Source organism: Salmo trutta, unplaced genomic scaffold, assembly GCF_901001165.1.
Source record: "Salmo trutta unplaced genomic scaffold, fSalTru1.1, whole genome shotgun sequence".
NCBI classification, from domain to species: domain Eukaryota; kingdom Metazoa; phylum Chordata; class Actinopteri; order Salmoniformes; family Salmonidae; genus Salmo; species Salmo trutta.
Window position 1 is genome coordinate 1 of NW_021823184.1, and position 53,279 is coordinate 53,279.

General features: G+C 39.9%; 1 protein-coding gene across 1 annotated transcript; it reads right to left on the reverse strand.

The window, feature by feature from the left end:
* Nucleotides 1-16,423: 16,423 nt before the first annotated feature.
* LOC115189528 (deleted in lung and esophageal cancer protein 1 homolog) lies at nt 16,424-39,266 on the reverse strand (the record flags this gene model as incomplete). Its single annotated transcript, XM_029748144.1, has 7 exons — nt 39,214-39,266; nt 39,011-39,103; nt 38,257-38,397; nt 20,164-20,320; nt 18,673-18,783; nt 17,466-17,659; nt 16,424-16,635 (listed from the first exon to the last, which is right to left on the reverse strand). Coding segments are annotated over exons 2-7 (899 nt in total), but the record flags the coding sequence as incomplete, so codon positions are not given.
* Nucleotides 39,267-53,279: the final 14,013 nt, after the last annotated feature.

Below are 53,279 nucleotides of genomic sequence, written 5' to 3' on the forward strand. Positions count from 1 at the left end.
ATTCCATGATGACATGGCTCTATATAACTGAGTAACAGAACATTCCATGATGAATGGCTCTATATAACTGAGAACCTCTAGTAACGAAATTCATGATGACAGGATCTATATAAACTGGTAACAGATCATCCATGATGACATGACTCTATATATAACTGAGTAACAGATCATTCCATGATGACATGGCTCTATATATAACTGAGTAACAGATCATTCCATGATGACATGACTCTATATATAACTGAGTAACCTCTGGTAACAACATTCCATGATGCCATGGCTCTATATATAACGAGTAACAGATCATTCCATGATGACATGGCTCTATATATAACTGAGTAACCTCTGGTAACAGAACATTCCATGATGACATGGCTCTATATATAACTGAGTAACCTCTGGTAACAGATCATTCCGTGATGACATGGCTCTATATATAACTGAGTAACAGATCATTCCATGATGACATGGCTCTATATATATAACTGAGTAACCTCTGGTAACAGATCATTCCATGATGACATGGCTCTATATAACTGAGTAACAGATAATTCCCTGTTGACATGACTCTATATATAACTGAGTAAACAGAACATTCCATGATGACATGGCCTCATATATAACTGAGTAACCTCTGGTAACTGATCATTCCATGATGACATGGCTCTATATATAACTGAGTAACAGAACATTCCATGATGACATGGCTCTACTATAACCTGAGTAACCTCTGGTAACAGATCATTCCATGATGACATGGCTCTATATATAACTGAGTAACCTCTGGTAAAGAACATTCCATGATGACATGGCTCTTATATCTAACTGCGAGTAACAGAACATTCCATGATGACATGGCTCTATATATAACTGAGTAAAAGAAATTACATGATGACATGGCTCCATAAATAACTGAGTAACAGAACATCCATGATGACATGGCTCTATATATAACTGAGTAACCTCTGGTAACAGATCTTCCATGATAACATGGCTCTATATATAACTGAGTAACAGAACATTCCATTATGACATGGCTCTATATATAACTGAGTAACCTCTGGTAACAGATCATTCCATGATGACATGGCTCTATATATAACTGAGTAACCTCTGGTAACAGAACATTCCATGATGACATGGCTCTATATACTAACGAGTAACCTCTGGTAACAGAACATTCCATGATGACATGGCTCTATATATAACTGAGTAACAGATCATTCCATGATGACATGGATCTATATATAACTGAGTAACAGATCATTCCATGATGACATGGCTCTATATATAACTGAGTAACAGATCATTCCATGATGACATGGATCTATATATAACTGAGTAACAGAACATTCCATGATGACATGACTCTATATATAACTGAGTAACCTCTGGTAACAGATCATTCCATGATGACATGACTCTATATATAACTGAGTAACCTCTGGTAACAGATCATTCCATAATGACATGGCTCTATATATAACTGAGTAACCTCTGGTAACAGATCATTCCATGATGACATGGCTCTATATATAACTGAGTAACAGAACATTCCATGATGACATGGTTCTATATATAACTGAGTAACCTCTGGTAACAGAACATTCCATGATGACATGGCTCTATATAACTGAGTAACAGATCATTCCATGATGACATGGCTCTATATAACTGAGTAACAGAACATTCCATGATGACATGGCTCTATATAACTGAGTAACCTCTGGGAACAGATCATTCCATGATGACTGGCTCATATATAACTGACTAACTCTGGTAACAGATCATTCCATGATGACATGGCTCTATATAAACTGAGTAACAGAATTATTCCATGATGACATGGCTCTAAGATAACTGAGTAACCTCTGACAGATCATTCCATGATGACATGACTCTATATAAAACTGAGGAACAGAACATTCCATGATGACATGGCTCTATATGACTGAGTACTCTGGTACAGATCATTCCATGATGACATGGCTCTATATAACTGAGTAACCTCTGGTAACAGATCATTCCATGATGACATGGCTCCTCATAAACTGAGTAACCTCGGTAAGATATTCCATGATGTCATGGCTCATATATAAGAGTAACCGAACATTCCTGATGACATGGCTTATATATAACTGCGTAACAGAACATTCCATTGATTGACATGGCTCTATATATAACTGAGTAACCTCTGGTAAAGATCATTCCATGATGACACTGGCTCTATATATAACTGAGTAACCTCTGGTAACAGATCATTCCATGATGGTCATGGCTCTATATATAACCTGAGTAACAGAACATCCATGATGACATGGCTCTATATATAACTGAGTAAACAGAACATTCCATGATGGACATGGCTCTATATATAACTGAGTAACCTCTGGTAACAGATCATTCATGATGACATGGCTCTACATATAACTGAGTAACAGAACATTCATGATGACATGGCTCTATATATAACTGAGTAACCGCTGGTAACAGAACATTCCATGATGACATGACTCTATATATAACTGAGTAACAGATCATTCCATGATGACATGGCTCTATATATAACTGAGTAACAGAACATTCCATGATGACATTACTTTATATATAACTGAGTAACAGATCATTCCATGATGACATGGCTCTATATATAACTGAGTAACAGAACATTCCATGATGACATGACTCTATATATAACTGAGTAACCTCTGGTAACAGATCATTCCATGATGACATGGCTCTACATATAACTGAGTAACAGAACCTTCCATGATGACATGGCTCTATATATAACTGAGTAACCTCTGGTAAGAGATCATTCCATGATGATATGGCTCTATATATAACTGAGTAACCTCTGGTAACAGATCATTCCATGATGACATGGCTCTATATATAACTGAGTAACAGAACATTCCATGATGACATGGCTCTATATATAACTGAGTAACCTCTGGTAACAGATCATTCCATGATGACATGGCTCTATATATAACTGAGTAACAGAACATTCCATGATGACATGGCTCTATATATAACTGAGTAACCTCTGGTAAGAGATCATTCCATGATGACATGGCTCTATATATAACTGAGTAACCTCTGGTAACAGATCATTCCATGATGACATGGCTCTATATATAACTGAGTAACAGAACATTCCATGATGACATGGCTCTATATATAACTGAGTAACCTCTGGTAACAGAACATTCCATGATGACATGGCTCTATATATAACTGAGTAACAGATCATTCCATGATGACATGGCTCTATATATAACTGAGTAACCTCTGGTAACAGAACATTCCATGATGACATGGCTCTATATATAACTGAGTAACCTCTGGTAACAGATCATTCCGTGATGACATGGCTCTATATATAACTGAGTAACAGATCATTCCATGATGACATGGCTCTATATATAACTGAGTAACCTCTGGTAACAGATCATTCCATGATGACATGGCTCTATATATAACTGAATAACAGATAATTCCATGTTGACATGACTCTATATATAACTGAGTAACAGAACATTCCATGATGACATGGCTCTATATATAACTGAGTAACCTCTGGTAACTGATCATTCCATGATGACATGGCTCTATATATAACTGAGTAACAGAACATTCCATGATGACATGGCTATATATATAACTGAGTAACCTCTGGTAACAGATCATTCCATGATGACATGGCTCTATATATAACTGAGTAACCTCTGGTAACAGAACATTCCATGATGACATGGCTCTATATATAACTGAGTAACAGAACATTCCATGATGACATGGCTCTATATATAACTGAGTAAAAGAACATTCCATGATGACATGGCTCCATAAATAACTGAGTAACAGAACATTCCATGATGACATGGCTCTATATATAACTGAGTAACCTCTGGTAACAGATCATTCCATGATGACATGGCTCTATATATAACTGAGTAACAGAACATTCCATGATGACATGGCTCTATATATAACTGAGTAACAGATCATTCCATGATGACATGGCTCTATATATAACTGAGTAACCTCTGGTAACAGAACATTCCATGATGACATGGCTCTATATATAACTGAGTAACCTCTGGTAACAGAACATTCCATGATGACATGGCTCTATATATAACTGAGTAACAGATCATTCCATGATGACATGGCTCTATATATAACTGAGTAACAGAACATTCCATGATGACATGGCTCTATATATAACTGAGTAACAGATCATTCCATGATGACATGGCTCTATATATAACTGAGTAACAGATCATTCCATGATGACATGGCTCTATATATAACTGAGTAACCTCTGGTAACAGATCATTCCATGATGACATGGCTCTGTATATAACTGAGTAACCTCTGGTAACAGATCATTCCATGATGACATGGCTCTATATATAACTGAGTAACAGATCATTTTACGATGACATGACTCTATATATAACTGAGTAACCTCTGGTAACAGATCATTCCATGATAACATGGCTCTATATATAACTGAGTAACAGAACATTCCATTATGACATGGCTCTATATATAACTGAGTAACCTCTGGTAACAGATCATTCCATGATGACATGGCTCTATATATAACTGAGTAACAGAACATTCCATGATGACATGGCTCTATATATAACTGAGTAACCTCTAGTAACAGAACATTCCATGATGACATGGATCTATATATAACTGAGTAACAGATCATTCCATGATGACATGACTCTATATATAACTGAGTAACAGATCATTCCATGATGACATGGCTCTATATATAACTGAGTAACAGATCATTCCATGATGACATGACTCTATATATAACTGAGTAACCTCTGGTAACAGAACATTCCATGATGACATGGCCTCTATATATAACTGAGTAACAGATCATTCCATGATGACATGGCTCTATATATAACTGAGTAACCTCTGGTAACAGAACATTCCATGATGACATGGCTCTATATATAACTGAGTAACCTCTGGTAACAGATCATTCCATGATGACATGGCTCTATATATAACTGAGTAACAGATCATTCCATGATGACATGGCTCTATATATAACTGAGTAACCTCTGGTAACAGATCATTCCATGATGACATGGCTCTATAATAACTGAGTAACAGATAATTCCATGTTGACATGACCTCTATATATAACTGAGTAACAGAACATTCCATGATGACATGGCTCTATATATAACTGAGTAACCTCTGGTAACTGATCATTCCATTGATGACATGGCTCTATATATAACTGAAGTAACAGAACATTCCATGATGACATGGCTCTATATATAACTGAGTAACCTCTGGTAAACAGATCATTCCATGATGACATGGCTCTATATATAACTGAGTAACCTCTGGTAACAGAACATTCCATGATGACATGGCTCTATATATAACTGAGTAACAGAACATTCCATGATGACATGGCTCTATATATAACTGAGTAAAAGAACATTACATGATGACATGGCTCCATAAATAACTGAGTAACAGAACATTCCATGATGACATGGCTCTATAAATAACTGAGTAACCTCTGGTAACAGATCATTCCATGATGACATGGCTCTATATATAACTGAGTAACAGAACATTCCATGATGACATGGCTCTATATATAACTGAGTAACCTCTGGTAACAGATCATTCCATGATGACATGGCTCTATATATAACTGAGTAACCTCTGGTAACAGAACATTCCATGATGACATGGCTCTATATATAACTGAGTAACCTCTGGTAACAGAACATTCCATGATGACATGGCTCTATATATAACTGAGTAACAGATCATTCCATGATGACATGGATCTATATATAACTGAGTAACAGATCATTCCATGATGACATGGCTCTATATATAACTGAGTAACAGAACATTCCATGATGACATGACTCTATATATAACTGAGTAACCTCTGGTAACAGAACATTCCATGATGACATGGCTCTATATATAACTGAGTAACCTCTGGTAACTGATCATTCCATGATGACATGGCTCTATATATAACTGAGTAACAGAACATTCCATGATGACATGGCTCTATATATAACTGAGTAACCTCTGGTAACAGATCATTCCATGATGACATGGCTCTATATATAACTGAGTAACCTCTGGTAACAGAACATTCCATGATGACATGGCTCTATATATAACTGAGTAACAGAACATTCCATGATGACATGGCTCTATATATAACTGAGTAAAAGAACATTCCATGATGACATGGCTCCATAAATAACTGAGTAACAGAACATTCCATGATGACATGGCTCTATATATAACTGAGTAACCTCTGGTAACAGATCATTCCATGATGACATGGCTCTATATATAACTGAGTAACAGAACATTCCATGATGACATGGCTCTATATATAACTGAGTAACAGATCATTCCATGATGACATGGCTCTATATATAACTGAGTAACCTCTGGTAACAGAACATTCCATGATGACATGGCTCTATATATAACTGAGTAACCTCTGGTAACAGAACATTCCATGATGACATGGCTCTATATATAACTGAGTAACAGATCATTCCATGATGACATGGCTCTATATATAACTGAGTAACAGAACATTCCATGATGACATGGCTCTATATATAACTGAGTAACAGATCATTCCATGATGACATGGCTCTATATATAACTGAGTAACAGATCATTCCATGATGACATGGCTCTATATATAACTGAGTAACCTCTGGTAACAGATCATTCCATGATGACATGGCTCTGTATATAACTGAGTAACCTCTGGTAACAGATCATTCCATGATGACATGGCTCTATATATAACTGAGTAACAGATCATTTTACGATGACATGACTCTATATATACCTGAGTAACCTCTGGTAACAGATCATTCCATGATAACATGGCTCTATATATAACTGAGTAACAGAACATTCCATTATGACATGGCTCTATATATAACTGCGTAACCTCTGGTAACAGATCATTCCATGATGACATGGCTCTATATATAACTGAGTAACAGAACATTCCATGATGACATGGCTCTATATATAACTGAGTAACCTCTAGTAACAGAACATTCCATGATGACATGGATCTATATATAACTGAGTAACAGATCATTCCATGATGACATGACTCTATATATAACTGAGTAACAGATCATTCCATGATGACATGGCTCTATATATAACTGAGTAACAGATCATTCCATGATGACATGACTCTATATATAACTGAGTAACCTCTGGTAACAGAACATTCCATGATGACATGGCTCTATATATAACTGAGTAACAGATCATTCCATGATGACATGGCTCTATATATAACTGAGTAACCTCTGGTAACAGAACATTCCATGATGACATGGCTCTATATATAACTGAGTAACCTCTGGTAACAGATCATTCCGTGATGACATGGCTCTATATATAACTGAGTAACAGATCATTCCATGATGACATGGCTCTATATATAACTGAGTAACCTCTGGTAACAGATCATTCCATGATGACATGGCTCTATATATAACTGAGTAACAGATAATTCCATGTTGACATGACTCTATATATAACTGAGTAACAGAACATTCCATGATGACATGGCTCTATATATAACTGAGTAACCTCTGGTAACTGATCATTCCATGATGACATGGCTCTATATATAACTGAGTAACAGAACATTCCATGATGACATGGCTCTATATATAACTGAGTAACCTCTGGTAACAGATCATTCCATGATGACATGGCTCTATATATAACTGAGTAACCTCTGGTAACAGAACATTCCATGATGACATGGCTCTATATATAACTGAGTAACAGAACATTCCATGATGACATGGCTCTATATATAACTGAGTAAAAGAACATTACATGATGACATGGCTCCATAAATAACTGAGTAACAGAACATTCCATGATGACATGGCTCTATATATAACTGAGTAACCTCTGGTAACAGATCATTCCATGATGACATGGCTCTATATATAACTGAGTAACAGAACATTCCATGATGACATGGCTCTATATATAACTGAGTAACCTCTGGTAACAGATCATTCCATGATGACATGGCTCTATATATAACTGAGTAACCTCTGGTAACAGAACATTCCATGATGACATGGCTCTATATATAACTGAGTAACCTCTGGTAACAGAACATTCCATGATGACATGGCTCTATATATAACTGAGTAACAGATCATTCCATGATGACATGGATCTATATATAACTGAGTAACAGATCATTCCATGATGACATGGCTCTATATATAACTGAGTAACAGAACATTCCATGATGACATGACTCTATATATAACTGAGTAACCTCTGGTAACAGAACATTCCATGATGACATGGCTCTATATATAACTGAGTAACCTCTGGTAACAGATCATTCCATGATGACATGGCTCTATATATAACTGAGTAACAGAACATTCCATGATGACATGGCTCTATATATAACTGAGTAACCTCTGGTAACAGATCATTCCATGATGACATGGCTCTATATATAACTGAGTAACCTCTGGTAACAGAACATTCCATGATGACATGGCTCTATATATAACTGAGTAACCTCTGGTAACAGAACATTCCATGATGACATGGCTCTATATATAACTGAGTAACAGATCATTCCATGATGACATGGATCTATATATAACTGAGTAACAGATCATTCCATGATGACATGGCTCTATATATAACTGAGTAACAGAACATTCCATGATGACATGACTCTATATATAACTGAGTAACCTCTGGTAACAGAACATTCCATGATGACATGGCTCTATATATAACTGAGTAACCTCTGGTAACAGATCATTCCATGATGACATTGGCTCTATATATAACTGAGTAACAGAACATTCCATGATGACATGGTTCTATATATAACTGAGTAACCTCTGGTAACAGAACATTCCATGATGACATGGCTCTATATATAACTGAGTAACAGATCATTCCATGATGACATGGCTCTATATATAACTGAGTAACAGAACATTCCATGATGACATGGCTCTATATATAACTGAGTAACCTCTGGTAACAGATAATTCCATGATGACATGGCTCTATATATAACTGACTAACATCTGGTAACAGATCATTCCATGATGACATGGCTCTATATATAACTGAGTAACAGAATATTCCATGATGACATGGCTCTATATATAACTGAGTAACCTCTGGTAACAGATCATTCCATGATGACATGACTCTATATATAACTGAGGAACAGAACATTCCATGATGACATGGCTCTATATATAACTGAGTAACCTCTGGTAACAGATCATTCCATGATGACATGGCTCTATATATAACTGAGTAACCTCTGGTAACAGATCATTCCATGATGACATGGCTCTATATATAACTGAGTAACCTCTGGTAACAGATCATTCCATGATGTCATGGCTCTATATATAACTGAGTAACCGAACATTCCATGATGACATGGCTCTATATATAACTGAGTAACAGAACATTCCATGATGACATGGCTCTATATATAACTGAGTAACTTCTGGTAACAGATCATTCCATGATGACATGGCTCTATATATAACTGAGTAACAGAACATTCCATGATGACATGGATCTATATATAACTGAGTAACCTCTGGTAACAGATCATTCCATGATGACATGGCTCTATATATAACTGAGTAACCTCTGGTAACAGATCATTCCATGATGTCATGGCTCTATATATAACTGAGTAACAGAACATTCCATGATGACATGGCTCTATATATAACTGAGTAACAGAACATTCCATGATGACATGGCTCTATATATAACTGATCAACCTCTGGTAACAGATCATTCCATGATGACATGGCTCTACATATAACTGAGTAACAGAACATTCCATGATGACATGGCTCTATATATAACTGAGTAACCTCTGGTAACAGAACATTCCATGATGACATGACTCTATATATAACTGAGTAACAGATCATTCCATGATGACATGGCTCTATATATAACTGAGTAACAGAACATTCCATGATGACATTACTTTATATATAACTGAGTAACAGATCATTCCATGATGACATGGCTCTATATATAACTGAGTAACAGAACATTCCATGATGACATGACTCTATATATAACTGAGTAACCTCTGGTAACAGATCATTCCATGATGACATGGCTCTACATATAACTGAGTAACAGAACCTTCCATGATGACATGGCTCTATATATAACTGAGTAACCTCTGGTAAGAGATCATTCCATGATGACATGGCTCTATATATAACTGAGTAACCTCTGGTAACAGATCATTCCATGATGACATGGCTCTATATATAACTGAGTAACCTCTGGTAACAGATCATTCCATGATAACATGGCTCTATATATAACTGAGTAACCTCTGGTAACAGATCATTCCATGATGACATGGCTCTATATATAACTGAGTAACAGAACATTCCATGATGACATGGCTCTATATATAACTGAGTAACCTCTGGTAACAGATCATTCCATGATGACATGGCTCTATATATAACTGAGTAACAGATCATTCCATGATGACATGGCTCTATATATAACTGAGTAACCTCTGGTAACAGAACATTCCATGATGACATGGCTCTATATATAACTGAGTAACAGATCATTCCATGATGACATGGCTCTATATATAACTGAGTAACAGAACATTCCATGATGACATGGCTCTATATATAACTGAGTAACAGATCATTCCATGATGACATGGCTCTATATATAACTGAGTAACAGATCATTCCATGATGACATGGCTCTATATATAACTGAGTAACAGAACATTCCATGATGACATGGCTCTATATATAACTAAGTAACCTCTGGTAACAGAACATTCCATGATGACATGGCTCTATATATAACTGAGTAACAGATCATTCCATGATGACATGGCTCTACATATAACTGAGTAACAGAACATTCCATGATGACATGGCTCTATATATAACTGAGTAACCTCTGGTAACAGAACATTCCATGATGACATGGCTCTATATATAACTGAGTAACCTCTGGTAACAGATCATTCCATGATGACATGGCTCTATATATAACTGAGTAACCTCTGGTAACAGAACATTCCATGATGACATGACTCTATATATAACTGAGTAACAGATCATTCCATGATGACATGGCTCTATATATACTGAGTAAGAGAAACATTCCATGATGACATGGCTCTATATATAACTGAGTAACCTCTGGTAACAGATCATTCCATGATGACATGGCTCTATATATAACTGAGTAACCTCTGGTAACAGATCATTCCATGATGACATGGCTCTATATATAACTGAGTAACAGATCATTTTACGATGACATGACTCTATATATAACTGAGTAACCTCTGGTAACAGATCATTCCATGATGACATGACTCTATATATAACTGAGTAACAGATCATTCCATGATGACATGGCTCTATATATAACTGAGTAACAGATCATTCCATGATGACATGGCTCTATATATAACTGAGTAACCTCTGGTAACAGAACATTCCATGATGACATGGCTCTATATATAACTGAGTAACAGAACATTCCATGATGACATGGCTCTATATATAACTGAGTAACCTCTGGTAACAGATCATTCCATGATGACATGGCTCTATATATACCTGAGTAACCTCTGGTAACAGAACATTCCATGATGACATGGCTCTATATATAACTGAGTAACAGATCATTCCATGATGACATGGCTCTATATATAACTGAGTAACCTCTGGTAACAGATCATTCCATGATGTCATGGCTCTATATATAACTGAGTAACAGAACATTCCATGATGACATGGCTCTATTTATAACTGAGTAACCTCTGGTAACAGATCATTCCATGATGACATGGCTCTATATATAACTGAGTAACCTCTGGTAACAGAACATTCCATGATGACATGGCTCTATATATAACTGAGTAACAGATCATTCCATGATGACATGGCTCTACATATAACTGAGTAACAGAACATTCCATGATGACATGGCTCTATATATAACTGAGTAACCTCTGGTAACAGAACATTCCATGATGACATGGCTCTATATATAACTGAGTAACCTCTGGTAACAGATCATTCCATGATGACATGGCTCTATATATAACTGAGTAACCTCTGGTAACAGAACATTCCATGATGACATGACTCTATATATAACTGAGTAACAGATCATTCCATGATGACATGGTTCTATATATAACTGAGTAAGAGAACATTCCATGATGACATGGCTCTATATAACTGAGTAACCTCTGGTAACAGATCATTCCATGATGACATGGCTCTATATATAACTGAGTAACCTCTGGTAACAGATCATTCCATGATGTCATGGCTCTATATATAACTGAGTAACAGATCATTCCATGAGGACATGGCTCTATATATAACTGAGTAACCTCTGTTAACAGATCATTCCATGATGACATGGCTCTATATATAACTGAGTAACCTCTGGTAACAGAGCATTCCATGATGACATGGCTCTATATATAACTGAGTAACAGAACATTCCAGAGTAACCATCAGGTTCTTGGTCACCTCCCTGACCAAGGCCTTTCTCCCCCTATTGCTCAGTTTGGCCGGGCGACCAGCTCTAGGAAGAGTCTTGGTTGTTCCAAACCTTCCATTTAAGAATGATGGAGGCCACTGTGTTCTTCGGGACCTTCAACGCTGCAGACAACATTTTTTGGTACCCTTCCCCAGATCTGTGCCTCGACACAATCCTGTCTCGGAGCTCTACGGACAATTCCTTTGACCTCATGGCTTGATTTTTGCTCTGACATGCACTGTAAAATGTGGGACTTTATATAGACAGGTGTGTGCCTTTCCAAATCATGTCCAACCAATTGAATTTACCACAGGTGGACTCCAATCAAGTTGAAAAACATCTGAAGGATGATCAATGGAAACGGGATGCACCTGAGCTCAATTTCTAGTCTCATAGCGAAGGGTCAGATGATGGGTGTAATGGTCCTGTGGTGCTGTCAGTATGTTCTCAGTCAGATGATGGGTGTAATGGTCCTGTGGTGCTGTCAGTATGTTCTCAGTCAGATTATGGGTGTAATGGTCCTGTGGTGCTGTCAGTATGTTCTCAGTCAGATGACGGGTGTAATGGTCCTGTGGTGCTGTCAGTATGTTCTCAGTCAGATGATGGGTGTAATGGTCCTGTGGTGCTGTCAGTATGTTCTCAGTCAGATGACGGGTGTAATGGTCCTGTGGTGCTGTCAGTATGTTCTCAGTCAGATGACGGGTGTAATGGTCCTGTGGTGCTGTCAGGATGTTCTCAGTCGATGATGGGTGTAATGGTCCTGTGGTGCTGTCAGTATGTTCTCAGTCAGATGATGGGTGTAATGGTCCTGTGGTGCTGTCAGTATGTTCTCAGTCAGATGATGGGTGTAATGGTCCTGTGGTGCTGTCAGTATGTTCTCAGTCAGATGACGGGTGTAATGGTCCTGTGGTGCTGTCAGTATGTTCTCAGTCAGATGACGGGTGTAATGGTCCTGTGGTGCTGTCAGTATGTTCTCAGTCAGATGACGGGTGTAATGGTCCTGTGGTGCTGTCAGTATGTTCTCAGTCAGATGACGGGTGTAATGGTCCCTGTGGTGCTGTCCAGTATGTTCTCAGTCAGATGATGGGTGTAATGGTCCTGTGGTGCTGTCAGTATGTTCTCAGTCAGATGACGGGTGTAATGGTCCTGTGGTGCTGTCAGTATGTTCTCAGTCAGATGATGGGTGTAATGGTCCTGTGGTGCTGTCAGTATGTTCTCAGTCAGATGATGGGTGTAATGGTCCTGTGGTGCTGTTGCCACCAGTGTTTTGACATTGTTAAATATATCTTCTTATATATTCTTCTACATTCTGCTTTGAAAACAACAGCTACACCAGCAGGCTATGGATGGAGTGACTCTGAAAACCAGCAGGCTATGGATGGAGTGACTCTGAAAACCAGCAGGCTATGGATGGAGTGACTCTGAAAACCAGCAGGCTATGGATGGAGTGACTCTGAAAACCAGCAGGCTATGGATGGAGTGACTCTGAAAACCAGCGGCTATGGATGGAGTGACTCTGAATACCAGAAGGTTCTGGGGAGTGACTCTCCAAACAGGCTATGGAGGAGTGACTCTGAAACCAGCAGGCTATGGATGGAGTGACTCTGAAAACAGCAGGCTATGGATGGAGTGAATCTGAAAACCAGCAGGCTATGGATGGAGTGGAACTGAAACCAGCAGGTTATGGATGGAGTGACTCTCCAACAGGTTATGGATGGAGTGACTCTCCAACAGGTTATGGATGGACACTGTTTCCCATGATTGTTCAATGAACCATAAACAATTCATGAACATGCACCTATGGAACGGCCATTAAGACACTAACAGCTTAGGTAGGCAATTCAGGTCACAGTTATGAAAACTTAGGACACTAAAGAAGCCTTTCTACTGACTCTGAAAAACACCAAAAGAAAGATGCCTGCAAGAGGACTGCAGATGTGGCCAGGGCAATAAATTGCAATGCCCGTACTGTGAGATGCCTAAGACAGCGCTACAGGGAGACAGGACAGACAGCTGATCGTCCTCGCAGTGGCAGACCACGTGTAACAACACCTGCACAGGATCGGTACATCCGAACATCACACCTGCGGGACAGGTACAGGATGGAAACTACTGCCCGAGTTACACCAGGAACGCACAATCCCTCCATCAGTGCTCAGACTGTCCGCAATAGGCTGAGAGAGCCTGGACTGAGGGCTTGTAGGCCTGTTGTAAGGCAGGTCCTCACCAGACATCAACGGCAACAACGTCGCCTATGGGCACAAACCCACCGTCGCTGGACCAGACAGGACTGGCAAAAAGTGCTCTTCACTGACGAGTCGCGGTTTTGTCTCACCAGGGGTGATGGTCGGATTCGCATTTATTGTCGAAGGAATGAGCGTTACACCGAGGCCTGTACTCTGGAGCGGGATCGATTTGGAGGTGGAGGGTCCGTCATGGTCTGGGGCAGTGTGTCACAGCATCATCAGACTGAGCTTGTTGTCATTGCAGGCAATCTCAACACTGTCCGTTACAGGGAAGACATCCTCCTCCCTCATGTGGTACCCTTCCTGCAGGCTCATCCTGACATGACCCTCCAGCATGACAATGCCACTAGCCATACTGCTCGATCTCTACATGATTTCCTGCAAGACAGGAATGTCAGTGTTCTGCCATGGCCAGCGAAGAGCCCAGATCTCAATCCCATTGAGCACATCTGGGACCTGTTGGATCGGAGGGTGAGGGCTAGGGCCATTCCCCCCTGAAAGGTCCGGGAACTTGCAGGTGTCTTGGTGGAAGAGTGGGGTAACATCTCACAGCAAGAACTGGTAAATCTGGTGCAGTCCATGAGGAGGAGATGCACAGCAGTACTTAATGCAGCTGGTGGCCACCAGATACTGACTGTTACTTTTGATTTTGACCCCCCTTTGTTCAGGGACACATTATTCCATTTCTGTTAGTCACATGTCTGTGGAACTTGTTCAGTTTATGTCTCAGTTGTTGAATCTTGTGATGTTCATACAAATATTTACACATGTTAAGTTTGCTGAAAATAAACACAGTTGACATTGAGAGGACGTTTCTTTTTTTGCTGAGTTTAGTTAGTCATGTTTCATACAGACATGACATCATGCTGAACCAGGGTGTTTCCCTGGGATCATAGTTTTCCACGTCAGGTATGAGGGTAGCTGATGTTCAGACAGGAAGGAAGTCATAGAACAAATTTACACCTAATATTGAGAAATGATTATCTTGCCCATATTTAATTATACCTTTATTTAACTAGGCAAGTCAGTTAAGAACAAATTCTTATTTACAAGGACAGATGTTTACCTTGTCAGCTCGGGGATTCGATCTAGCAACCTTTCAGTTACCGGCCCAACACTCTATCCACTAGGCTACCTGCCGCCCCATAGCCCAGCCTATAATAATTGCATATGAATGATCTAACCAATGGAGTCAGAAACAGATCATGGACAAGAGTTCATCCTGTTAGTCAACACACGTCATTACTTGTAGAACCAAGCAGTAGGCATTCAGAGCTGCTCCTGTTCAGAGCTGCTGTTCCTGTGTCGGTTTGCGCTTGTAGTGTAGAAGAAAATTGTTCCGTTCCAAATGGCCCCCTATTCCCTGATCCCAGTGAAACACCTTGCACTAGTCAGAAGTAGTGTATGTAATAGGGAATAGGGGGCCATTTGGGATGCTACAAGTCCAAACCAACACAGCATAGCCTAGGCTACCTAGTTCTGCAAACACATGAAGCTGAACAGAGTCCTACCTGTCCTCCTCTTGCCCCTTCCTTCCCCTGTCTCCTTTTTCCTGAAACAGGATGAGCGACTTGCCCCCCTGCTGTGCGTTGGGGTGAAGGAATCTGGGGTTCCGCAGGAACTTGTGTCTCTGCTGTAGTTTCTGAAGGCCAGCCCTCTCCTCTGCTCTGCTCTCAGCACTCAGCTCATTCATCCACTGAGGCTTCCTCACTCGGCACGCCTTCTGGAATACAGCAGAGAAAAGGTCACATCAGTGGTGACCTGAGACTCGTCAACACCAGCAGAGAAGAGGTCACATCAGTGGTGACCTGAGACTCGTCAACACCAGCAGAGGAGAGATCACATCAGTGGTGACCTGAGACTCAACAACACCAGCAGAGAAGAGATCACATCAGTGGTGACCTGAGACTCGTCAACACCAGCAGAGAGGAGGTCACATCAGTGGTGACCTGAGACTCGTCAACACCAGCAGAGAGGAGATCACATCAGTGGTGACCTGAGACTCGACAACACCAGCAGAGAAGAGGTCACATCAGTGGTGACCTGAGACTCGTCAACACCAGCAGAGAGGAGGTCACATCAGTGGTGACCTGAGACTCGTCAACACCAGCAGAGAAGAGGTCACATCAGTGGTGACCTGAGACTCGTCAACACCAGCAGAGAGGAGGTCACATCAGTGGTGACCTGAGACTCGACAACACCAGCAGAGAGGAGGTCACATCAGTGGTGACCTGAGACTCGTCAACACCAGCAGAGAAGAGGTCACATCAGTGGTGACCTGAGACTCGTCAACACCAGCAGAGAAAAGGTCACATCAGTGGTGACCTGAGACTCGACAACACCAGCAGAGAAGAGGTCACATCAGTGGTGACCTGAGACTCGTCAACACCAGCAGAGAAGAGTTCACATCAGTGGTGACCTGAGACTCGTCAACACCAGCAGAGAGGAGGTCACATTAGTGATGACCTGAGACTCGTCCATACCCAAATCTGAACCCACCCCTTCACAGTATTCAAAGAAGCCTTCATACAAGACCACCTCTGTGTGTCCTACCTGGCTACGTAGGCTTTGGGGGGTGCAGGTGTCTGAGCTACAGGTAAGGGTGAGGGACGTCTCTGACTCCTCCAGCAAGCTCTGGGTTGTCCTCTCTGGGGGAGGGACCGCTGTGTAGCCATCGTCCTGGGGAAGGTAGCATATGTGTCTGTTGTAGGACACCGTCGGCTTGGCAAAGCCTGGGAGGGACATGGCTGGGAGGACAGACAGACAGTTGACAGAGTTAAAAGAGACTTACACTGAAGAGTAAAGTGTTTTCAGAGTACTTTAAAATGGATGATCTGTTCTAAATTACATGCATTCCAAAGGGTGTTTGGCGGGAATACTACTGTACCTCTGGGGGCTTTGAGGGGCATACTACTGTACCTCTGGGGGCTTTGAGGGGCATACTACTGTACCTCTGGGGGCTTTGAGGGGCGGGGCATACTACTGTACCTCAGGGGGCTTTGAGGGGCGGGGCATACTACTGTACCTCTGGGGGCTTTGAGGGGCGGGGCATACTACTGTACCTCTGGGGGCTTTGAGGGGCATACTACTGTACCTCTGGGGGCTTTGAGGGGCCTACTACTGTACCTCTGGGGGCTTTGAGGGGCCTACTACTGTACCTCTGGGGGCTTTGAGGGGCATACTACTGTACCTCTGGGGGCTTTGAGGGGCCTACTACTGTACCTCTGGGGGCTTTGAGGGGCCTACTACTGTACCTCTGGGGGCTTTGAGGGGCCTACTACTGTACCTCTGGGGGCTTTGAGGGGCCTACTACTGTACCTCTGGGGGCTTTGAGGGGCATACTACTGTACCTCTGGGGGCTTTGAGGGGCATACTACTGTACCTCTGGGGGCTTTGAGGGGCATACTACTGTACCTCTGGGGGCTTTGAGGGGCCTACTACTGTACCTCTGGGGGCTTTGAGGGGCATACTAACTGTAACTCTGGGGCTTTGAGGGGCGGGGGCATACTACTGTACCTCTGGGGGCTTTGAGGGGCATACTACTGTACCTCTGGGGGCTTTGAGGGGCATACTACTGTACCTCTGGGGGCTTTGAGGGGCGGGGCATACTACTGTACCTCTGGGGGCTTTGAGGGGAGGGGCATACTACTGTACCTCTGGGGGCTTTGAGGGGCATACTACTGTACCTCTGGGAGCTTTGAGGGGCGGGGCATACTACTGTACCTCTGGGGGCTTTGAGGGGAGGGGCATACTACTGTACCTCTGGGGGCTTTGAGGGGCGGGGTCAGTCCTGTGATGTAGTCTTCAGGACAGATCAGGTTGTTACTCTTCAGAAGGCCGTTGTCAACACACCACATGAAGGTCCACCTGACTGAGGAAACAAACACTTATTTTAGGGGGCAAGGCTTATTACAGTGATCTCTTCACAAAGCACAAGGCGTACTGCAGTGATCTCTTCACAAAACACAAGGCTTATTACAGTGATCTCTTCACAAAGCACAAGGCTTATTACAGTGATCTCTTCACAAGGCTTATTGCAGTGATCTCTTCACAAAGCACAAGGCGCATTGCAGTGATCTCTTCACAAGGCTTATTGCAGTGATCTCTTCACAAAGCACCAGGCGTATATCAGTGATCTCTTCACAATACACAATGCTTATTACAGTGATCTCTTCACAAGGCTTATTGCAGTGATCTCTTCACAAAGCACAAGGCTTATTGCAGTGATCTCTTCACAGAACACAAGGCTTATTACAGTGATCTCTTCACAAGGCGTATTGCAGTGATCTCTTCACAAAGCACAAGGTGTATTGCAGTGATCTCTTCACAAAACACAAGGCTTATTACAGTGATCTCTTCACAAGGCTTATTGCAGTGATCTCTTCACAAAGCACAAGGCGTATTGCAGTGATCTCTTCACAATACACAAGGCTTATTACAGTGATCTCTTCACAAGGCTTAATGCAGTGATCTCTTCACAAGCACAAGGCATATTGCAGTGATCTCTTCACAAAACACAACACTTATTGCAGTGATCTCTTCACAAAACACAAGGCTTATTGCAGTGATCTCTTCACAAAACATAAGGCTTATTGCAGTGATCTCTTCACAAAGCACAAGGTGTATTGCAGTGATCGCTTCACAATACACAGGGCTTATTACAGTGATCTCTTCACAAGGCTTAATGCAATGATCTCTTCACAAAGCACAAGGCATATTACAGTGATTTCTTCACAAAACACAAGGCTTATTGCAGTGATCTCTTCACAAAACACAAGGCTTATTGCAGTGATCTCTTCACAAAGCACAAGGCTTATTGCAGTGATCTCTTCACAAAACACAAGGCTTGTTTCAGTGATCTCTTCACAAAGCACAAGGCGTATTGCAGTGATCTCTTCACAAAGCACAAGGCTTATTGCAGTGATCTCTTCACAAAACACAAGGCTTGTTTCAGTGATCTCTTCACAAAGCACAAGGCGTATTGCAGTGATCTCTTCACAAAACACAACGCTTATTGCAGTGATCTATTCACAAAACACAATGCTTATTGCAGTGATCTCTTCACAAAGCACAAGGCTTATTGCAGTGATCTCTTCACAAAACACAAGGCTTATTGCAGTGATCTCTTCACAAAGCACAAGGCGTATTGCAGTGATCTCTTCACAAGGCGTCCCACGGTACAGTTTGTAATACCCTAGCTCCTAGAGGCTAGTGATACAGCAGCATTAAAGAGTGATCCAGACCAGTGTACCTGGAGGCAGACCCAGCTGCTGGTAGGCCTCTCCCACCTCCTCCACCACCTTGGTGTGGGCCCTGCTCTCTGTGGCCGTGGCCTGGACCCGAGCCTGAATGATGTGGTTCTCCAACATGTCAGCATCACGCATCCGACGGCTGTACTCTGAATGGACCTGGAGGCTCAAGCAGTGAGAAGTTATGTAGAAAAACACAAACACAGGCACCTTAATTCAGAGGGGTTGAGTTAAATGCAGAAGACACATTTCAGTTGAATACATTCAGTTGGACAACTGACTAGGTATCCCCCTTTCCCTATATAACTACTGTCTATATATCACAACATCCTATATAACTACTCTAGGTATCCCCCTTTCCTTTCCCTTAATTAACATGTTCATTGGTTGCACTGATGCGCAAAATTCAGGTTAGCGTTTCTTGTCATGAATCTTGTTCTGGAGACAGCTCTGCAGAGTGGTCACTAGCCACAAAGTCATATAGTCTAATTAACCACACAGCTAACTCTAATGTCTAACCCTAATGTCTAACCCTAATGTCTAACCCTAATATCTAACCCTAACCCTAATGTCTAAACCTAATGTCTAACCCTAATGTCTAACCCTAACCCTAATGTCTAACCCTAACCCTAATGTCTAACCCTAACCCTAATGTCTAACCCTAATGTCTAACCCTAATGTCTAACCCTAATGTCTAACCCTAACCCTAATGTCTAACCCTAATGTCTAACCCTAACCCTAATGTCTAACCCTAACCCTAATGTCTAACCCTAACCCTAATGTCTAACCCTAATGTCTAACCCTAATGTCTAACCCTAATGTCTAACCCTAACCCTAATGTCTAACCCTAATGTCTAACCCTAATGTCTAACCCTAATATCTAATCCTAACCCTAATGTCTAACCCTAATGTCTAACCCTAATGTCTAACCCTAATGTCTAACCCTAACCCTAATGTCTAACCCTAATGACTAACCCTAACCCTAAAATCTAACCCTAATGTCTAACCCTAACCCTAATGTCTAACCCTAATGTCTAACCCTAATGCTAATGTGTAACCCTAATGTCTAACCCTAATGTCTAACCCTAACCCTAATGTCTAACCCTAATGTCTAACCCTAACCCTAATGTCTAACCCTAATGTCTAACCCTAATGCTAATGTGTAACCCTAATGTCTAACCCTAATGTCTAACCCTAATGTCTAACCCTAATGTCTAACCCTAATGTCTAACCCTAATGTCTAACCCTAATGTCTAACCCTAATGTCTAACCCTAATGTCTAACCCTAATGTCTAACCCTAACCCTAATGTCTAACCCTAATGTCTAACCCTAACCCTAATGTCTAACCCTAACCCTAATGTCTAAACCCTAATGTCTAACCTAACCTATTCTAACCCTAACCCTAATGTCCTAACCTAATGCCTAACCCTAACGTCTAACCCTAACCCTAATGTCTAACCCTAACCTAATGTTAACCCCTAATGTCATAACCCTAATGTCTAAACCCTAACCCTAATGTCTAACCCTAATGTCTAACCCTAATGTCTACCCTAACCCTAATGTCTAACCCTAATGTCTAACCTAATGTCTAACCCTAACCCTAATGTCTAACCCTAATGTCTAACCCTAATGTTTAACCCTAATGTCTAACCCTAATGTCTAACCCTAACCCTAATGTCTAACCCTAATGTCTAACCCTAATGTCTAATCCTAAACCTAATGTCTAACCCTAATGTCTAACCCTAACGTCTAATCCTAACCCTAATGTCTAACCCTAATGTCTAACCCTAATGTCTAACCCTAACCCTAATGTCTAACCCTAATGTCTAACCCTAACCCTAATGTCTAACCATAATGTCTAACCCTAACCCTAATGTCTAACCCTAACCAAAATGTCTAACCCTAATGTCTAACCCTAATGTCTAACCCTAATGTCTAACCCTAACCCTAATGTCTAACCCTAATGTCTAACCCTAATGTCTATCCCTAACCCTAATGTCTAACCCTAATGTCTAACCCTAACCCTAATGTGTAAACCTAATGTCTAACCCTAATGTCTAACCCTAACCCTAATGTCTAACCCTAATGTCTAACCCTAATGTCTAACCCTAATGTCTAACCCTAACCCTAATGTCTAACTCTAATGTCTAACCCTAACCCTAATGTCTAACCCTAACCCTAATGTCTAACCCTAATGTCTAACCATAATGTCTAACCCTAATGTCTAACCCTAATGTCTAACACTAACCCTAATGTCTAACCCTAATGTCTAACCCTAATGTCTAACCCTAACCCTAATGTCTAACCCTAATGTCTAACCCTAATGTTTAATCCTAATGTCTATCCCTAATGTTTAACACTAACCCTAATGTCTAACCCTAATGTCTAACCCTAACATCTAATCCTAACCCTAATGTCTAACCCTAATGTCTAACCCTAATGTCTAAACCTAATGTCTAACCCTAATGTCTAACCCTAATGTCTAACCCTAATGTCTAACCCTAATGTCTAACGCTAACCCTAATGTCTAACCCTAATGTCTAACCCTAACCCTAATGTCTAACCCTAATGTCTAACCCTAACCCTAATGTTTAACCCTAATGTCTAACCCTAATGCTAATGTGTAACCCTAATGTCTAACCCTAATGTCTAACCCTAACCCTAATGTCTAACCCTAATGTCTAACCCTAACCCTAATGTCTAACCCTAATGTCTAACCCTAATGCTAATGTGTAACCCTAATGTCTAACCCTAATGTCTAACCCTAATGTCTAACCCTAACCTTAATGTCTAACCTTAATGTCTAACCCTAATGTCTAACCCTAATGTCTAACCCTAACCATAATGTCTAACCCTAATGTCTAACCCTAACCCTAATGTCTAACCCTAATGTCTAACCCTAACCCTAATGTCTAACCCTAATGTCTAACCCTAACCCTAATGTCTAACCCTCATTTCTAAACCTAATGTCTAACCCTAATGTCTAACCCTAATGTCTAACCCTAATGTCTAACCCTAATGTCTAACCCTAACCCTAATGTCTAACCCTAACCATAATGTCTAACCCTAATGTCTAACCCTAATGTCTAATCTAACCCTAATGTCTAACCCTAATGTCTAACCCTAATGTCTAATCCTAACCCTAATGTCTAACCCTAATGTCTAACCCTAACCTTAATGTCTAACCCTAATGTCTAACCCTAACCCTAATGTCTAACCATAATGTCTAACCCTAACCCTAATGTCTAACCCTAACCATAATGTCTAACCCCTAATGTCTAACCCTAATGTCTAACCCTAATGTCTAACCCTAACCCTAATGTCTAACCCTAATGTCTATCCCTAACCCTAATGTCTAACCCTAATGTCTAACCCTAATGTCTAACCATAATGTCTAACCCTAACCCTAATGTCTAACCCTAACCATAATGTCTAACCCTAATGTCTAACCCTAATGTCTAACTCTAATGTCTAACCCTAATGTCTAACCCTAATCATAATGTCTAACCCTAATGTCTAACCCTAATGTCTAACCCTAACCCTAATGTCTAACCCTAATGTCTAACCCTAATGTCTAACCCTAACCCTAATGTCTAACCCTAATGTCTAACCCTAATGTCTAACCATAATGTCTAACCCTAAGGTCTAACCCTAACCCTAATGTCGAACCTAATGTCTACCCTAATGTCTAACCATAATGTCTAAACCCTAACCTAATGTCGAACCGGACCAAGCTTTAATTGCAGTTGTAGTCTGATTTTAGGATACTACAGGGGTCTCTTTTACACCTTAAACCTGTTTTTAAACGCTAAGAAAACAAATGTCATGTTTTTTCTAGGTTCTAAACTCTCATTAGAACACACTTTTGTAATCACTAGCTTGGATGGTACTCACAATCAAACAGGTCTCTGCATATAAATATTTAGGGTATGGTTAGATATAGGCTTTCTTTTAAAAAAACATGTTACTGAATTGGGAAAAAAAGCTCAAAGTCAGATAGGGTTCCTTTACAGAAACAGGCTTGTCTGTCCTTTGTAATAGAAAACAATTGTGCAGGCTTACTTTTATGTCCGTTTTAGATTATGGTGATATTATCTATATGCATGCATCGGCAAACACATTCAAACCACTGGATGCTATTTACCATTGTGCACTCAGGTTTATCCACGGGTGATAGTTACAAAACTCATCACTGTATCCTATATCAACATGTGGGTTGGGCCTCTCTATCTGTGAGGCGAGAGCAACATGCTCTCTAGTTTATTTATAAAGCACTTCTTTAAAACTACCTACATATATATCACTCATTAATTTCCACTAGATATACAAATTTAAAACCAGATCACAGATGTGGATTACATTAGAGACTCCTGCGGTCTCCACAGAGTTGGGTAGGACTGCCTTTAGTTCCTTGCGCCTTATTTATGGAACAAACTGCAGATCCAACTTAAATTAGACACTCTGGTGTCCCTTGCCCATTTTAAAATGTTATGGAGGATCAATATGATGTTGTCTGTGATTGTTTCTGTTGAATTGTGTCTTTGTTTGTATGTTTGAAATGTTCTTGTCTGTATGCCTAAAACTGTACATGTCAACATGTTTAAACAGGGCACAGCCGTAAAAGAGATCCAGGTCTCAGTCTGTTTTCCCTGTTAAAATAAAGATAAAAAAAAAAAAAAAAAAACCTAACCCTAATGTCTAACCCTAATGTCTAACCCTAACCCTAATGTCTAACCCTAATGTCTAACCCCAATGTCTAACCCTAATGTCTAACCATAATGTCTAACCCTAACCCTAATGTCTAACCCTAATGTCTAACCCTAATGTCTAACCCTAATGTCTAACCCTAATGTCTAACCCTAACCCTAATGTCTAACCCTAATGTCTAACCTAATGTCTAACCCTAATGTCTAACCCTAATGTCTAACCCTAACCCTAATGTCTAACCCTAACCCTAATGTCTAACCCTAACCCTAATGTCTAACCCTAATGTCTAACCCTAATGTCTAACCCTAAGTCTAATGTCTAACCCTAACCCTAATGTCTAACCCTAACCTAATGTCTAACCCTAATGTCTAACCCTAACCCTAATGTCTAACCCTAATGTCTAACCCTAACCCTAATGTCTAACCCTAATGTCTAACCCTAACCCTATGTCTAACCCTAATGTCTAACCCTAACCCTAATGTCTAACCCTAATGTCTAACCCCAATGTCTAACCCTAATGTCTAACCATAATGTCTAACCCTAACCCTAATGTCTAACCCTAATGTCTAACCCTAACCCGAATGTCTAACCCTAATGTCTAACCCTAATGCTAAACCTAACCTAATAATGTACTAACCCAATGGTCGAACCCTAATGTCTACCCTAATGTCTAACCCTAAACCCTAATGTCCTAACCCTACCCTAATGTCTAACCCAACCTAATGTCTAACCCTAAACCCTAATGTCTACCCTAAGTCCTAATGGTCTAACCCTACCCTAATGTCTAACCCTAATGTCTAACCCTAATGTCTAACCCTAACTCTAATGTCTAACCCTAACCCTAATGTCTAACCCTAACCCTAATGTCTAACCCTAACCCTAATGTCTAACCCTAACCCTAACCCTAATGTCTAACCCTAACCCTAATGTCTAACCCTAATGTCTAACCCTAACCCTAATGTCTAACCCTAATGTCTAACCCTAACCCTAATGTCTAACCCTAATGTCTAACCCTAACCCTAATGTCTAACCCTAATGTCTAACCCTAACCCTAATGTCTAACCCTAACCCTAACCCTAATGTCTAACCCTAACCCCAATGTCTAACCCTAATGTCTAACCCTAACCCTAATGTCTAACCCTAACCCTAATGTCTAACCCTAATGTCTAACCCTAATGTCTAACCCTAATGTTTAACCCTAATGTCAAACCCTAATGTCTAACCCTAACCCTAATGTCTAACCCTAACCATAATGTCTAACCCTAATGTCTAACCCTAATGTCTAATCCTAACCCTAATGTCTAACCCTAATGTCTAACCCTAACATCTAATCCTAACCCTAATGTCTAACCCTAATGTCTAACCCTAATGTCTAACCCTAACCCTAATGTCTAACCCTAATGTCTAACCCTAACCCTAATGTCTAACCATAATGTCTAACCCTAACCCTAATGTCTAACCCTAACCATAATGTCTAACCCTAATGTCTAACCCTAATGTCTAACCCTAATGTCTAACCCTAATGTCTATCCCTAACCCTAATGTCTAACCCTAATGTCTAACCCTAATGTCTAACCATAATGTCTAACCCTAACCCTAATGTCTAACCCTAACCATAATGTCTAACCCTAATGTCTAACCCTAATGTCTAAACCTAATGTCTAACCCTAACCCTAATGTCTAACCCTAATGTCTATCCCTAACCCTAATGTCTAACCCTAATGTCTAACCATAATGCCTAACCCTAACCCTAATGTCTAACCCTAACCATAATGTCTAACCCTAATGTCTAACCCTAATGTCTAACCCTAATGTCTAACCCTAATGTCTAACTCTAATGTCTAACCCTAATGTCTAACCCTAATGTCTAACCCTAACCATAATGTCTAACCTAATGTCTAACCCTAATGTCTAACCCTAACCCTAATGTCTAACCCTAATGTCTAACCCTAATGTCTAACCCTAACCCTAATGTCTAACCCTAATGTCTAACCCTAACCCTAATGTCTAACCCTAATGTCTAACCATAATGTCTAACCCTAATGTCTAACCCTAACCCTAATGTCTAACCCTAATGTCTAACCCTAATGTCTAACCCTAACCCTAATGTCTAACCCTAATGTCTAACCATAATGTCTAACCCTAATGTCTAAACCTAACCCTAATGTCTAACCCTAATGTCTAACCCTAATGTCTAACCCTAACCCTAATGTCTAACCATAATGTCTAACCCTAACCCTAATGTCTAACCCTAACCATAATGTCTAACCCTAATGTCTAACCCTAATGTCTAACCCTAATGTCTAACCCTAATGTCTATCCCTAACCCTAATGTCTAACCCTAATGTCTAACCCTAATGTCTAAACCATAATGTCTAACCCTAACCCTAATGTTAACCTACCATAAGGTCTAAACCTAATGTCTAACCCTAATGTCTAACCCTAATGTCTAAACCCTAATGTCTAACTCTATGTCTAACCCTAATGTCTAACCCTAATGTCTAAACCCTAACCATAATGTCTACCCTAATGTCTAACCCTAATGTCTAACCCTACCCTAATGTCTAACCCTAATGTCTAACCCTAATGTCTAAACCCTAACCCTAACCCTAACCCTAACCCTAATGTCTAACCCTAATGTCTAACCCTAACCCTAATGTCTAACCCTAACGTCTAACCATAATGTCTAACCCTAATGTCTAACCAGAACCCTAATGTCTAACCCTAATGTCTAACCCTAATGTCTAACCATAATGTCTAACCCTAACCCTAATGTCTAACCGGACCACGCTTTAATGCAGTTGGAGTCTGATTTTAGGATACTACAGGGGTCTCTTTTACACCTTAAACTTGTTTTAAACGCTAAGAAAACAAATGTCATGTTTTTTACTAGGTCTAAACTCTCAGTTAGAAACACTTTTGTAATCACTAGCTTGGATGGTACTCAAATCAAACAGGTCTCTGCATATAAATATTTAGGGGTATGGTTAGATGATAGGCTTTCTTTTAAAAAACATGTTACTGAATTGGGAAAAAAGCTCAAATTCAAGATAGGGTTCCTTTACAGAAACAGGGCTTGTCTGTCCTTTGTAAATAGAAAACAAATTGTGCAGGCTACTTTTATGTCCGTTTTAGATTATGGTGATATTATCTATATGCATGCATCGGCAAACACATTCAAACCCACTGGATGCTATTTACCATTGTGCACTCAGGTTTATCACGGGTGATAGTTACAAAACTCATCACTGTATCCTATATCAACATGTGGGTTGGGCCTCTCTATCTGTGAGGCGAGAGCAACATGCTCTCTAGTTTATTTATAAAGCACTTCTTTTAAAACTACCTCCATATATATCATCATTAATTTCCACTAGATATACAAATTTTAAAACCAGATCACAGATGTGGATTACATTAGAGACTCCTGCGGTCTCCACAGAATTGGGTAGGACTGCCTTTAGTTCCTTTGCGCCTTATTTATGGAACAAACTGCAGATCCAACTTAAATTAGACACTCTGGTGTCCCTTGCCCATTTTAAAATGTTATGGAGGATCAATATGATGTTTGTCTGTGATTGTTTCTGTTGAATTGTGTCTTTGTTTTGTATGTTTGAAATGTTCTTGTCTGTATGCCTAAAACTGTACATGTCAACATGTTTACACAGGGCACAGCCGTAAAAAGAGATCCAGGTCTCAGTCTGTTTTCCCTGTTAAAATAAAGATTTAAAAAAAAATAAAATAAAACCCTAACCCTAATGTCTAACCCTAATGTCTAACCTAACCCTAATGTCTAACCCTAATGTCTAACCCTAATGTCTAACCCAATGTCTAACCCTAATGTCTTAACCATAATGTCTAACCCTAGCCCTAAGGTCTCCAACCTTAATGTCTAACCCTAACACCTAATGTCTGACCATAAGTCTAACCCTAATGTCTAACCCTAACCCTAATGTCTAACCCTAATGTCTAACCCTAACCCTAACCCTAACCCTAACCCTAATGTCTAACCCTAATGTCTAACCCTAATGTCTAACCCTAATGTCTAACCCTAATGTCTAACCCTAATGTCTACCCTATGTCTAACCCTAATGTCTAACCCTAATGTCTAACCCTAACCCTAATGTCTAACCCTAATGTCTAACCCTAATGTCTAACCCTAACCATAATGTCTAAACCTAATGTCTAACCCTAATGTCTAACCCTAACCCTAATGTCTAACCCTAATGTCTAACCCTAATGTCTAACCCTAACCCTAATGTCTAACCCTAATGTCTAACCCTAACCCTAATGTCTAACCCTAATGTCTAACCCATAATGTCTAACCCTAATGTCTAACCCTAACCCTAATGTCTAACCCTAATGTCTAACCCTAATGTCTAACCCTAACCCTAATGTCTAACCCTAATGTCTAACCTAATGTCTAACCCTAATGTCTAAACCTAACCCTAATGTCTAACCCTAATGTCTAACCCTAATGTCTAACCCTAACCCTAATGTCTAACCATAATGTCTAACCCTAACCCTAATGTCTAACCCTAACCATAATGTCTAACCCTAATGTCTAACCCTAATGTCTAACCCTAATGTCTAACCCTAATGTCTATCCCTAACCCTAATGTCTAACCCTAATGTCTAACCCTAATGTCTAACCATAATGTCTAACCCTAACCCTAATGTCTAACCCTAACCATAATGTCTAAACCTAATGTCTAACCCTAATGTCTAACCCTAATGTCTAACCCTAATGTCTAACTCTAATGTCTAACCCTAATGTCTAACCCTAATGTCTAACCCTAACCATAATGTCTAACCCTAATGTCTAACCCTACTGTTCTAACCCTACCCTAATGTCTAACCCTAACCCTAATGTCTAACCCTAATGTCTAACCCTAACCCTAATGTCTAACCCTAACCCTAATGTCTAACCCTAATGTCTAACCCTAACCCTAATGTCTAACCCTAACGTCTAACCATAATGTCTAACCCTAATGTCTAACCAGAACCCTAATGTCTAACCCTAATGTCTAACCCTAATGTCTAACCATAATGTCTAACCCTAACCCTAATGTCTAACCGGACCACGCTTTAATGCAGTTGGAGTCTGATTTTAGGATACTACAGGGGTCTCTTTTACACCTTAAAACTTGTTTTAAACGCTAAGAAAACAAATGTCATGTTTTTTACTAGTCTAAACTCTCAGTTAGAAACACTTTTGTAATCACTAGCTTGGATGGTACTCAAATCAAACAGGTCTCTGCATATAAATATTTAGGGGTATGGTTAGATGATAGGCTTTCTTTTAAAAAACATGTTACTGAATTGGGAAAAAAGCTCAAATTCAAGATAGGGGTTCCTTTACAGAAACAGGGCTTGTCTGTCCTTTGTAAATAGAAAACAAATTGTGCAGGCTACTTTTATGTCCGTTTTAGATTATGGTGATATTATCTATATGCATGCATCGGCAAACACATTCAAACCACTGGATGCTATTTACCATTGTGCACTCAGGTTTATCACGGGTGATAGTTACAAAACTCATCACTGTATCCTATATCAACATGTGGGTTGGGCCTCTCTATCTGTGAGGCGAGAGCAACATGCTCTCTAGTTTATTTATAAAGCACTTCTTTTAAAACTACCTCCATATATATCATCATTAATTTCCACTAGATATACAAATTTTAAAACCAGATCACAGATGTGGATTACATTAGAGACTCCTGCGGTCTCCACAGAATTGGGTAGGACTGCCTTTAGTTCCTTTGCGCCTTATTTATGGAACAAACTGCAGATCCAACTTAAATTAGACACTCTGGTGTCCCTTGCCCATTTTAAAAATGTTATGGAGGATCAATATGATGTTGTCTGTGATTGTTTCTGTTGAATTGTGTCTTTGTTTTGTATGTTTGAAATGTTCTTGTCTGTATGCCTAAAACTGTACATGTCAACATGTTTACACAGGGCACAGCCGTAAAAGAGATCCAGGTCTCAGTCTGTTTTCCCTGTTAAAATAAAGATTTAAAAAAAATAAAAATAAAAACCCTAACCCTAATGTCTAACCCTAATGTCTAACCCTAACCCTAATGTCTAACCCTAATGTCTAACCCTAATGTCTAACCCCAATGTCTAACCCTAATGTCTAACCATAATGTCTAACCCTAACCCTAATGTCTAACCCTAATGTCTAACCCTAACCCTAATGTCTGACCATAATGTCTAACCCTAATGTCTAACCCTAACCCTAATGTCTAACCCTAATGTCTAACCCTAACCCTAATGTCTAACCCTAACCCTAATGTCTAACCCTAATGTCTAACCCTAATGTCTAACCCTAACCCTAATGTCTAACCCTAATGTCTAACCCTAAATGTCTAACCCTATGTCTAACCCTAATGGCTAACCCTAATGTCTAACCCTAACCGTAATGTCTAACCCTAATGTCTAACCCTAATGTCTAACCCTAACATAATGTCTAACCCTAAGGTCTAACACTAATGTCTACCTAACCTAATGTCTAACCCTAATGTCTAACCCTAATGTCTAACCCTAACCCTATGTTCTAACCCTAATGTCTAACCCTAATGTCTAACCCTAACCCTAATGTCTAACCCTAATGTCTAACCCTAATGTCTAACCCTAACCCTAACCATAATGTCTAACCCTAACCCTAATGTCTAACCCTAATGCTAATGTGTAACCCTAATGTCTAACCCTAATGTCTAACCCTAACCATAATGTCTAACCCTAATGTCTAACCCTAACCCTAATGTCTAACCCTAATGTCTAACCCTAATGCTAATTTGTAACCCTAATGTGTAACCCTAATGTCTAACCCTAATGTCTAAACCTAATGTCTAACCCTAATGTCTAACCCTAATGTCTAACCCTAATGTCTAACCCTAACCTTAATGTCTAACCCTAATGTCTAACCCTAACCCTAATGTCTAACCCTAACCATAAAGTCTAACCCTAATGTCTAACCCTAACCCTAATGTCTAACCCTAATGTCTAACCCTAACCCTAATGTCTAACCCTAACCCTAATGTCTAACCCTAATCTAACCCTAACCCTAATGTCTAACCCTAACCCTAATGTCTAACCCTAATGTCTAACCCTAATGTCTAACCCTAACCCTAATGTCTAACCCTAACCCTAATGTCTAACCCTAATGTCTAACCCTAATGTCTAACCCTAACCATAATGTCTAACCCTAATGTCTAACCCTAATGTCTAACCCTAACCCTAATGTCTAACCCTAATGTCTAACCCTAATGTCTAACCCTAATGTCTAACCCTAACCCTAATGTCTAACCCTAACCCTAATGTCTAACCCTAATGTCTAACCCTAATGTCTAACCCTAACCATAATGTCTAACCCTAATGTCTAACCCTAATGTCTAACCCTAACCCTAATGTCTAACCATAATGTCTAACCCTAACCCTAATGTCTAACCCTAATGTCTAACCCTAACCCTAATGTCTGACCATAATGTCTAACCCTAATGTCTAACCCTAACCCTAATGTCTAACCCTAATGTCTAACCCTAATGTCTAACCCTAACCCTAATGTCTAACCCTAACCCTAATGTCTAACCCTAATGTCTAACCCTAATGTCTAACCCTAACCCTAATGCTAAACCCTAACCCTAATGTCTAACCCAATGTCTAACCCTAATGTCTAACCCTAACCATAATGTAACCCTAATGTCTAACCCTAATGTCTACTAACCCTAAATAATCTAACCCTAACCCTAATGTCTAACCCTAATGTCTAACCCTAATGTCTAACCCTAACCCTAATGTCTAACCCTAATGTCTAACCCCTAATGTCTAACCCTAACCATAATGTCTAACCCTAATGTCTAACACTAATGTCTAACCCTAACCCTAATGTCTAACCCTAATGTCTAACCCTAATGTCTAACCCTAACCCTAATGTCTAACCCTAATGTCTAACCCTAATGTCTAACCCTAACCCTAATGTCTAACCCTAATGTCTAACCCTAATGTCTAACCCTAACCCTAACCATAATGTCTAACCCTAACCCTAATGTCTAACCCTAATGCTAATGTGTAACCCTAATGTCTAACCCTAATGTCTAACCCTAACCATAATGTCTAACCCTAATGTCTAACCCTAATGTCTAACCCTAATGTCTAACCCTAATGCTAATTTGTAACCCTAATGTGTAACCCTAATGTCTAACCCTAATGTCTAACCCTAACCCTAATGTCTAACCCTAATGTCTAACCCTAATGTCTAACCCTAATGTCTAACCCTAACCTTAATGTCTAACCGCTAATGTCACCCTAACCCTAATGTCTAAACCCTAACTAATGTCTAACCCTAACCCTAATGTCTAACCCTAATGTCTAACCCTAATGTCTAACCCTAATGTCTAACCCTAACCCTAATGTCTAACCCTAACCCTAATGTCTAACCCTAATGTCTAACCCTAACCCTAATGTCTAACCCTAACCCTAATGTCTAACCCTAATGTCTAACCCTAATGTCTAACCCTAACCCTAATGTCTAACCCTAACCCTAATGTCTAACCCTAATGTCTAACCCTAATGTCTAACCCTAATGTCTAACCCTAACCCTAATGTCTAACCCTAATGTCTAACCCTAATGTCTAACCCTAATGTCTAACCCTAATGTCTAACCCTAACCCTAATGTCTAACCCTAATGTCTAACCCTAATGTCTAACCCTAACCATAATGTCTAACCCTAATGTCTAACCCTAATGTCTAACCCTAACCCTAATGTCTAACCCTAACCCTAATGTCTAACCCTAATGTCTAACCCTAATGTCTAACCCTAACCCTAATGTCTAACCCTAATGTCTAACCATAATGTCTAACCCTAATGTCTAACCCTAACCCTAATGTCTAACCCTAATGTCTAACCCTAACCCTAATGTCTAACCATAATGTCTAACCCTAACCCTAATGTCTAACCCTAACCATAATGTCTAACCCTAATGTCTAACCCTAATGTCTAACCCTAACCCTAATGTCTAACCCTAATGTCTATCCCTAACCCTAATGTCAAACCCTAATGTCTAACCATAATGTCTAACCCTAACCCTAATGTCTAACCCTAACCATAATGTCTAAACCTAATGTCTAACCCTAATGTCTAAACCTAATGTCTAACTCTAATGTCTAACCCTAATGTCTAACCCTAATGTCTAACCCTAACCATAATGTCTAACTCTAATGTTTAACCCTAATGTCTAACCCTAACCCTAATGTCTAACCATAATGTCTAACCCTAATGTCTAACCCTAACCCTAATGTCTAACCCTAATGTCTAACCCTAACCCTAATGTCTAACCCTAATGTCTAACCATAATGTCTAACCCTAATGTCTAACCCTAACCCTAATGTCTAACCCTAATGTCTAACCCTAATGTCTAACCATAATGTCTAACCCTAACCCTAATGTCTAACCGGACCAAGCTTTAATGCAGTTGGAGTCTGATTTTAGGATACTACAGGGGTCTCTTTTACACCTTAAACTTGTTTTAAACGCTAAGAAAACAAATGTCATGTTTTTTACTAGGTCTAAACTCTCAGTTAGAAACACTTTTGTAATCACTAGCTTGGATGGTACTCAAATCAAACAGGTCTCTGCATATAAATATTTAGGGGTATGGTTAGATGATAGGCTTTCTTTTAAAAAACATGTTACTGAATTGGGAAAAAAGCTCAAATTCAAGATAGGGTTCCTTTACAGAAACAGGGCTTGTCTGTCCTTTGTAAATAGAAAACAAATTGTGCAGGCTACTTTTATGTCCGTTTTAGATTATGGTGATATTATCTATATGCATGCATCGGCAAACACATTAAAACCACTGGATGCTATTTACCATTGTGCACTCAGGTTTATCACGGGTGATAGTTACAAAACTCATCACTGTATCCTATATCAACATGTGGGTTGGGCCTCTCTATCTGTGAGGCGAGAGCAACATGCTCTCTAGTTTATTTATAAAGCACTTCTTTTAAAACTACCTCCATATATATCATCATTAATTTCCACTAGATATACAAATTTTAAAACCAGATCACAGATGTGGATTACATTAGAGACTCCTGCGGTCTCCACAGAGTTGGGTAGGACTGCCTTTAGTTCATTTGCGCCTTATTTATGGAACAAACTGCAGATCCAACTTAAATTAGACACTCTGGTGTCCCTTGCCCATTTTAAAAATGTTATGGAGGATCAATATGATGTTGTCTGTGATTGTTTCTGTTGAATTGTGTCTTTGTTTTGTATGTTTGAAATGTTCTTGTCTGTATGCCTAAAACTGTACATGTCAACATGTTTAAACAGGGCACAGCCGTAAAAGAGATCCAGGTCTCAGTCTGTTTTCCCTGTTAAAATAAAGATTTAAAAAAAAAAAAAAAAAAAAACCCTAACCCTAATGTCTAACCCTAATGTCTAACCCTAACCCTAATGTCTAACCCTAATGTCTAACCCCAATGTCTAACCCTAATGTCTAACCATAATGTCTAACCCCACCCTAATGTCTAACCCTAATGTCTAACCCTAATGTCTAACCATAATGTCTAACCCTAATGTCTAACCCTAACCCTAATGTCTAACCCTAATGTCTAACCCTAATGTCTAACCCTAACCCTAATGTCTAACCCTAATGTCTAACCCTAATGTCTAACCCTAATGTCTAACCCTAACCCTAATGTCTAACCCTAACCCTACTGTCTAACCCTAATGTCTAACCCTAATGTCTAACCCTAACTATAATGTCTAACCCTAACCCTAATGTCTAACCCTAATGTCTAACCCTAACCCTAATGTCTAACCCTAATGTCTAACCCTAACCCTAATGTCTAACCCTAATGTCTAACCCTAACCCTAATGTCTAACCCTAACCCTAACCCTAATGTCTAACCCTAACCCTAATGTCTAACCCTAATGTCTAACCCTAACCCTAATGTCTAACCCTAATGTCTAACCCTAATGTCTAACCCTAACCCTAATGTCTAACCCTAATGTCTAACCCTAACCCTAACCCTAATGTCTAACCCTAACCCTAACCCTAACCCTAATGTCTAACCCTAACCCTAATGTCTAACCCTAATGTCTAACCCTAACCCTAATGTCTAACCCTAACCCTAATGTCTAACCCTAATGTCTAACCCTAATGTCTAACCCTAACCCTAATGTCTAACCCTAACCCTAATGTCTAACCCTAATGTCTAACCCTAATGTCTAACCCTAACCCTAATGTCTAACCCTAATGTCTAACCCTAATGTCTAACCCTAACCCTAATGTCTAACCCTAATGTCTAACCCTAATGTCTAACCCTAACCATAATGTCTAACCCTAATGTCTAACCCTAACCCTAATGTCTAACCCTAACATTAAATTAAGAGGCATATGAATCCTACCTTTCACATCACCTGGAATAGGTATCCAATAACTTTCCCAGTGCCACCATACTGGGCAAGTTACCAGGTTGTTGTCCATCTAGGTAACATGGCTAACAAGGCTGGTTGTTATTAAACAAATAATAGCAGCCCGCAACATGGTTAATGAAATGATTCAATTTGACCCGCAAATTCGCAGTAAAACATAATAATGTCGGCCGAGCTCCGGCATAGAGTCCTACCATTGGAACCGTTTGTTCCAAAGACAGCGACAGAGCTGAATCAGACTTCGCTGTGCTTATATGCTCATGATCCTCACAGGTTTGGTGCAAAGGGACGTGAACAGTCTGCAGTCTACCTCACTCTCCAACCAAGGTGCATGAATTGAGTTTGAGTTTATTTTATTTTTACAGGGACAGTGCACATTAATCAACGTTTCAGTAAAAGTGCCGGTTTTAGCCAGCCGGCTAATTTTCAACCGCAGTCCCTGGGCAGGTTATTAAAAACAATTACAATATAGACAATCATAGAACAGTGAGCACACGCAGAGTAACATAGGACAAGCAAGACATAGCATACAGACAGAGCAACATAGGACAAGCAAGATGTAGCATACAGACAGAGCAACAGAACAAAAAGCAACAAGGCAAAATCCATAAAAACAACAAAGTGTTTCCACACCTCACAAGCTACAGACAACAGACAACATGGAAAGCGGCAATACACAGCTAGGGATTATGTTCACAAATCTGATTGACCTTTAGCCATGTCTTCATGCATTTTGTGAAAGTGTGATATGTGGTGCAGTTATGTGTGTCTGATGGCAGTGTATTCCAGACATGGGACGCTCTCACAGAGAAAGCGGATTTACTAAAGGTGCTTTTCCTTAAGGGAACTATACAGTCACCTCTCATGGCAGACCTTGTGGATCTGCTGCCATATTTTTGGATTTTCTGTTTAACAAAAATACTGAGTGGAGGGGGAGCTAGGCCATTTAGGATCTTGAATACAAGACATGCGTCGGTGTATTGCACCAGATTTTCCCAACTCAGGAGCTCATGCTTTCTGAGGATGTAACAGTGATGATGGCTATTGGGCTTCCTATCGAGCACTTTGAGAGCCTGTTTGTAGACAGACTGAATAGGTTTTAATGTTGTATAGCAAGCTTGATGAGCAAACTGAAGAGAACATTCTGCATCTCTTTGACGACAGTGCTTCTTTATAATAAATTGACCCTTAGCCATCTGGGTTTTATAGAGAACAAACTGAAGGAGGCTTTTGTATATATTTCATAATGAACTTCTATCAGTTCAGTGACCTATCACTATTGGATAAGACACAAAACATGATGTGATTGTAAATGAGTTGCAAAAACCTGACCAAAAAAGGCGATCTTGAAGCATATAAACACATATTTTATTTAAATTATCTTTGATATAAAAGCCTCCTTCATTTTCTATCTGTAAATGAAACTGATGAAGGTCAACACACACACACACACAGTTTGCACAGGGCAGTGAGGGCACATATCTAGCTAGCTGTGTTTTGTAGTTGTTGAATGGGTTAGGGTTAGGGTTAGTTGTTGAATGGGTTAGGGTTAGGGTTAGGTTTAGGGTTAGTTGTTGAATGGGTTAGGGTTAGGGTTAGTTGTTGAATGGGTTAGGGTTAGGGTTAGTTGTTGAATGGGTTAGGGTTAGTTGTTGAATGGGTTAGTTGTTGAATGGGTTAGGGTTAGGGTTAGTTGTTGAATGGGTTAGGGTTAGGGTTAGTTGTTGAATGGGTTAGGGTTAGAGTTAGGTTTAGGGTTAGGGTTAGTTGTTGAATGGGTTAGGGTTAGGGTTAGGGTTAGTTGTTGAATGGGTTAGGGTTAGGGTTAGGGTTAGTTGTTGAATGGGTTAGGGTTAGGGTTAGGTTTAGGGTTAGAGTTAGTTGTTGAATGGGTTAGGGTTAGGGTTAGGGTTAGTTGTTGAATGGGTAGCTACCTGTTGAAGATCCTCCACATATTTGTCATGGTAGTTGTTGCCTCCCCTTCTTGTCTTGGTGAGAATGGCAACTGTGTCTTTCCCAATAATCTCTGTTGTGTAGAGATCCTTGAAGATGCTTGCCAATAAATGTGAAATGTCCTATTGGAAAATATAGCGTAGCATTAGACTTAGGAGTATAACAGTAGTCAATGACTCTTCTTGAATGAAACACACTGACATTCCCACGTAGTTCAGCCTACTAATTAACCAGCAGCAGACCACCCTGCATCCCACTGCTGGCTTGCCTCTGAAGCTAAGCAGGGTTGGTCCTGGTCGGTCGCTGTACAGGAGACCAGATGCTGCTGGAAGTGGTGTTGGAGGCCCTCTGGTCCCCAAAAAATATCCCAATGCCCCAGGGCAGTGATTGGGGACATTGCCCTAATCACTATGTAAGGTGCTGTCTTTCAGATGGAACCTTAAACAGGTGTCTTGACTCTCTGTGGTCTTTAAAAATGCTACTTATTGTAATAGTAGGGGTGTATAACCCTGGTGTCCTGGCTAAATTCCCAATCTGGACATCATACCATCATGGCCACCAAATCATCCCCAGCGTCCAACTGACTCATTCCTCTCCCCTGTAACTATTTCCCAGTTTGTTGCTGTAAATGAAAATGTGTTCTCAGTCAACTGACCTGATAAAATATGGGTTAAAAAAAAGCCTATCTACTGTAAGAATCAAACGGGCATGATAAAATCGTTAGTTAGTGCTAACCTGTGTATTTTCTGATGCAGGTCGATGACGGTTCATGGACGGGTCTAAGCCTGTTTGGGGTCTTAGCTCAGATTCCTCAAGCATGGTTGCAGTCTGTTGGGCCAAACAGTTGTGAGGTATAGTAGCCTAATTTAGTCAACGACAAAACACACATGATTCATCTATAATTCATGCGTAAATCCTTTATTATGTGGTTCACAAACCTGGTAAGCTGTGAAAGTAGCACATCTCTCCCGTTTCAGCCGCTAGCTCTTTGTGTACAAGCAGTAACCATAGAAACGGTCCGGGTTTCTTAAAGGGCCAGAGCGTTTTACCCAAAACTCCTTAATTGGTTAGCTACACGGAACTCAACAATAACATTTAGAAATGTGCACTAAAATCTTTACTCTATCAAATACTTTTGCTGTCATATTTTCAAGTAGTAACCATAGAAAAAAATGACAATTGGTTTGCCAACCTAATCAGTCCAGTGCTACTATTTGCTTGATTAAAAATGCAAGAATTCAGCAGGAATCAACTATTACAGAATCACTTGATCTCATGCCATCTACTGCTGTTGTGGTTTCCAACAGGATCCAGCATGTCTGCTATACTGCACCCGCTCTGCCAGGATCCAGCATGTCTGCTATACTGCACCCGCTCTGCCAGGATCCAGCATGTCTGCTATACTGCACCCGCTCTGCCAGGATCCAGCATGTCTGCACCCACTCTGCCAGGATCCAGCATGTCTGCTATACTGCACCCGCTCTGCCAGGATCCAGCATGTCTGCTATACTGCACCCGCTCTGCCAGGATCCAGCATGTCTGCTATACTGCACCCGCTCTGCCAGGATCCAGGACGTCTGCTATACTGCACCCGCTCTGCCAGGATCCAGCATGTCTGCACCCGCTCTGCCAGGATCCAGCATGTCTGCTATACTGCACCCGCTCTGCCAGGATCCAGCATGTCTGCTATACTGCACCTGCTCTGCCGGGATCCAGCATGTCTGCACCCGCTCTGCCAGGATCCAGCATGTCTGCTATACTGCACCCGCTCTGCCAGGATCCAGCATGTCTGCTATACTGCACCCGCTCTGCCAGGATCCAGCATGTCTGCTATACTGCACCCGCTCTGCCAGGATCCAGCATGTCTGCTATACTGCACCCGCTCTGCCAGGATCCAGCACGTCTGCTATACTGCACCCGCTCTGCCAGGATCCAGCACGTCTGCTATACTGCATCCGCTCTGCCAGGATCCAGGACGTCTGCAAAACTGCACCCGCTCTGCCATTCTCACCTACTCTAGCTGGGGCCTCTTACTTTACGACAGCGAAGACAGAACAGTATGAAGATAGGCAGAAACTGCTTCTCCAATCCAGCTCATTTGAAAACGATTTTAAAACATGGAAGGTAAACGCGGATGTATACAACTTCCTCTGCGCCATCGCTTTATCATAATTCATATGCGCGCTACTAGTATGTTTCTGTCAAAATACACCACATTACTGGCCTGCTAATGTGCCTGGACCTATAGACTAAACTGCCGTGAAAACCCCAATAACTGATCCTAATAGTTACCAATCAGGCAGGCTAGATGCGGTTATGTCGAAATGAATATGCATTCAAAACGCCAGGCGTTTGAGAGGTTATTCACTGCAGTTCACAGCCTAGACTAGACTTTTGGACTCACTTGAAAACATTAATAAAGTTCTTCATGACATTGTGTTGTTGTGGCCGAGGTAATATACGTCTATTGTCCTTAAAAAACTGAAACATTAGGGTAGCTTTTCGAGCTGCATACCCGGGGGCTGGGAACTCGGAGAGAGCGCACTTAGTGTAGGCTATCTATGATTTATTTATGCGATATGTTTTATTTCACTGTCTAAATTGATATGATATATTCACTGCAGTATTGAGCTTCTAAATGATGGGTTAATATGTGTATGCTTCTAACTTGGACTACAATGCGTGCACAATTATTAGGCAAGTGAGTATTCTGATCTTATCATTATTTCTATTCACATGTTCGAACTCCAAACCATATAAACTTGAATGCTTATTGGATTTAATCATTTTCAGGTGATATGTATTTGTGTAATGAGGGAGGGTGTGGCGAAAGTGAATTACACCTTATATCAAGGTGTGCGTAATTATTAGGCAGCCTCATTACCTCAGGTAAAATGGGCCAAATAAGAGATTTAACTGACACTGAAAAGCCAAAAATGTAAAATGCCTTTCAGACGGATGCGACACTCTTTAAATAGCTGAACTATTGAGGTGTGACCACCGGACAATCAAACGTTTTGTTGCGAATAGTCAACTGGGGTGAAAAAAACGCATGGGGAAGAAAAGGCGCAAATTAACTGCAAAACACTTGAGAAGAATTAAACGTCAAACTACCAGGAACCCATTTTCCTCCAGTGCCACCGTATTCCAGATCTGCAACCTACCTGGAGTGTTCAGAAGTACAAGGTGTAATAATCTGTTCCACTACTGAAGACATTGGCTCTAATCTAGGTTGGAGTAATAACATGTTCCACTACTGAAGACATTGGCTCTAATCTAGTGGAGTAATAATATGTTCCACTACTGAAGACATTGGCTCTAATCTAGTGGAGTAATAACCTGTTCCACTACTGAAGACATTGTCTCTAATCTAGGTTGGACCTGTTCCACTACTGAAGACATTGTCTCTAATCTAGGTTGGAGTAATAACATGTTCCACTACTGAAGACATTGGCTCTAATCTAGGTTAGAGTAATAACATGTTCCACTACTGAAGACATTGTCTCTAATCTAGTGGAGTAATAACATGTTCCACTACTGAAGACATTGTCTCTAATCTAGGTTGGAGTAATAACATGTTCCACTACTGAAGACATTGTCTCTAATCTAGTGGAGTAATAACCTCTTCCACTACTGAAGACATTGGCTCTAATCTAGTGGAGTAATAACATGTTCCACTACTGAAGACATTGTCTCTAATCTAGAGGAGTAATAACATGTTCCACTACTGAAGACATTGTCTCTAATCTAGTGGAGTAATAACATGTTCCACTACTGAAGACATTGTCTCTAATCTAGTGGAGTAATAACATGTTCCACTACTGAAGACATTGTCTCTAATCTAGTGGAGTAATGACCTGTTCCACTACTGAAGACATTCTCTCTAATCTAGTGGAGTAATAACGTTCCACTACTGAAGACATTGGCTCTAATCTAGTGGAGTAATAACACGTTCCACTACTGAAGACATTGTCTCTAATCTAGAGGAGAAATAACATGTTCCACTACTGAAGACATTGTCTCTAATCTAGTGGAGTAATAACATGTTCCACTACTGAAGACATTGTCTCTAATCTAGTGGAGTAATAACATGTTCCACTACTGAAGACATTGTCTCTAATCTAGTGGAGTAATAACCTGTTCCACTACTGAAGACATTGGTTCTAATCTAGGTTGGAGTAATAACATGTTCCACTACTGAAGACATTGTCTCTAATCTAGTGGAGTAATAACATGTTCCACTACTGAAGACATTGTCTCTAATCTAGTGGAGTAATAACATGTTCCACTACTGAAGACATTGGCTCTAATCTAGTGGAGTAATAACATGTTCCACTACTGAAGACATTGTCTCTAATCTAGTGGAGTAATAACATGTTCCACTACTGAAGACATTGGCTCTAATCTAGTGGAGTAATAACATGTTCCACTACTGAAGACATTGGCTCTAATCTACGTTGGAGTAATAACATGTTCCACTACTGAAGATTGGCTCTAATCTAGTGGAGTAATAACATGTTCCACTACTGAAGACATTGGCTCTAATCTAGTGGAGTAATAACCTGTTCCACTACTGAAGACATTGTCTCTAATCTAGGTTGGAGTACTAACCTGTTCCACTACTGAAGACATTGTCTCTAATCTAGGTTGGAGTAATAACCTGTTCCACTACTGAAGACATTGGCTCTAATCTAGGTTGGAGTAATAACATGTTCCACTACTGTAGACATTGGCTCTAATCTAGGTTGGACCTGTTCCACTACTGAAGACATTGTCTCTAGTCTAGTGGAGTAATAACATGTTTCACTACTGAAGACATTGTCTCTAATCTAGGTTGGAGTAATAACATGTTCCACTACTGAAGACATTGTCTCTAATCTAGGTTGGAGTAATAACATGTTCCACTACTGAAGACATTGGCTCTAATCTAGTGGAGTAATAACGTGTTCCACTACTGAAGACATTGGCTCTAATCTAGGTTGGACCTGTTCCACTACTGAAGACATTGTCTCTAATCTAGTGGAGTAATAACATGTTCCTCTACTGAAGACATTGTCTCTAATCTAGTGGAGTAATAAACTGTTCCACTACTGAAGACATTGGCTCTAATCTAGTGGAGTAATAACCTGTTCCATTACTGAAGACATTGTCTCTAATCTAGGTTGGAGTAATAACATGTTCGACTACTGAAGACATTGTCTCTAATCTAGTGGAGTAATAACATGTTCCACTACTGAAGACATTGTCTCTAATCTAGTGGAGTAATAACCTGTTCCACTACTGAAGACATTGGCTCTAATCTAGTGGAGTAATAACCTGTTCCACTACTGAAGACATTGGCTCTAATCTAGTGGAGTAATAACATGTTCCACTACTGAAGACATTGGCTCTAATCTAGGTTGGACCTGTTCCACTAATGAAGACATTGTCTCGAATCTAGTGGAGTAATAACATGTTCCACTACTGAAGACATTGGCTCTAATCTAGGTTGGAGTAATAACCTGTTCCACTACTGAAGACATTGGCTCTGATCTAGGTTGGAGTAATAACCTGTTCCACTACTGAAGACATTGTCTCTAATCTAGTGGAGTAATAACATGTTCCACTACTGAAGACATTGGCTCTAATCTAGGTTGGACCTGTTCCACTAATGAAGACATTGGCTCTAATCTAGGTTGGAGTAATAACATGTTCCACTACTGAAGACATTGGCTCTAATCTAGGTTGGAGTAATAACATGTTCCACTACTGAAGACATTGGCTCTAATCTAGTGGAGTAATAACATGTTCCACTACTGAAGACATTGGCTCTAATCTAGGTTGGAGTAATAACATGTTCCACTACTGAAGACATTGGCTCTAATCTAGTGGAGTAATAACATGTTCCACTACTGAAGACATTGTCTCTAATCTAGAGGAGTAATAACATGTTCCACTACTGAAGACATTGTCTCTAATCTAGTGGAGTAATAACATGTTCCACTACTGAAGACATTGTCTCTAATCTAGTGGAGTAATAACATGTTCCACTACTGAAGACATTGTCTCTAATCTAGTGGAGTAATAACCTGTTCCACTACTGAAGACATTCTCTCTAATCTAGTGGAGTAATAACATGTTCCACTACTGAAGACATTGGCTCCTATCTAGTGGAGTAATAACATGTTCCACTACTGAAGACATTGTCTCTAATCTAGAGGAGAAATAACATGTTCCACTACTGAAGACATTGTCTCTAATCTAGTGGAGTAATAACATGTTCCACTACTGAAGACATTGTCTCTAATCTAGTGGAGTAATAACATGTTCCACTACTGAAGACATTGTCTCTAATCTAGTGGAGTATTAACCTGTTCCACTACTGAAGACATTGGTTCTAATCTAGGTTGGAGTAATAACATGTTCCACTACTGAAGACATTGTCTCTAATCTAGTGGAGTAATAACATGTTCCACTACTGAAGACATTGGCTCTAATCTAGTGGAGTAATAACATGTTCCACTACTGAAGACATTGTCTCTAATCTAGTGGAGTAATAACATGTTCCACTACTGAAGACATTGTCTCTAATCTAGTGGAGTAATAACCTGTTCCACTACTGAAGACATTGTCTCTATCTAGTGGATTAACAACCTGTTCCACTACTGAAGACATTGTCTCTAATCTAGGTTGGAGTAATAACATGTTCCACTACTGAAGACATTGTCTCTAATCTAGGTTGGATTAATAACATGTTCCACTACTGAAGACATTGGCTCTAATCTTGTGGAGTAATAACATGTTCCACTACTGAAGACATTGGCTCTAATCTAGTGGAGTAATAACCTGTTCCACTACTGAAGACATTGTCTCTAATCTAGGTTGGACCTGTTCCACTACTGAAGACATTGTCTCTAATCTAGGTGGAGTAATAACATGTTCCACTACTGAAGACATTGGCTCTAATCTAGTGGAGTAATAACCTCTTCCACTACTGAAGACATTGGCTCTAATCTAGTGGAGTAATAACATGTTCCACTACTGAAGACATTGTCTCTAATCTAGAGGAGTAATAACATGTTCCACTACTGAAGACATTGTCTCTAATCTAGTGGAGTAATAACATGTTCCACTACTGAAGACATTGTCTCTAATCTAGTGGAGTAATAACATGTTCCACTACTGAAGACATTGTCTCTAATCTAGTGGAGTAATAACCTGTTCCACTACTGAAGACATTCTCTCTAATCTAGTGGAGTAATAACGTTCCACTACTGAAGACATTGGCTCTAATCTAGTGGAGTAATAACACGTTCCACTACTGAAGACATTGTCTCTAATCTAGAGGAGAAATAACATGTTCCACTACTGAAGACATTGTCTCTAATCTAGTGGAGTAATAACATGTTCCACTACTGAAGACATTGTCTCTAATCTAGTGGAGTAATAACATGTTCCACTACTGAAGACATTGTCTCTAATCTAGTGGAGTAATAACCTGTTCCACTACTGAAGACATTGGTTCTAATCTAGGTTGGAGTAATAACATGTTCCACTACTGAAGACATTGGCTCTAATCTACGTTGGAGTAATAACATGTTCCACTACTGAAGATTGGCTCTAATCTAGTGGAGTAATAACATGTTCCACTACTGAAGACATTGGCTCTAATCTAGTGGAGTAATAACCTGTTCCACTACTGAAGACATTGTCTCTAATCTAGGTTGGAGTACTAACCTGTTCCACTACTGAAGACATTGTCTCTAATCTAGATTGGAGTAATAACCTGTTCCACTACTGAAGACATTGGCTCTAATCTAGGTTGGAGTAATAACATGTTCCACTACTGTAGACATTGGCTCTAATCTAGGTTGGACCTGTTCCACTACTGAAGACATTGTCTCTAATCTAGTGGAGTAATAACATGTTTCACTACTGAAGACATTGTCTCTAATCTAGTGGAGTAATAAACTGTTCCACTACTGAAGACATTGGCTCTAATCTAGTGGAGTAATAACCTGTTCCATTACTGAAGACATTGTCTCTAATCTAGGTTGGAGTAATAACATGTTCGACTACTGAAGACATTGTCTCTAATCTAGTGGAGTAATAACATGTTCCACTACTGAAGACATGTCTCTAATCTAGTGGAGTAATAACCTGTTCCACTACTGAAGACATTGGCTCTAATCTAGTGGAGTAATAACCTGTTCCACTACTGAAGACATTGGCTCTAATCTAGTGGAGTAATAACATGTTCCACTACTGAAGACATTGGCTCTAATCTAGGTTGGACCTGTTCCACTAATGAAGACATTGTCTCGAATCTAGTGGAGTAATAACATGTTCCACTACTGAAGACATTGGCTCTAATCTAGGTTGGAGTAATAACCTGTTCCACTACTGAAGACATTGGCTCTGATCTAGGTTGGAGTAATAACCTGTTCCACTACTGAAGACATTGTCTCTAATCTAGTGGAGTAATAACATGTTCCACTACTGAAGACATTGGCTCTAATCTAGGTTGGACCTGTTCCACTAATGAAGACATTGGCTCTAATCTAGGTTGGAGTAATAACATGTTCCACTACTGAAGACATTGGCTCTAATCTAGGTTGGAGTAATAACATGTTCCACTACTGAAGACATTGGCTCTAATCTAGTGGAGTAATAACATGTTCCACCACTGAAGACATTGGCTCTAATCTAGGTTGGAGTAATAACATGTTCCACTACTGAAGACATTGGCTCTAATCTAGTGGAGTAATAACATGTTCCACTACTGAAGACATTGTCTCTAATCTAGTGGAGTAATAACCTGTTCCACTACTGAAGACATTGGTTCTAATCTAGGTTGGAGTAATAACATGTTCCACTACTGAAGACATTGGCTCTAATCTACGTTGGAGTAATAACATGTTCCACTACTGAAGATTGGCTCTAATCTAGTGGAGTAATAACATGTTCCACTACTGAAGACATTGGCTCTAATCTAGTGGAGTAATAACCTGTTCCACTACTGAAGACATTGTCTCTAATCTAGGTTGGAGTACTAACCTGTTCCACTACTGAAGACATTGTCTCTAATCTAGATTGGAGTAATAACCTGTTCCACTACTGAAGACATTGGCTCTAATCTAGTGGAGTAATAACATGTTCCACTACTGTAGACATTGGCTCTAATCTAGGTTGGACCTGTTCCACTACTGAAGACATTGTCTCTAATCTAGTGGAGTAATAACATGTTTCACTACTGAAGACATTGTCTCTAATCTAGTGGAGTAATAAACTGTTCCACTACTGAAGACATTGGCTCTAATCTAGTGGAGTAATAACCTGTTCCATTACTGAAGACATTGTCTCTAATCTAGGTTGGAGTAATAACATGTTCGACTACTGAAGACATTGTCTCTAATCTAGTGGAGTAATAACATGTTCCACTACTGAAGACATTGTCTCTAATCTAGTGGAGTAATAACCTGTTCCACTACTGAAGACATTGGCTCTAATCTAGTGGAGTAATAACCTGTTCCACTACTGAAGACATTGGCTCTAATCTAGTGGAGTAATAACATGTTCCACTACTGAAGACATTGGCTCTAATCTAGGTTGGACCTGTTCCACTAATGAAGACATTGTCTCGAATCTAGTGGAGTAATAACATGTTCCACTACTGAAGACATTGGCTCTAATCTAGGTTGGAGTAATAACCTGTTCCACTACTGAAGACATTGGCTCTGATCTAGGTTGGAGTAATAACCTGTTCCACTACTGAAGACATTGTCTCTAATCTAGTGGAGTAATAACATGTTCCACTACTGAAGACATTGGCTCTAATCTAGGTTGGACCTGTTCCACTAATGAAGACATTGGCTCTAATCTAGGTTGGAGTAATAACATGTTCCACTACTGAAGATATTGGCTCTAATCTAGGTTGGAGTAATAACATGTTCCACTACTGAAGACATTGGCTCTAATCTAGTGGAGTAATAACATGTTCCACTACTGAAGACATTGGCTCTAATCTAGGTTGGAGTAATAACATGTTCCACTACTGAAGACATTGGCTCTAATCTAGTGGAGTAATAACATGTTCCACTACTGAAGACATTGTCTCTAATCTAGAGGAGTAATAACATGTTCCACTACTGAAGACATTGTCTCTAATCTAGTGGAGTAATAACATGTTCCACTACTGAAGACATTGTCTCTAATCTAGTGGAGTAATAACATGTTCCACTACTGAAGACATTGTCTCTAATCTAGTGGAGTAATAACCTGTTCCACTACTGAAGACATTCTCTCTAATCTAGTGGAGTAATAACATGTTCCACTACTGAAGACATTGGCTCCTATCTAGTGGAGTAATAACATGTTCCACTACTGAAGACATTGTCTCTAATCTAGAGGAGAAATAACATGTTCCACTACTGAAGACATTGTCTCTAATCTAGTGGAGTAATAACATGTTCCACTACTGAAGACATTGTCTCTAATCTAGTGGAGTAATAACATGTTCCACTACTGAAGACATTGTCTCTAATCTAGTGGAGTATTAACCTGTTCCACTACTGAAGACATTGGTTCTAATCTAGGTTGGAGTAATAACATGTTCCACTACTGAAGACATTGTCTCTAATCTAGTGGAGTAATAACATGTTCCACTACTGAAGACATTGGCTCTAATCTAGTGGAGTAATAACATGTTCCACTACTGAAGACATTGTCTCTAATCTAGTGGAGTAATAACATGTTCCACTACTGAAGACATTGGCTCTAATCTAGTGGAGTAATAACATGTTCCACTACTGAAGACATTGGCTCTAATCTACGTTGGAGTAATAACATGTTCCACTACTGAAGATTGGCTCTAATCTAGTGGAGTAATAACATGTTCCACTACTGAAGACATTGGCTCTAATCTAGTGGAGTAATAACCTGTTCCACTACTGAAGACATTGTCTCTAATCTAGGTTGGAGTACTAACCTGTTCCACTACTGAAGACATTGTCTCTAATCTAGATTGGAGTAATAACCTGTTCCACTACTGAAGACATTGGCTCTAATCTAGGTTGGAGTAATAACATGTTCCACTACTGTAGACATTGGCTCTAATCTAGGTTGGACCTGTTCCACTACTGAAGACATTGTCTCTAATCTAGTGGAGTAATAACATGTTCCACTACTGAAGACATTGTCTCTAATCTAGGTTGGAGTAATAACATGTTCCACTACTGAAGACATTGTCTCTAATCTAGGTTGGAGTAATAACATGTTCCACTACTGAAGACATTGGCTCTAATCTAGTGGAGTAATAACGTGTTCCACTACTGAAGACATTGGCTCTAATCTAGGTTGGACCTGTTCCACTACTGAAGACATTGTCTCTAATCTAGTGGAGTATTAACATGTTCCTCTACTGAAGACATTGTCTCTAATCTAGTGGAGTAATAACATGTTCCACTACTGAAGACATTGGCTCTAATCTAGTGGAGTAATAACATGTTCCACTACTGAAGACATTGGCTCTAATCTACGTTGGAGTAATAACATGTTCCACTACTGAAGATTGGCTCTATACTAGTGGAGTAATAACATGTTCCACTACTGAAGACATTGGCTCTAATCTAGTGGAGTAATAACCTGTTCCACTACTGAAGACATTGTCTCTAATCTAGGTTGGAGTACTAACCTGTTCCACTACTGAAGACATTGTCTCTAATCTAGATTGGAGTAATAACCTGTTCCACTACTGAAGACATTGGCTCTAATCTAGGTTGGAGTAATAACATGTTCCACTACTGTAGACATTGGCTCTAATCTAGGTTGGACCTGTTCCACTACTGAAGACATTGTCTCTAATCTAGTGGAGTAATAACATGTTCCACTACTGAAGACATTGTCTCTAATCTAGGTTGGAGTAATAACATGTTCCACTACTGAAGACATTGTCTCTAATCTAGGTTGGAGTAATAACATGTTCCACTACTGAAGACATTGGCTCTAATCTAGTGGAGTAATAAGGTATTCCACTACTGAAGACATTGGCTCTAATCTAGGTTGGACCTGTTCCACTACTGAAGACATTGTCTCTAATCTAGTGGAGTAATAACATGTTCCTCTACTGAAGACATTGTCTCTAATCTAGTGGAGTAATAACCTGTTCCACTACTGAAGACATTGGCTCTAATCTAGTGGAGTAATAACCTGTTCCATCACTGAAGACATTGTCTCTAATCTAGGTTGGAGTAATAACATGTTCGACTACTGAAGACATTGTCTCTAATCTAGTGGAGTAATAACATGTTCCACTACTGAAGACATTGTCTCTAATCTAGTGGAGTAATAACCTGTTCCACTACTGAAGACATTGGCTCTAATCTAGTGGAGTAATAACCTATTCCACTACTGAAGACATTGGCTCTAATCTAGTGGAGTAATAACATGTTCCACTACTGAAGATATTGGCTCTAATCTAGGTTGGACCTGTTCCACTAATGAAGACATTGTCTCGAATCTAGTGGAGTAATAACATGTTCCACTACTGAAGACATTGGCTCTAATCTAGGTTGGAGTAATAACCTGTTCCACTACTGAAGACATTGGCTCTGATCTATGTTGGAGTAATAACCTGTTCCACTACTGAAGACATTGTCTCTAATCTAGTGGAGTAATAACCTGTTCCACTACTGAAGACATTGTCTCTAATCTAGTGGAGTAATAACATGTTCCACTACTGAAGACATTGGCTCTAATCTAGTGGAGTAATAACATGTTCCACTACTGAAGACATTGTCTCTAATCTAGAGGAGAAATAACATGTTCCACTACTGAAGACATTGGCTCTAATCTAGTGGAGTAATAACCTGTTCCACTACTGAAGACATTGTCTCTAATCTAGGTTGGAGTACTAACCTGTTCCACTACTGAAGACATTGTCTCTAATCTAGATTGGAGTAATAACCTGTTCCACTACTGAAGACATTGGCTCTAATCTAGGTTGGAGTAGTAATAACATGTTCCACTACTGTAGACATTGGCTCTAATTAGGTTGGACCTGTTCCACTACTGAAGACATTGTCTCTAATCTAGTGGAGTAATAACATGTTCCACTACTGAAGACATTGTCTCTAATCTAGGTTGGAGTAATAACATGTTCCACTACTGAAGACATTGTCTCTAATCTAGGTTGGAGTAATACATGTCCACTACTGAAGACATTGGCTCTAATCTAGTGGAGTAATAACGTGTTCCACTACTGAAGACATTGGCTCTAATCTAGGTTGGACCTGTTCCACTACTGAAGACATTGTCTCTAATCTAGTGGAGTAATAACATGTTCCACTACTGAAGACATTGTCTTTATTCTAGTGGAGTAATAACATGTTCCTCTACTGAAGACATTGTCTCTAATCTAGTGGAGTAATAACCTGTTCCACTACTGAAGACATTGGCTCTAATCTAGTGGAGTAATAACCTGTTCCATCACTGAAGACATTGTCTCTAATCTAGGTTGGAGTAATAACATGTTCGACTACTGAAGACATTGTCTCTAATCTAGTGGAGTAATAACATGTTCCACTACTGAAGACATTGTCTCTAATCTAGTGGAGTAATAACATGTTCCACTACTGAAGACATTGGCTCTAATCTAGTGGAGTAATAACCTGTTCCACTACTGAAGACATTGGCACTAATCTAGTGGAGTAATAACATGTTCCACTACTGAAGACATTGGCTCTAATCTAGGTTGGACCTGTTCCACTAATGAAGACATTGTCTCGAATCTAGTGGAGTAATAACATGTTTCCACTACTGAAGACATTGGCTCTAATCTAGGTTGGAGTAATAACCTGTTCCACTACTGAAGACATTGGCTCTGATCTAGTTGGAGTAATAACCTGTTCCACTACTGAAGACATTGTCTCTAATCTAGTGGAGTAATAACATGTTCCACTACTGAAGACATTGGCTTCTAATCTAGGTTGGACCTGTTCCACTAATGAAGACATTGGCTCTAATCTAGGTTGCGAGTAATAACATGTTCCACTACTGAAGACATTGGCTCTACCTCTAGGTTGGAGTAATAACATTTTCCACTACTGAACGACATTGGCTCTAATCTTAGTGGAGTAATAACATGTTCCACTACTGAAGGACATTGGCTCTAATCTAGGTTGGAGTAATAACATGTTCCACTACTGAAGACATTGGCTCTAATCTAGTGGAGAGTAATAACATGTTCACTACTGAAGACATTCTCTCTAATCTAGTGGAGTACTAACCTGTTCCACTACTGAAGGACATTGGCTCCTATCTAGTGGAGTAATAAATGTTCCACTACTGAAGACCTTGTCTCTAATATAGAGGAGAAATAACATGTTCCACTACTGAAGACATTGTCTCTAATCTAGTGGAGTAATAACATGTTCCATACTGAAGACATTGTCACTAATCTAGTGGAGTAATAACATGTTCCACTACTGAAGACATTGTCTCATCTAGTGGAGTATTAACCTGTCCACTACTGAAGACATTGGTTCTAATCTAGGTTGGAGTAATAACATGTTCCACTACTGAAGACATTGTCTCTAATCTAGTGGAGTAATAACATGTTCCCTACTGAAGACATTGTCTCTAATCTAGTGGAGTAATAACATGTTCCACTACTGAAGACATTGGCTAATCTAGTGGAGTATAACCTGTTCCACTACTGAAGACATGTCTCTAATCTAGGTTGGAGTACTAACCTGTTCCACTACTGAAGACATTGTCTCTAATCTAGATTGGAGTAATAACCTGTTCTACTACTGAAGACATTGGCTCTATCTAGGTTGGAGTAATAACATGTTCCACTACTGTAGACATTGGCTCTAATCTAGGTTGGACCTGTTCCACTACTGAAGACATGTCTATAAATGTGGAGTAATAAATGTTCCACTACTGAAGACATTGTCTCTAATCTAGGTTGGAGTAATAACATGTTCCACTACTGAAGACATTGCTCTAATCTAGTGGAGTAATA